The 72089-nt window shown below is 40.8% G+C and overlaps 1 protein-coding gene across 1 annotated transcript; it reads right to left on the bottom strand.

Annotated features, from left to right (window-relative positions):
• Positions 1-27916: 27916 nt before the first annotated feature.
• On the bottom strand, positions 27917-71965 carry rnf123 (ring finger protein 123; the record flags this gene model as incomplete). Its single annotated transcript, XM_071538561.1, has 24 exons — positions 27917-28005; positions 29172-29247; positions 32967-33098; positions 33880-33936; positions 36000-36139; positions 38277-38303; positions 39978-40062; positions 41009-41096; positions 42150-42237; positions 45365-45439; positions 46501-46678; positions 46893-47000; positions 47419-47502; positions 55387-55532; positions 56588-56780; positions 57413-57513; positions 64649-64750; positions 66425-66545; positions 67211-67282; positions 68407-68468; positions 69039-69138; positions 69452-69569; positions 70148-70221; positions 71873-71965. Coding segments are annotated over 24 exons (2409 nt in total), but the record flags the coding sequence as incomplete, so codon positions are not given.
• Positions 71966-72089: the final 124 nt, after the last annotated feature.

Below are 72089 nucleotides of genomic sequence, written 5' to 3'. Positions count from 1 at the left end.
GTATGGTGAATGTTGGAACTATGGCACTTGAGGTGTGTTTGGCTTTTCTTTACAGATATTAGATAAACAGCCTCAAAAGTGGACACATTGCTTACAACGAGATAAATAAAGCTCTCCTTGTATTCTTGTGATGTATTTGACTGCTAGTTGGCACAAGTCTGCTGAAAATAGAGGTCAAAAAGAGTGGGAGGGGTGAGTCTAGAAGAGATTACAAGAGAAAAATGAGCAATAACAGAAAGATGAGATGTAACTAAAGAAAAGGGCTAAGAAGGAAAGGGAAAGTTTGGGCTCATGCTGAACAACCATGAACAACCACAGTTTTTTTGGCCAGATTTTAAATAACTGGCAGGCTCAAACAGCTTGGAAGGAGAATAGGGGGGAGGGAGGAAGAAATACACAGGGACAGGTCAGGAAGCTAGTAGTTTTGCCTATTCAGAAATTGGAGGGAGAAAGTGACAGAGCAAGTGAAAGGAAACATAAAGAATAGCCGGTCTGTTTCCTTGTACCTCCTACTGGCTGGGAGCTTGGCCAAAAACGATTAGCCTTGAAAAACACGGGGATGGTGGGCTTCCAAATTGTGAAAAATAGCAAAACAAGACTTGACCTCAGTTACAGCTCTGCTTTTGTTTTTCCACATTTTTTTGGCAAGGGGAAAAGGAAAGAATACTTCCTCAGTATGAGAAAATTAAGAAAAGACGACATGAGGGAGAAGAGAAGAGAAGAGAAGAGAAGAGAAGAGAAGAGAAGAGAAGAGAAGAGAAGAGAAGAGAAGAGAAGAGAAGAGAAGAGAAGAGAAGAACCGCTACTCAAACATCCACCCCAGAACTCCCATTACCGACACAATAGCGATCCTGTCAACCGCTCTGGCTTCCCTTTACACACATTACAACACGCTTCTCTAAAGACTAAACAGCAAACACAGAACTTGCATTGGGAGAAACGGGACTTTCCATTCAAATCAACAGTCTAGAATGGTAATTTGGCAAGAATGGTAATTGCATGGCTGCCACAGAATGTCTGATACTGTTGTCAGGCTAATAGCCACTGGTTTGGTTGCATGACATACAGTTGACTGAACATTCAAGGGGCAGCTGCACTGAACACACTAAACTTTCAGTGTCTTATACACTGTGCGCACGTGAAACAATGCACGTTTCCATAAAAAAACAATGTTAAGCTTCAAGATGAAGACGTTTGCTTGCGTAACTATGGTGCAGCTACTGTAGGCATCCAAAGGTGATTACCATGCTGGACCACAGTCTATAGTTTATCAGGTCTGGACAACAATCCAGGTCTAGACAACCTTACAGCTGCTGGGAGAACAATGTGAAACTACTGGACCAGAAATTTGATGAGAATTGGTTTCTGACCAAGCGGGCACGCTAGTCCCTTGGATTGTTTACTTCTGCAAATTGCAGAGGTAGGAAGTAAAACAGTAAAAATACTTTGTTACTGTACTTCAAGTATCTGTACTTTACTTGAGCTTTCCTTTCAATTAACTTGAAACGTGACATTTTACTTTTACTCACTACATTTTCAAAACAGACTCATTACTCTCGGGAAATCTTTTTTTTTTGTGTGTGCGTCGGGGGGGGGGGGGGGGGATCTGATCAAGTGCCAAATGTGATTGGCTGCTTGTACAGCAAAGCAACACCAAAAAGGAGGGAAAGGGACAGAGAGAGAAGCAACACGAAGAAGAGAGAAGCAACAAGGGAGCAGAGAATTATCTGAGAGCTCTCAGAGAAGTAGGATTAACATGTTGCAAGTGTTTTCTCTTTCTTTACTCTTATAATGTAAAAATTAAATTCCTCCTTATGGGAGTTGTCGCTTGCTATTGGTTAGTTGAACATAACGACATCAAGGCAGCTGGAACATTCCGATGTATCGTTGCCAGCACAACAGGACATGTCTGCAAATTTCTGTTAGTCTACTCCTGTCTTATCTCTAATGGGAATAGTTTGGTACTCTCATCACACACACACAGCAGTTTAATCAGTTGCACACACAGGCATAATATTCTTACCATAAAAGGATACAAGAAGTGAATATTTTTCTCTCACAATTAATGTTAGAGAATTCAGCTACTAGAATTATAGTTAGTGATTTGAGTTGCAGACTGTTTCTCATCTGTGATTCAAGGGAATGCTCAACAGAGCAAAGGATTTGAAATGGTAGACTATATTTTTAGATGAGTATTTGCACTTTTACTTGAGTAAGGAATTTGTGTACTTCCACCACCTCTGGCAAATTGTGACTCAACCTCATAATCTATAGACCTTCCGACAGACCAAAAAATATCCTCTCTACCAATTCAAGCTCTGTGTTTGGCGCCGTGACACCGAGCATTGGTACTGGAAGGGTCTAATGAGCAGACAGCTAATATCGCTGATGCTCTACTGAATAGACAGGGAGCAATTAGGCTGACACAGCACTTGCTGCTTCATTTCCTTATTACTGCACACATCTGCCTAACAACGAGCATCCATCATCGCTGTGGCAACACTAAGGCTCTGTTGTCAGAAGACAAACTCTCACATCTCCAAAAGGTCAAGACTGATGAAAAAAAAAAAAAAGGTTAAATTTTTTACCTTTGCATAGGTTACATAGAACCTTGGGTCATAGAACCTAATATGCATATGATTATCCAAGTAAACTTTCTATTCAAGTGAAAAAAAGAAATAAATACAAAGAAAAACAACAAACCTGGAATTACCAGATTTTTATATGACAACAACAAAAAACAACACAGTGAGTGGTTCACTATGAAGCTGAATACCTTAAAAAAGCTAACATGGGGGTTGCAGGCTCTTATATTTGGAAGGGAAAGCATCGAGAATATTTTTCACAAGTAGGGGTATAATCTTTCACACTTAAGCAAAACAGTCATTTTCTGTACTTCAAAAAGAAGAAAGAGGCTCTATTTATCCTAGCCTAAAAGTAATGTGCTTATTTTTGAGGCCATTTAACTTCCCAGCATGAAAAACAAGCCTATCTCAACTGCACTATTTTAAGTATTTACAGCCGTTATCAAATATTTTGCCAAGTTGTGTTCGGTTTCCACTGTCTGCCAGAAAACATGAGGGAGGCTTGATTTATCTGATCTTACAAGCGATGTGCTCCCCTCTGAGCCTGTAAACATGTCCGGGAGGACAAATCAATCAAGAATCAAGAAGTTCAAGCACTGACTGTTCAGCTATATCATGACATACGTACACTTTGTTTTCCCATATCTGAACTTTTCCACTGTCTGCTTTCCCACCAGCCCAACTCCCAATAGAAGTGAAGATAGACTCTAAACAAGGGTTCGACCGATGGGTTTTTGAAGGCCGATACTGATACCGATATTTCAAGAATGAAGTTGCAGATTGCCAATATTTTGAGACAATCTTCAATATCTTCGTACTTTACCATTTCCATGCCAAACAAACAACAGCACAAAAACTCTCCACATAGCTGCCAACCCACCTAAAACTATTTCATAGGTAAACCCATACCTATGAAATAGTTTTAGGTGGGTTGGCAGCTATTTGAGGCAGGGTGATCCACCACACCTATTCGATTTTAGGGGAAACATTAAGCCTTTAAATGAACAATTAATTTACATAAAAAAAACAAAAAAAAAAACATAATTGAACAATTACTTGAATGAATGAATCCATCTGAATGCAGCATAACCCTACTCTAAACATGGCAGTAACTATTGGAATCTGGTTCCAGGTCAGTATGAGGATGGATGAGCTACAGAATGGCTGGCTGGCTCTCTGTAACAAAACATTAGCTCTCTCAGAAACCGGCTGCTTCCTATGGCAAATACCATACCCCGCCATATGTATAGTCACTGACTCTCTCTCTCTCTCTCTCTCTCTCTCTCTTAAACACACACACACACATCCTAGAATTCTCCCTCTCATTCAATTACACACGCACACACACTGAGGATGGACCATTAATCAGTAGTTTCCTCTGCTCTGTCTATTACTATGCAAGTTCAGATGTTATCATTCACATTCCCCCAAAAAAGAGAAGTAGTCTAAAAATTGTGTGCATATATATGCATGTATGTGTGTGTGTGTGTGTGTGTGTGTGTGTGTGTGTGTGTGTGTGTGGCAGGCAGGAAACTGCCAGTAGCTTGTGGTTTCCAAGATTCACCTGTAGCTTTCTTTGCTTGACCAGCTGGAAAAGAACCTCCAAATTAGCTGTTTCATGCCAAAATGCCTGACAGAGTAGACAAACTTACCAGCAGAGCCCAAGTCTATTAGCATTTGGCTGAAGGCTGGTGTTCATTTTCACCCTGGTGTGTGTGTGTGTGTGTTTCTATATTCATACAGACTGGTCGCTGTGGGTGTGAGATGAAAAACAAGCAGTTGTAGGAGTGGAAAATGTCTGGATGTATACAAAATCCCAGCAGGCAACCATGTGTGTGAGAACTCAAGCAAATACGCAAATGGCAGAGTGTAGATAAGATGGTGAAGGGGAAAAAAATAAAGCAATGAGAGGAGAGAACGGAAGAAGGAAATGAAAGAACATGACTGAGGCGAGGGCAGAGCTGCCATCTAGAGATAACATCTGGGAGACATAAAACCACTCAGTTCGACTTGAAACTGAGCTCGACTCGTAAAGCACAGACAGGCAGCCATGCAGAATTCATGCTAAAACACACGGCTGGATTTACCCCACTCTCCACAAAAGTTTATGTCAAGAACTATGATGCAATTTTCAAACTCGTTACTGAAGATTAGATTTCTGTAATATTCTGTGGCTATGAGGAAATCGCTTAAATGACCTAAAATTACCTTTTATGGGATGTAAAATGGTGTGAAATTATTAAACGACGCAAACCCAACAAGTCACCGGCCTCGCAACCGCAAAATCTGTTTTTGGCTGGCTGACATAAAGCTGAGTTACTGACTTGTAACTGCAATATAAACTGCAACTTTCGGACAATAAATACACCAAAATGCGTTAAAACTTTGGATTAATGCAGAAATGTGATTGGTTTTCAGATAAGGCTAGAGTATAAAGATAGATAGAAATCAGGATTAGCCTTAAAGACTTCAGGCACTAAGTAAGTAGGTTGAGCTGTTTGGTCTCCTTTTCAAAAACATCTCAGGTATTTAGATGAAGCTCTTATCCAGAGTGACTTACAGTAAGTGACAAGATACTGTATATTGTTATTAATGAAGTAACACTGGCCATTGCTTGACCGTTACTGTTCAGTTACAGGACAGCATCTCCAAACACAAGGCCAGCCTGCAGTTCAGATTCATATTCTGGCAAGTGAGGGTGACTCTACAGTATATTAGCCTGGCCAGAGAAATACAAACCATGGGCTAGAAGGCTAGTAAAATTTCCACCACAGGATATGCTTTTCACTGGACCACAGCAAAACCTCTATTTAGGTCTTCCAGCCCCCCCTCTCTTTTCCTCTACTAAAATGTTTCTTATCAATCATTCATGGGACCACAGAGTAAATAAAAGCAACAAACGGATGCAGCTCTATCTCTCTGTCACTTGCTCCGTTTCTCTCTCTCTCTTTCTCCCACTCTAGACTACAAAACAGACCAAAAAAACCCCCAAAAAACCCACATTGAGTACTTCGTTAGCAGAGCAGCTAAAATATGTATCTTTCTTTTGTTGAATAGTGCAGACAGTCAGCATAGACAAATGAAAAACTGAACATTCAGATTCCATCTGTGGAAGATGTTGCTTCCAACTAAGCACCTTGGTGAAACAGAAAAACACTGTATGACAGTGTGTGTGAGCATATGTTTTTGTGTCTTTGTTCGTGTGTGTGTGTGTGTGTGTGTGTGTGTGTGTGTCTGTGTTTGTGTGTTTGTGCATGAGTGGGCTGTGATTGGCATCTCAGTTACAACAACCCTCCCACCAAGTGCAGGTTAGTAGTCAGGAAGTGTGTGTGTGTGTGTGTGTGTGACTGCCTATTTTCAGTCTGGGGAAAAGGATAGTTTACTGCTAACAACCCTACAGCGAAACACCTGGTGTTGTTAACGATAACATCTACACTTTAGTCTAACTTCACACAAATGCACTGGCTCGATGCTTCATTACCTGTGGAGAGACAGAGAGAGAGAGTGAGAGTGTGTGTGTGTGTACGTGTGTTTATGGAGTCTTTCCTCTAGATGGGTTAGTGGTGCGTGTGTGTGTGCGCGTGTGTGTGTTGCTGAGGCAAACTGGCGGCATGATGTGCTTTGATGACAGCAAATCAGCTTGGGTAATTTGGAACACCTCCAGAAAATTATACCACAGAGAGCTACCATTTATAGAACTTTATAGAGAGTGTTAATATTCACCCTGGTGTTTGTGTGTGTGTGTGTGTGTGTGTCTCATCTCTCAGCACTCTACAATATCCAAAGATCTTTTTCCATTCTGTGCTCATATACTGACATTTTCAATAATGGCAGTCTGTTATACACCGAGCACAAAACATGAGGGACACTTGCTCTTTCCTTTTAATGGCAACAGATGTTTTATGGGAAATTAACTTCACACTGATAGCATTGAAGGAAAATATGTTCCACTCCTAACAAAGTGGACAGGAGGGAAGGCAGAGGCTAAGCAAAGTCACACCGTTTTACTTATTTGTACTTATAAACATGGTACAGACATGTGTTCTGCTTTAGTTAACTCAGTAATGAAGACACGCACACTTGTATTTCTATCCTTATGAGAACCTTCCATTGACTACATTCATTCCCTAACTACTACATAACCTAACCTAAACCTAATCCTAACCTTAAACCTAAACTCAAGCTCTAACCCTAAACTACCCTTAACCTTTACCCTAATTTAAACCTAATCCTAATTCTAAGCATAACCATGAACCCAAATCCAAACCCCAAACTATAGCCACTTGAAGAGTTGGTTATTTGGTTATTTATAAGATATGAGATCTTTTCTGTGATCGCTTGGTCTTGTCTGGCACAATGGAACCAATTAGATTTCCCCTGAATGAGCAGGTCCTGCAAATCTTATGCAGCACGCAGGCACGTGCTCAAAGTGCAGTAAATGAAATTAATTTCAAGCAGGAAATGAATAATTGGATTATATTAATTAGTAACTGAATTAACAAGCTTCGATGTGATAAAATCATCATGTTCATTTAGCATGTTAGGTCCATCTGTGCAGTGCGCTGCAGAGCCAACTTAGTGGTTGTGCCAAATTATCATGAAAGTCTAATTCCATCCACAGGCATGCAGAGAGGACAAAGTGACACGAGCTGACACTCAGACATTCACACAGATATGCAACTACTGTACAAATGTGTGGGCGCGCACACACTCATACACATATATATGTAAATGTGCTTTAGCTGGTAGGCAGAGACTGCACACACACACAAACACCAAAATGAGACTTGTGATCTGCAATGAAGCCACCTGTTGCTGTGTAAACTGTGAGAATAGAATATCTAGAGTGTCTTCATTTTTTATTTAAAGGATAAGGCCGGTGTTTTTTAATGCATTGCTTACCGCCACAAATCCTATGAAAATAACAAAATCAACAATGCTTTTGCTCTACTCCCGTTACTTTCTGACTTCCCATGTACCGTTTTTAGCCGTCAACCCGGAAGTAATTGGCTCCAATTGTAAGCTAAAAACCTTGAAATACAGCTCACAAAGACATAGATTCAATTTTAAAAATTGCTAACTGTTACCACAAAAAGTCAAGCTGTTGTAGTTATTACCAAATCAAATTCAAATGGGAACAAATTTTTCATTACGCCGGGGACTATTTTCGGTGCTAGGGAACTACTTTCCTGAGATCGCAAACGTGTTTACGGTCGGCTTATTAAGTTGTTTGAGGAAAAAGTCGGCCGGCCCGGTGCATCGTGATGATGAAATATGCTGCCCAGAGCAACTGCATGGCTCTTTGATGTCTTTTTAATCGTTTTTTTTAATACAATGGAGTTCTACGGCTGCTGGGACATGGCTTCACTGGGCATCAGCTACATGGATGAGATTTGCTGGCAAAACAAAATCATTGCTGATTTTGTTATTTTCATAGGATTTGTTGACGGTAAGCAATGCATTAAAAAACACCAGCCTTATCCTTTAACACCAAAATAAACAAGGAAACAGTTAATATGTCAACCGGCATAAATGTGGGGTTGTAGTGGGGCAATAAGTAGAAAATGTTGCCTCATGTTTCTTTTGATTGTATGCGGCAGGAAAAGGGGAAGATGAGGTGCCATTCATTGCCGTCCAAGGATTTGTGTGACATACAGACAATTAAACGTTGTTGCCCCCCTTGGGCCAATCAGTGTAATTTTGAAAATGGTGGAACACAGCAATGAGACACGTCATCGTCCTACTTTCTGTGAAAATCTGATCAGCAGTGTCCGAGATATTGTGCATGACATACAGACAATTAAACAAACATTGTCGTGTGTGTGTGTGTCCCCTTCAGAACGATCAGTGCCAGAATGGAGCAATGAGACAGATCATTCCCTTACATTCCGTGAAAATCCGCAAATCAGCAGCATCCAAGATGTCATGTGTGACGTACAGACAATTAAACAAATGTTGCAGCGCCACACTTAGGACAGTGTAATTTTGAAAATGCTGGAACGGGGGCAATTACACACATCATTCCCCAAAGTTTTGCCAAAATCTGATTCGTGGTGTCCGAGATATGGTGCGTGACGGACGAAAAGACGATTTTATCATGGGGGCCAACTATTGATGAGAGCTATAAAAGCTCAACTGCACGACTCAAGCTATTTAACCGATCCAAACTAATCTGTCGATGTTACTCACTCTATTTCTTTCTATATCCTTTCCCCCCTATCCCTCGCTCTCTCTCTCATCTGCCTCTTCATCCCACTCCCTCTGTTTTTCTTAACCCTCCTCCCTCACTTCCCTCTGGCTTCTCCACTCTCTTTCTCGTTTCTTCTACATCCCTCTCCAAACTCAACCTCTCTCTCCCACCACTACCTTATCTGTTCTCTCTCCATGTCTTCTCTCACTTTGTCTTTTTTTCTCTCTCTCAGATCTATCCTTCCACCTTCTACCTCCTACCTTCTAAACCTGAGCTCCCTCTCTTTCAGTAATCCTCACTCTCTCTCTATCCACTCCCTCTCTATTCTGTGCCTCCTCTGCTTTCTATTTCTCTCTTTCTCTGTCCTCCCTCTCAACCCCACCATCCCTCCACCTGACTGTCCATCATTAATATTTTCTTATTTCACTCTAGATCTATATTTCTATCTTGTACCTGTACCCTAACCCCTCCCATGCCCGTTCATTCCCCGATTCCTTGTCTTTCCTCTTTCTCCTCTCTTCTCTTTCTCTCATTTTCCCCAGAACTTCCTCTTCACCCTGACTGCCGGCCTCCCCTCCCTCTCAGCCAGGCGTGGTTTAGGCCACTCTTTCGTTTCCACGGTAACAGAAGACCAACAGGAAGACAGGAAATCTGCTCCTGAATCAACACATGCATGAGCACTGCATATGCATAAACCTGAAACTGGCACTCTTTTTATGTCACACTCCACACACGCACACACACACACACACACACACACACATACACATAGATACAATGTGAATGATTGGTCCAATTATTTATTACCCTAGAGGGAACACAGAACAGATCACAGATCACAGAACAACATAAAATGATAGCCACACACAGACACCGACACACACACACACTGTTGTGAATGAACAATCTAATTACTCTGTGTCCCTGAGGTTCAATCACCATGGAACACAGCATGATCTCGGCTCCAATCACAACTGAATGACAGACACAAAGTCCTAATCTCTTGTGAGAGTGTGTGTGTGTGTGTGTGTACGTGTCTGTGTGTCATAAAGTGAGGATCCATGCTACTGCCCGGCTCGACAACAAAGAAAAACGTGGACCTCTACATTCGTCACAGAGAAGAAAACACAAGCTTAAACCAAAAACAGTAGGGTGGCGATCAGATTGACAAGCTGAAGAGGAAGCACTTGTTGCCGCCCCCCGTTTCCATGGTTCTTTGGTAATGCTAACACATTACGTAAACACTGAAGAATACACATCAATGAGCGAATGAATGAATGAAACAATGAATGAATCAATGATGGAATGACTAATGAATGAATGAAACATCAAATGCATGAACTATTACCTGTGTTGTAGCTTTGAAACAAATCTAACACAGTATAATGAAGAACTTGCACATCTCATCACAAACCAAGTCAATGTTCTAAATATACACACTTACTGATAATTACTGAGAGTCGAAAGCATGTTTGTAATAATGATGCAATGTAATGTGCCAACTGATGCCAGTTCTAGGATTTCATTCAAAAACTGCTGCAGATCTCCATTCTGGAAAAACTCTGCTACTTGAAAAATCTCCAGTCAACAAAAACATTTACAAAATGTAGACCGTTCCATCCTCAATTTTGTAAGCAAAGGTACGACAATCATATCAAAGCACACGCCATTTGTATTTTATTTTACAAATATCCAAGTATCTCTCTGATTTCTGAATGAAACTCTTCAGTTATGTGAGGGAGCAGGCAGAGGGAGGCATTTTTACAACAATTAGGATGTCAACAAAAATCAAAATGCAATAATAAAAACATTGTGAAGGGTGGAAGATGCAATTACTGTAGCATTACTGGGACTAGAGTTATAGGACATAGATAATTGTTTAGATCATATTAGAACTGCTTCAGGGATATGGACTATATGAACATGGGACATTCAAACCATTTCTGAACAATTTAAGTTATTTCGTAACATGCAAAGAGAATGTGAGAGGTGATGGGGTTGTTTGGTTAAATCTGAATCGGTAATACTGTATCTACAGTCTCTGTCTAAAGACATAATTGCTGTTACGTTGTATCTGATGCTCTTATCCAGAGTGACTTCAATAAATTATATGAAAATAACATCAGAGTCTAGCAGAAACACTGTTCTTCCAGTTTTATCTTTTATACTTTTCAACTGTAAATGACAGCTGGCATTGTGTCCCAGGTCTGTTAGCTATCTAGACTTTTGCAGGACACTAACGATAATGAGAACTGTGCTCAGACAGTTTATGGCCATGGCCATGGTTACATCTCTTGGAATAATACAAAACATGTAGTTTTGGGTACATGGTTTGAATGTGTATGTACCGTTACCAAGTTTTGTTTTTTGCCTTTTTACCCCTGCTTGGTTCTGCCTACATCCACATTTACCTAAAACAAAGAATATAAAGACAATGTGAGAAGTGATGGTGTTGGAGGGGTTAAATGGTGATTATTTGTACAGGTGACAATCAGAGTTGTCTTATAATATATAGATTAATAAGAATAAAAGACTGTAGGGTGATTGCATCGGCAAAATAGAAAATAAATACAAATAAAAATAAATATATCCCGAAAAAGTACAGGACAGTACAGGAACTGGGAAAATCTGTCTAATTTTCCAGTTGATACCCATGTATTTTTTTAAATGTTACCAAGCATTCCAAGTGATTTTTCTTGGCCCTCAGGTGATGAAACGAGAAAACAATGCCAGCTGGCGATTACATAAACAGTGGAGATATGTAACATCAGAACTGTCTTTGTCTGATGCACTGTAGCAGATGAAATGTAGATATGTAATGCAAGGACTGATGATGACTGGGGCATTAAGTGAATGTTGAAAACACATACAAGAAGAAAAGTACTATAAATTAAATGTGGTTGCATTGCACTAAAATGTACAGTATATGAGTAAATAAAATCTATTTACTGGCTTATGACTTGTTCTTTTGATTTAGACTTAACACATTTTACTCACAAAGTCTGTTGTGTGTATAAAACATGTAGCTCTAAGCAGAGAGGATTATACAAGAAGTACTGAGCCTGTACTCACTGACTTCATATTCTGTAAATCATATACTTTTATTTTCTGAGTATCACCAAAAAAAAAAAGCACTATTGATTCCCAGAGAAACGTCAATACACACACCATTGCATATGCATTGTTGGGTATCAATATTGGGACTGTAGAGCTCCTCTTAGGTAACAGAAACACTTTTGCTCACAAAGATTTCAACAGATACTTCACTTTGTCCTTCAGCAGTGAGTGTCCAGTGCAATTTTCTACTGAGGCAGAGACGGACTCCTACATGATATATGACTTACTACATGAGCGATGGGAATCAGATTCAAACAGAATACTCTGTCAGTGGTTCTCAGTTGGTGAGCCACAAAGAGAGTTCGCATATGCTTTGAGTTTCTGCTCACAAAGAAAGAAAATCAATGTTGAACAAAAACTAGACCAGGGGCTTATAATTAATAATCAAATTAAGTCAGTCTAGGGATCAACCCTACCCACCCAAAAATGTACGTACACACACACACACACACACACACACACACACACACACACACACACACACACACACACACACACACACACAAACACACACACAAACACACACACACACACACAAACACACACACATACACACACACACAAACACAAACACACAAACACAAATCAATTCAATTCAATTCAAATGAGCTTTACTGGCACAAACTTCAGTATCTGTTGCCAAAGCAAAACAGTGACAAATAAAAGTAGCAATAATATCAATAAAAAATAATTGAAGAACAGAACATTTAAATTTTTCAATCACACAAAGCTAAATAGAAAGTATTAGTAGTTAGGTCAGTTGTCTCTCCTGTCTCAGGTTTTCACAGGATTTAATACACACACACACTCAAAGTAAAAACAACTTTGTCCTGTTGTCTACTATCTTGTCTTCTGTTATCATATTTGGTATTTCCAAGCAATAAATAATTTGATGTGCTTTGTGTCTCTCATAAATAAGCAGTTGTATTAAAATGAACGACAATAAAGATTGCCATGTGACACGGCATCAAACCACAAATCCGCAAACCCACCTTCACGTTAAGAGAGCTTAGACTGAGTGCAGACAGTTAACAGAGAGAGTGAACTTCTCAATGAAAAATTCAGTACTTGCCAACGGAGACTGTCGGATGCCGAGTGCAGTTTGTCAACATGTCAGCGAACCACCACGGTGCCAGTAATCTAATTTGACTTATCTGTGCTCTGGTGGAGCTCGTTTACAATGGGCCCGGGTATGAGAGTTTTTATGGGTCTCCTCCCTATAAGTGACAGCTGATGAATCTGTGTACTCATTTTGTGTGGAAAGAAGGGATGTTTTCTTTTGGTCGGGCCCCTCTGTGGGCCCTCCTTGCATCATGGAACCTGGATGGAGTTGCATCACTTGCACCACCTGTATCTCTGCCTCTCTGTGTGTATGTGTGTGTGAGAGAGAGAGAGAGAGAGAGAGAGAGAGAGAGAGAGAGAGAGAGAGAGAGAGAGAGAGAGAGAGAGAGAACAATGGGAAATGTAGCAAGGGGAAACAGAGAGTGTGTTTGAGGCTGTGTGATTGACTGACATTGTGTGCTGCAGTGAGACAGAGAGACGGAAAAGCAGTGAGCATTGATGTAGGTCTGACAGCAAGACAAAACAAGATGGATGCCAGCATCTGGAAGTTACATTCGACAGTACTGATGGTACTGTTCAGAACAGGGCAAGCCATGGCATGTCTGTTAGACAGACAGACACATCGTTATACGGGGTACACCTCACACACACGCAAGCACACATGACTGAACACACACTCACCACCCCGAACATCCACACATACACACCTGTCTTGTGTAAGTCCACCTGTACAGATCAATTGCTCTATATCGGTGGTGGTGCACAGATCAATCTGTGTTGTTGTGTTGTAAAAGAGACTGGCTTGTGTCAATGCTTTCACTTTCTATGGAATATTCTGTTCTATGGAGCTTTATATTTTGAAACGTAATTGTTCGTATGAGCCGTCAGTGGCGTGTCTCCAAACGCACACACTGTTTTTAAAAATAATGTCTTCAATTTCATTGTGAATTAATAAGAAGTTTATTTATTTCAATAGCAGGATAAGCCCCTAAAGATGAAGCATCTCATTTTCAGACTTTGTGGACTGCAATAACCTAACATCACCCAGGCGAATTCACAGAATATCAACAACGCACCATTATGTTACTGCAAGAAAATTAAGTGAGATAATGTCTTTCTTGTGTTTAGGACTTTGAAATCTACTGGCCCGAGTGGGCTACTTAAAGGGTGAATCTTCTTGCCCGGATATCTGGAAATATGCGGGCAGAGGGGAAGAGAGACAAAGTGTGTGTGGAAAGTCTCTTTATTGCTTATTTGCTTTATTCTAACATCTTTAATGTTTTTACCCACTCTTATTGTGTTTATCATCAAATAAAACAAATCAAACTAAACCTGAGCTCAAGCATTGTCCTCATTCCTCTTAGGATCACAACAAATGTGGGTGACAGAGGTATACATCACTTTGGTTATGATAAAAGCAGGTCAAGTAAAGGAGACAAATGGATAATCAGTATGGCTTGGCCACTCTGTTATGAAGTACGAGGCCTCTCTGTTCGCTAACGTTTGGCTTTGTCAACCGAGCAGAGAATAATAATTTGCTCTACATGTAAAGAGCCTCCAGCTAATCAAGTGTGTGTGAGGAAAGGACCGTGCTTCAAATTACACAATATATGCATGAGTGTGTGTGTGTATACAAGTCTACATACAACAAGAACATGACTACAGTCTAAAAGTATGAATACAAGTGTGCAGTGCTTGTGTGTGTATCCATGCATGTTTGCGTGCTTGCAACTCATTCTCGGCTTTTATGAGAGAGGTAGTAGCTTCCTTTCCAACTCATTATGTAAACCCTGATAACACTGTGCTATCTAAATAGCTTGTTACTAGAAGACTTGATGAAGCATAACAATGGACGGGAACTTCTGAAAGGGCTTCCTGACGAGTCAAATTAAAAAAAAAAAGGATGCAGTGAAACTAAGGGCACTCTGGGATGAAGAGCAGCACAACTGATAAAAGAGCAACATAAGCCGGCACTGATGCAACCGCAGTGAAACACATGGTGATACCACTCATTTCCAATCACTCTGATCCAATCAGGGGGAGCAGGTCAATAAAAGCTTCAGTGGAATCGCTGTGTGTGTTTGAGTGTGTGTGTGTGTGTGTGTTTTTGCCACGGGAGGGGGAAAGGGAGAAAAGTCCTGCGGTCAAATGCGTTATGCGGTGTCATCATCTGAATGGGGTGGAGGAGAGAGAAAGAGAGAGGAGGAGAGGGAGAGGGGAATACTTTACTCGGCTCACATTTGGAGAGTTATGAGACTGTAAGCCGAGAACTCAAAACCATATGTAAAGTCTTCTATTAAAGCGGAAGACAGCTAAAAAAAAAAAAAAAAAACAAGCTGGCCGACCCACCTGACAATCTGAATCACAATCTCTTTGTTCGCCAATAAATGTACAATAATTTGTCTCGGTGAAACTGGATAGAGACATATCAACAACTTACATGGTAAGTACATAAGTACTGGCACACTTGGTACCTCACATCCTGTGAAAGGAGACAGTAAAGGACATACAAAAGACAGATCTCCTGGTTTTCTGTGATTCTGGGATAGTGAATTTACAGAAAATCATCTAAAATACCTATCACGACGTCCAGATGTCCGTGAAGGATGGTTAAGCTTTTATTCTGTTTTCACTCAGTCTGGCTTTTCAACATCGTTAAGCCACCAAATCAAAATTAAGGAACGTAACAAATAACGTAAGATCATTTGCATAAAACAACAGTCATGCTGGTCTGTCTGCATTTCATGAAAATTAGTATTTTACCCGTTTCTTTTTAAAGCAATGGAATATTACTGAAACTGATTTTCAACAGATGATCCGTAAATTAGAATTTTATTTTTTTATTTTTTTTGTGTTTTTGAACCCTGTGGAAAGTTGCATGGACTAAACAGAAAATAGTCTGTATATACTCTAGAAGATATATTATCACAATGTCAACAATGTCCAACCCCACCAAAAAGGGAAACATTCACAGACAAAACCATTTACCATCCTAGTCCCAGTGGGATATAACTACATATCGAAAAACAATACTCCCAACAGAGAGGTATCAGTAGCCAAAGTAGCTATTGCACAAAGCAATAAAAATCGCAGCGGGCTAGGTTTATGTAGTGGAAAAAACAACATCCCCAGAGCCCAGGCCTCTCATGGTCCAAAGCTGCTAAATTAATTAACCCTGGTCTCAATCTAATCTCTGGATGGCTGTGAGCCGCTTCTGATGTCTTTCAGCCCAGGGTAATGGACAATAATTAGCACCATTGATTTTCTACACTATGAGGGGAGGAGGACTGGGGGAGAGAGAGAGAGAGAGAGAGAGAGACAGAGAGACGTTAATAGTGTTGATGTGAACAGAGGGAAAGAGGAAAAAAGAAATGGAAGCGATGGACATGAAAATTACGGTCAAAAACACCATAAAAAAGTCACTGTGAAGAGGAGGATGAAAGGGAAGCTGTTAAAATGACTCTCTACAATACTGAGAAAGGGAGGGAGGAAAGGAGGGATGAAGGGAGGAGAGGATTGAGTGGAAGAAAGCTATTGCGAGATTTTCTACACTCTAGAAAGACACAAAAATAAGCACCATTGATTTTCTGTAAAACAGCGGATCAGAGGGGGAAGAGGAAACAACGATTCTGAACTGAGGGAAGGAGGGAGGGATTGAGATACTAGGTGGAATGAGAGGAACGGGGTCTACAAAACCGAGGAAGAGAAGGAGGGATGGAGGGATGGGGAGCAGGAAGAATGAATAGAAGTGAGCTGGTATAAGGTTTTTTCAGCACCGGAGATTGAGATAAAAAATTTGCATGATTTCTTTTGTGCACAGCGGAAAGGAAATGACAAAAAAAAAGTGCTGTTGAAGGAGCTCTACAGAATGGAGGGAAGTCAGAATGGAGGAGGAGACAGAGAGCTGCCTGAACGGGTTTCAAGGACGGAGGGAAAAGAGATAGAAGGAGGCAGAGGGAGGGAACGATGAGGGGGTACGGAGCGGAACAGGAATGAAAAACAAATATATTGAAAATGACTGAAATTAAATTAAATCTGAGTAGTTAACAGGGTCGTTTAGAGAGGTTCAAATCAACAAGTTTTCCCTCAATCCCTCAGAAGGTGTTTTTGTTGTTGTTTTTGTTTATTTTTGTTTTTTGCAGGGCATTTCCACTATCAGGAACAAAGCTCACCCACAGTATGGCTGTCGAGTGTAGCTCTTCATAAATGGAACATTGCCTAACTGATTTATTCCACGCAAACACTTCAACACCCACCAGTGGCCAAAACCTATTAGGAAAGAAGGCTCCATGTGAGATGCATTAGGACATGAAATTAGTTCAGAACACAGCTTGAGGCTATTCAGGGGACGACTGCAGCATGTTTTCCCATTAAATTAGGCAACATGCAGCACTGTGGTATAATATGAAACAAAAGATGAAAAAGAGCACACACCCAAACAAGTCCACAAGAGTAAATTAAGGATTAGAATTGGAGTGTTCCTCTCCATGCATCTTTCCTCTTGCAATTAATAAAGATTTAGACCTAACCCACCGATGTGCTTTGGCATTCATCTGGATCCCACATTGTAGTTACACAACACAGCCAAAATGGCATGTTTCATTGCTGCAGTACTGTCTTGCCTAGTATTTTGAGTATTTTCCCCACTGATTTTATTTTGTACAGCTTATAATGAGGACGGGGAAACATGAAAGTAGCGTATGACTTCATACACTGTCACTTGAGCTTGGTTTTAGCATGTCCATCTTAATTAAAAGTTCTACATCTCATTCTCAGTGACTAAAACTTAACTTCAACATAATCTAAACTAGTGTCATTTGGTTACTGCACTGGTAAATAAACTCACTTGATTTGAAACAATTCAAAAGGTTTTGAAAGAAATTTTGACTTGCTTTTTAGTGAAATTCAAAGATAATTATCCTAAAAAAGTTTAGAAATGTAAAATCTATGGCCAGTATAACTGTACATTAGGTGATAAACTTGTTTCGGGGTGTGTGGTGAACTGAAAGAGACAAATGTATACAACAGCGAACAAAGAGAGAGGTAATGCAATGGATGTCACGGATGGATGGATGAACGAATAAAGAAAGAGGTAAAGAATGAACAAATTGATGAATAATAGAGCCAGCAGGGCATACAGTGAGAAGCAGTGCTAACTATGCTAATGAAATGCAAGCTACTTCATCATCTGCTGCCTGATGCCACGTGAGTTGGTCACCATGTTGCAGTTTGTTTTCACTCTGATACGCAGGCACATGGACATGCACACATACCATCTTCATAGTTTGGGGGGGATTAAAATTTTGAGTCAGAGAATATTATACAGCATCAACCATGAAAAGGCACCATTAGCCTAATCCTCTCCCTCCCTATCTCTGATATTTTTTTTCCTGTCTTCTCCTTCTCCCCAAAACTGTCTCTGTTCTTTCCTACGTCCTTCTCCCCCCTTATCTTTCTGTGTGTGTGTGTGTGTGTCTTTCTCTCGGTCTTACTCTGTCTCTCTCATCTCTCTGTCTGTCCCTCTCTGTCTCCCATCCTCGCTTCTCTCTCCCCATCTTTCTCTCCCTTTCTCAACCATCAGAGAGGTATGCTACATGTCCGCCCGTTACTAGAGGGCTACTACTAGGCTCCCTTTGTTGTTGTTTTTTTTGTTTTTTTGTAATTTTATTTTTTTGCCAACCATAGGATTACAAAATTTGCAATATCACAATTACTAATTAAATTTGTGAAAATTTGAGAATCACAAAACAAAAGGTATTCAGTGGATAAAAATAAAATAAAACCAAGAGTAGGGTACGTATCACAATTCTTCCCCTTTTCACCTTGCCACTCATCCTCTTGCCCTGACACACAGGTTCCCCTCCCCTCCCACATAGATACAGTCCATAAGAAAAGCTGTCCATTCAGGAGTTTACTAATAAGTAAGATATTGTTAAGAGGACAACACATCCTATAGAACAGATGAGTAAGGATGTATATGGTAAATAAATTAAGTCCAGGGTGAGTAGGTTATCCCTGTGTTTTTTCTTCTCTTTCTCTTTAAAAAAGAGGGTGGGCAGTCAACCCTTATGTATTTGCACTGATCTTTGTCGAGTCAGTGGGATGGACTTAAGGCGTGGCATTTAATAACCCCAACGTGGACCTGCAGATTTTCAATAACAACGTCAACACAATGTATTCTATAGTCACTGGTCAATAAATGCTATTATGTGTGGACACCCTAATGAGGGGAATGAGGGGCAGGGGAGACTGAGGATGAGTCCTTGATGGAATTCGATCTCTGGGCGGCCGGGGCACAGATCTGCTGTGGTCCCTTAGGCAAAGAGATTAGACCACTAAACTAATGTCTGTTCATGATGTTATCTGTCAGCTGAATAGCATCTTAAAAGTGAGATGATGGAAGAATGCCTCTGGGACCAATTAAATATAGATAAATAATGCTTAAAATAAAATTTAAATGAAATCTTTCAGCAGGTGTCTTTACTCGCTGCAGGGAACGCCTGCTATAAACCCGAATTATTTACTCATACAGTCAACACATTTTGTGAATAAGAAAGATGAGAGGATGGAAACATGGCCAGCTCGGATAGCAGTGATATAGCAGTGATATTTCATGTTAAAAAAGGGAAAGTTGTACAAATTTAAATACAGTAAAGCCAAACTGACAATATACTGTAGGTTGCAAGACCTTAAGAAGTGCTGTACTATTGGCAAAGAAGGGCGGGGCAGCTTGGCTAACAGCATGATTGATGAAGGAATTTACTGAGATCCTGCAGGGTACCTGTTTAGCATAGCTATAGCTGGGGAAAGTGCTGAGCCAGACAACTGATCTGAAATGAAGACAAACCTGATGTGAAAAGTGCAGGAATCACTGTTTGTACCACAGACTGTTCTACAGAATAGTGCCTCCAAATAGACTATCATTACAATGCGGTTTGGGTATGATTTATTTTTTTCCCCCTTAAAAATAAAACATAGTGCAGTGCAGTGTATTCTTAGTGTAATGTTCCAGTTTATCAAATGAATGAGAGTAGTTGATATTAGGTATGACCAATACTGGTGCCAATTATCCATTATTGTGGTACAATTGAATGCACATTTTCAGATTTTTACAGTATTTTTAAACCATTTGTGCATTACTTTCTGTTCTTAAGGGATCTGTTCCTTTTTAACCTGATTGACTGATCCCTATAAATTTTGGTGAACTGTTATTGAATCCAATTCCACAATTATTATCAATTTTAAGTGAATTTAGTTCTCAACAGCAAACACGATAATTGAGCTGAATGAGACCATAGACCATAAGCAAAGTGAATAGGCATATTTTTACAGTCACTGAGATTTAGGCCGCAATAATGAATTCAACCTCTGTGCTTGGATCAGTATGATAAATCACATGCAGCGTCTTTCTATGAATCATATATATCATAATGACAAATTCATCAGTGCACTGGTAAGCTGCAGTCTGAGCTGCCAGGGGTACGGAACAGAAGAGAAGAGGGAAAAAAGGAGAAAAGACCCCACAAGAATAAAAATTTGTTCATCTTCCTCTTCCTCATCTGTCTCTCTCTGTCAACCCCTCTCCATGTTTCTTTACTTTCCGTCAGACACACACATAGTCTGCGTGCTGTGATGCATTTTTACATTTAAATTTCTTGTAACGACCTAGCAGTAAAAAACACAACTGGTGAATAAGAATCAATTTTTTATCAACTTTAGAGTGATTTCATGATTCCCTGTATCTGCTTCCCCATTTCAGTGCAAGAGTTACCTGTAGAAAATGTGTTAGTCAAGGTGGTATTGACTAACAATCCTAAATACCTAAAGAAATAGTAAGCCCACTTAATGTTTTCTATCTGTCTTTTCTGTTACTATGCAAGGGTAAATAAAATTGATTAAATTAGTGTTTGAAAAGTCAAATTCATATCAGCTCAGTTGTAGGCTAACAAAGTATACCAGGGTCGGTGGAAGGAAAAAGTTAACTTTAGCAGTATGAACATTTGGGCAGTACAGTAACTACAGCTGTAGCATCCATCCCTCCATTAAAGGCATATATAGCATAAGGCACAGTCTATCTTAATGCCTATTAGCATTGCAAAGTAATTCTTACAAATTATAGTCTGTTGAGAGCAACCACAGTGAAAAATGTAAAAGTTAATATTGCTAACATTGTGACTACATATTAGACAGACTTACAAAAATACAAAACTGATTTGAAGACAATCTGAAAATATGCTAATTGGGGTGGGAACTTAGAGGTGTGTACATCGCTAGCTTGTTATCTTCTGCTTTCTTTTTTTATTTTCTCCATGCTCATCTGAAACAGCCCTCATTCCATTTCAAACAGCACTGAGACAGACTCCAGAGGACTACTAACACCCAATAACTACCTCATTAGTAGTGTACCAACACACACTGAAGGACACAAGCAAGATCAGCTATTTCCTCACTCCCAGCCCTTGAAGTTTTGACATTATGTGGCAGGTTGGCTAGAGGAGATTCTGTAGCTAGTAGCTGAAGTTTGATGGTTTGATCCTGTACTGGTAGTGCCAAGTACTGCTCATGTGCCGCAGGGCAATGAACCAATGCCTATAACCAATCCTCCACCCACCAATGTATAATGTTACAATGGCTGGCAATGAAAATGAAATAACATCCGATAAATGGTTTGATATCTCACCATTACTGCTCTACCAAAGGTCAAATTGTTTGGTAGGTAAGGTAGTATGCTGCTGATAAAGTGGTAAAGACACTCTTTAAAAGTTTATTTTGTATTTGTACAACTCTCATCCAAGCAAAAAACTAGGGAATAATATGTTTTGTAAGAAGATAAAGATATGTAAAGATCTGTGATGTCATCAAGAGATAGCATCTAGAGCTACTCCATTGACAATGAATGGGAAACCTGAGCCTTGTTTCACTGTAGTGCTGATATGAAGCATAAACTGTCGCAAACTCCACAGCCAAGTTTTGGTTTTAATTTATTTATACAGTGATAAAATGAAACAGACTACAAATTTGTTCGGAAGACAAGGGGGTTATAAAAACATCTCACCTAATAGACGATCTACAAACGGTGTTTCTTACTGAAATCACAGACTCGCATATTGCCTCTCTTGCTTCTGGCTCTGGGACTTCGGCACTCTTCTTCTGCAAATTTGTTTGAACTGCCCTACATCATAGGCATTACATAGTTTTAGTTTCTGCATTTGGGGGGGAACTGCCCTTTAATTATTAACAAGTACAGGTCCAGTCTCTTTTCATCTCTCCCCACTGCTCACCATTCCCTTCTCTCTCTGCTATAGTGCAATTCTACATAGCTTACATAACATAATCAATAGGCTGCAGGTTTACACTGCAGTCCCAAAGACAGCAAGCTAAGGAGTTCTCTTTACATTTGTCCTGAATTTTTTTCCACAGCAATGTACAGCATGTGCTATTTTTTTCAGCCTATTGCCATGAGACATAATTAGCTAAGCCATGTTGTTGTTGTTTTTTTTTCTTATTTGCTCTTTTCTTTTCCAAACAAAGGTCTTTTAAACTTAGGTTATGAATATCCTGAGCCTCCTTGGCCCTAGCCTTGGAGAACCCGGTTCAGTCAAAGACTAGAAGATGCAAATGCTTATATTAATTTCAGCAATCAGGTCACTGATCACAGCAAGTCCATTAATGTGCAGTATGCCTTCCTGTGCCATCGCATTAGTGCAACATTCGGCGCTATCGCTCGGGAATGCTCAACATTCCCCAAACATTACATCTCAAACCATTCATTAGGGTACAGCCAGAGACGAGTCGACGTCAGCTTAATGATGAACTAAAACACCATCACAAACTCATGAGAACTTACTAGGTCTAATGTCTAAGGTCAACAACAAATACACAATACACTCTCAGAAAACAACTTTTTTTTCTGACTGTACAAAACAGCCTAAGACGACTAGAAGTTTGTGCAACTTTATTTACTCTGCATGGTCGCTCTTGATAAGAGCATCAGCTCTGAATGCACAGAATGTAAATGATTCCCTATACAGTAGATAAGGCTCACTATCAGTCACTACCGGGAACCCATACCTCTCCATCTATCTGACACAATCAGAGGAAAAACCTGAAGCTTGCAACTTATGAAATACCAGTCAACACATTAGCTGCTCAGTATGCAAACTTAATACACCCCAACTTAACTCTTCACTTTGATGGTAAATAGAAGGGAACTGAGACTATTATTATGGTATTTCTGGTCTATATATACAACTTGGATGGTATATTAAGGTAAAAAGTTGCCAGTTTATTCAAACCAGTGTGCTACAAGGAAGTTCCAGAAGAACCTGATGTTTTAATTTTATTTATTTGTATAAGATGGCTTAATTGGGGCTGAATCTCATCAGTGAGTTATAGGAGGGAGAAAGGTGACAACATGCGACAAAGGTTACAAGTCGGGTTGAAGTTCATGAAGTTGCGAACAAATTGTATGCATGCTTGCCCGCTGAATTTTCATTCATCGCACAGGTTGTCTAATCACAGATGCAAACACAATTTTGTTCATTATATAAGCATGTAAATTAGCAGAAAAGGACAGAGCAGGGGAGCGAGAGAAAGAGTAGAGACAGAGAAACAAAGACTCACAGCACAGAGAGAGAGAAGGTAAAAGACGGAGCAAAGGAGAGAGAGAAACAACAGGAAGGAAGGAAGGAAGGAAGGAAGTTGGCGTCAACTTCACACTTTGTATGTGTCAGCTCTCCAGTCTTGGGAGCAATTAGAAATGGGATTCAGGAAGACATCAGTTAACACTCAGAGGTGGGTGGAACCTAACACTGCCAAAACTCTGGATATAGACTGGGTGTCTCAACCTCTCGTTAAAACACACACACACACACACACACACATATTACCACCTTTTTCCCCAAATTTGACTGATCTTTCTTCAAAGACACCAATTAGGCTACAGAGAAGACAACCTCTGATATATTAGCTTAATTACCAAAAAAGATGTCTGAAAACCAAGAGCAATCCAAAAATGTAACATCATTTATCGTATTTCCCTTCAACCCGACCAATTATCAGCACCAAACAATGCCACTTCAAAACAGCTCAACTTAAAAAAGTATTAAATAATCCCTTATCTGTCTTTGACAGGTCTTGTCTCTCTCTCCCCTCATCTGGCGTTACAATTATCACGCCGAGTCATTTTCTTCTTGCTCTTATGATATTTGGCTTCTTTATAACAAGCAGTTAAGTAAGACTGGGGCGGTTTAAAAAAAAAAAAAAGCAAGGACGAAGTGGAAATTAATTTGACAAGGATGACCCACAAACCCATGTGTCCACACCACCAGCAACTCTAGTCATCGGAAGTAATTTAATTCTATTTTGACCACAAATGTAGGCTGCAGCTGCCTTGTCTCCTTATTTGCCAATGTGGAAAAGTCAGTAGCAGTAGCACAGTGATGTGGTTCCTAGTGATGTGCACACAGTGAATTGTAGCAAATAGAGAATGTGGCAGCGGCGGCACTATGAAGTGACATAAACAAAGCTGCCAGCGCCTCCATATTGCCACAAGTCAACATTATTACCCTACTTCCTGACTGTAAATTGAATAATGCCATAGAGTTAAAACCATTCCACTAAGCCCATCTGGCACACACACCGAACCAACTTTCACTCTGAATAAATCTATGCAATCATTTGTGTGGGAAAAGTGAATGAATACCGCTCTGCCTCTCCCTCACCAAACACTACCACGCTTCACTTGAGCAAGTCATTTAACCCCCAACTGCTTCAGAGAGCGAGGAAGCAGCGTGAAAGGTGTGAAGGGCGGAAAGGTTTAGTGTGTGAGTCAGACGGCGGGAGGGTGAGATGGACAATAAGAGGGAGGGAGGGACATGTGGATGGATGGAAGGATGGATGGATGAATGAAAGGAGGAAGAAGAGGAGGAAATTACTGAGTAGACAATCAGGTGCTGATGGAGTACTTCTACAACAGTAGAAGACTGTTGTACTGAGCAACTCCCAGGTGTGAGTGTGTGTCAGTGACAAATGTATTTATACACACAAAATTATCCTTCCCTGGATGAACTGAGGTTAAAGACGAAAAATCAAAAGAACAAGTTCACAGGTTACATCACATCAACAGGCGGCACAAACTGTGAGCTTGCATAATGAACAGGTGCTGCCAGTGGGCTGGTGGAAGATCCAGACCTCCTTTGCCATCTTTGCTGTCATTTCAAAGCCTCCGTTAGCATGTGACTAATGCTCCAAGTGACTGTGGCGCTTTAGGAACCACAGGTCATGGCTTTAAAAGCTAAGTGTCGTGTACCTCCTACCGATTATCTGGGTAGCCATCATCTGTACTCTTCTTGCGGTATGTGTGTGTGTAGGTGTGTGTGTGTGTTTAGACTGCTATGTACTGAGAAGGTATGCCAAGGGATTGTGCTGCTACAACACATTCATCCTCCACAATAATCCAAGAATCCAGTTGGGGGAAGGAACTGTGTGTGTGTGTGCGTGTGTGTGTGTGTGTGTGTGTGTGTGAGTCTATTTTATCAACCTATATTATCAGTCTATTTCCAGCAAAGTGCATGCAGAGACACTGCTGAAAAAGGAACACGGGGGCAGGCTATTACCCTTTACATTAATCAGCAGACCCACAGGCCGCGCTGAGACAGTGTGTGTGTTTTGGTTAACTACTATGTCAAATTGTTTTAAGTGTGTGTGTCTGTGCAGGTCTGTGTGGATGTGTGTTTACACGTACATGTATATCTGCATATGTGTGTATGTAAGACAAAGTGTGTACTTCTGTATTTGTGTGCCCATGTTAGAAAGAGTGTGTGTGTGTGTGTGTGTATTCATACATGTGTATGTGAGCAAGAGTGAGTGTGTAATTGCGTATTAGTGTGTGTTAAAGTGTGTGTGCATGTATCTGTGACTTACAAAGTGAAATTCCTCGGATATCCCGGATAAGCCTGACAAAAAGAGGTTTTACTAAAGATAAGGACAAGGATTATGAATTGCTGAGCCAGAAGTATTGGCCAACAGGGCACAGGGAAAGACAAAAATAAGGAATAATCCTCAACCAATTTCATGACGCAAAAGCTCGAGAACACAGTGGAATACTAAAACATGTGTAGCCTGACACATGCAAAGACAAGATCACATGAAAGGATAGCAGCAGATCAGATGGCAGAGAGGGAGATGGGCGAGAGAGAGAGGCAGAGAGAGAGAGAGAGAGAAAGAGAGAGAGAGAGGCAGAGACTCAGAGGGATTTGCAAAAATTAGGCCAAAAAGACTTTGCACTGTTTGTTGAACATGCCTCTCACAAAGTCGCCTACAGCCAAAAAACTGACAGTTGCTTCGGTACATGTTCAAAACAAACCCTTCTAACTTCTCACAGTCACTTTAATATCATTATATTTTCACTAAAATTAATTTGTATTAAATACATTATTAGTATTGTTACACACACACACACACACACACACACACCGTTTTGCAACCACTACTGAGAAGTCAAAGATCTGAGCAACTTGTCCTCTGCTCTCTCTTAGGATCTTTTTTACACAGACATAAAAAGAAAACATTCAGAACAAATACACACACCTACAATGACATGCATGCCCATGTGCACGGCCACATACATTTTATTGCTTCAGTACATCATAGCTATGATGCCAGTTAACAAATGAGTCAGAGCCAGAGTTGAGTGAGAGTGGTCAGTTGCAGAACCTCGTTCCTGTCAGCCAGTGCTTCCTGTCAGCCAGTGGTTTTCTTTGGCACCAGCCAAAGCTTTTATTGTCTGGTAATTGAATTTCCTCTATGCTGCAGCCCATCAACACCCTGTGATATGCCCCATTGTGGCTCTGATTTTGTGTATGGGTGTGTTTGTGTGTGTGTGCGAGAGAGAGAGTGAGAGAGCGCGAGAGAGAGAGCGAGAGAGAAAGAGAGTGTTTGTGTTGATGAGAAACAGTATATAGAGTATATGTGTGAGTGTGTGTGTGTGTGTGTGTGTGTGTGTGTGGAGTGATTGCAGCGATAAAAAGAGCAGAACCAAAACATCGTCCTACTATCGTCTGCCAGCGAGGCAGAGGTGCGATGGTGAAATGGCACTCTTTGGGGATTAGAACTTCAGAAACCCAATCATCCACTTAACCACATAAACAACCTTCAGCCACGTTAGAACACTGTTAGGCACAATTTGGCAGAAACTTTAATCCGAAGAAAGTGTATACATTTTAAGTATGGGGGGCTTAAAGGGCACTTCCCCAAAACGCAATTTAACAAAGCTGATTTATTATCACTATCATTTCATGCACATCCAGAAATTGTCAACAGACTCTCACAGTTTAATTTGGTTTGAGAATTATTGAGAGGTAATGAGTTTGGATTTGTCCGAGCCATGCCAGCAGAGGACTTGCCATTTTAATTAAAGCTCAATCAAATGAAGTAGATGAAAAACCAATAGTACTGGCCAATGTTTCAGTGAGGGATAGTATTAGGAAAATGCTGCATAGTTATCAAATTGGTAGAGTAAAATTATGCTACTCTACATCGCTGACTGATATAACACAATAGTGATTCAACCTATGCGCAGTTGATGAAACCTTTACGCTTCCAGCAGCAGTTTGTTTGGAATGAGTAGAAGAAGAACTGGGTAGTTAGCCTTAGCAGCCACAGCACTGGCAACACTGATTTCCAAGTGATCTCTGAGAAATACAGTGCAAAAACATCACAGCAATGATTGCTTAGCACTAAAGATGTTGCCAAAATCAAAAACACAAAGATCTTGTAGATTATCACTTTTAAAGCACTGTCAAAGGGCTATTGCAGCCAAGTAACAACAAGCTAAAATTCCTACAATCCAGCATGAAAAATCCTTCTGTGAGGAATCAGTTACATCCAGGGGAAAAACACTGCTCAGATGTATTATGGGTGAAATGCCATTTTAGACACTGACACACAAACACACAACCTCTTACCCCTGTCTCTCTCCATCCACAAGGATTCGAACCAGGATGCCTGTGACAGCAACTAGGATAGGGTAGTGGTCAACACTTTCCAGACCTGAAACAAACACACACACACACACACACACACACACACACACTTATATGAATAGATAGATACACAAAGGCCAACCAGATATTTGGAGGGTACAGCTAATTGTACTCTTAACATGCTGAATTAGAAATTAATTTCAATGAGAGTTACCCTGTTATTTGCAATCTTACTCCCCTATCCTTATAAGCCCAAAGTTACATTATAGAGTACCAGATGTACCAGATATAGATACACAAGGACCTTTAAAGGTACTTGAGCGGAACCGTTACCTTGCTAGCGACATAACCTTAACTAAAACATGTCTAACCTCACCCTAACCCTAATCCTAGCTTTCTGCCCTAACCTGGAGCCCTGTCAAAGTGAAAAGAGGCCAGCCAAAAAAGCCTCAGTCCCCCAGAAAGTCTTCACTACAAAGTTTCCAAACCCTTTGCCAATCCTCTCAGTTATAGTTCAATAGCAGCACAGTATTACCAGATCTTCTCATATGATCCTCCAGTTAGTGTGGAAATGCCCTTTTTCTCCTCTCCTCACCTCATCTCTCCTGCCACTGATTTGTAATACTGCATGTTGGATATTAGGCATGCTGCTACAGTTAAAAACATGCACACAAACACACTCAGGCACGTAGTCACTGTCCAAGGTCAGATAAACAAATTATTCTATCAACACCAGTGGAGCATAACATTAAATACTTCAAGCTATTTCCTTTTTTAAAAATCTATACTATTGAGGCAGCGTGAGCCATGTTACAACGTATGGTTACATGGTTTGCTGTGATAAATCACCTCTCCTGCTTGGAGTCTAACTACTGAGCAAAATTATCTTTTCAAAGGGAAAAGTCCCCCCCCCTCCCCTCCCCTCCCCTCCTATCAACCCCACATGCAATCGAAAGTCCTGTTGCTCGAGAGAATAGAGAGAATAATAACTTTCTCAGCAAGGAATCTTGACAATCTGTTCTGTACAATCAAAATGTTCTATTTTTCTCCCCATTTAATTGACTCACGGCTGGTCCAGTGCTTTACTACGTCTGAATCACATCGCTGTTTTAAGTGCTTGATTGTATTCATTGATTGATCTCTGCAGGTACCTTCACACATTGTCATTATTTATGGGAAATGACCTTTGTGCAATAAAATGAAATGTGTGTGTTTGTATGCATGTGTGTGTACCTGGGAGTCGCAAGTTGACAACACGATCAAATAGGTTCCTCTCTGCCGTCACTCTATTTAACACCTGGTTCAACAGCTGGAGAGAGAGACAATAAAGAAAAAGAAAGAAAATATAAGTTAAAATAAGAGTAACTCAAACTATAGTGACACTCATGTTTAGCTATTTATAACAGAACAACACACACATAGTTTGAGTGACTCAAACTATACCCAGTTCATGATTCATGAAATCCTTAACATTTGCTGTTCTTGACAGCCAGTGTCGGATCTTTCCCGGTAAAATCCTGTGGCGCACAGGATTTGATGTGTTTTATTTTTCTGGCTTGAGCAACAGCGGTTTGTTTGGAAGAAATGGCTAGTTAGCATGAGCAGCGATAGCCACCAATCCAAGGAAGAAGACATCACAGTACTGAAAACACCGTTTGATTGACAAGTGATCTCTAATATGTGCAGAGCTATAAAACCACAGCAATGAGCGCTTAGCACTAAAGATGTCACCAAAAACAAAAAACAAGAATTTGGGGGATTACCACTTTTAAGTTACTGTACACACCAACCTTCATACACATTGAAAAACATGAAAAACATTACATTTTAGGCATTTAGTGTCTTGCTCAAGTACTATTCAAAAGGACACACACTGGAAGAATTGAACCTGTCCTGCAACCTTTAAATTATCAAGTTTTCTCTCTAAACACTAGACCAACATTGCTTGCATCACCAAAATAGCTTAGTCCTCAACTTTGCTTGCTAGTCAAATGACACGGCATGAATTAATTAATTAATGTGTGTATGTATGTGTGCATGTGCAGTAACATGTAAACATGTTACTATGTGTGCATGAATGGATGTACGGCTGACTGAATGCATTTAGCAAGAGTGATTGTCAGAGAAAAAGGTAAGAACAGAAGAAGGTAAGAAGGAATAAAAGAGCGAGAAAGCAGTTTGAAGGATGTGAAGGGTGGAAAGGTTTAGTGTGTGAGTCAGACAGTGGGAGGGTGGGATGGACGATAACTGGGAGGGAGGGAAATGTGGATGGATGGAAGGATTGATGGATGGAGGGAGGAAGAAGGGGAGGAAATTACTGCGTAGACAATCAAGTGCTGATGATGGAGGTAAAAAGAAAGTGAAAGGTGAAAGTGTGACTGAGTGGAAGGCTGAAACCAGGCTCTTTATTAGTAGAAGAGCAAACCGTGTTTCCCCACATGCACACACAGACTGATACACTAACACACACACAGACACATGAATGAACATGCACACACACAGCACAGGGAGGAACTAACGTAGAATGATGACTCAAAATATAGGTTAAAAATGAATGATACAACAGTAAAGGCAAAGAGCACAAATTCCATGAATGAAATGAAATTAACCAAAAAAAAAAAAAAACTGAAAATGTTTCACAAAATATAAAGATTGATTGATTGATTGATTGATTGATTGATTGATTGATTGATTAAAAGAAGTGGTTTTCATTGATTTGGTGACCAAGTTAAAAAAGCTAACAAAGCAATGAGAGTGAGCAAGACAGATAGATAAAGAGACAACAGACATGTACATACAGACAGAGAGAGAGAGAGAGAGAGAGAGACACACACAGAGAGAGACAAAGTCAGAGAGAGACAGAAAGAGAAAGAGAAAGAGAGACTAACTAACAAGGCAACAGTAAACGTGTCGTCGCCCATGAATGATGTAGACTGCTCTGGGCCAATCAGTAATAAATATGTCACCTTGTTTTGACCTGTAAATTTAGTGCTCTTCTTGGACCTGTCAGTGTAATTTTGAAAATGACAAAAAGCTGTCTGAGGTATCTTGTCTGACTCATGGAGGAACGACTGAGTGATGAGGCGCCCCCAGGGCCCAATCAGTGTAATTTTGAAAGTGCCTCGACACAGGAGTGTGATGCATCATTTCCTCAAGTTTTGTAACAATCCGATCAGCGGTGACTGAGATATCACATGTGACAGACACACAAACAGAGCGAGGTGATCAATGAGGGGCCGGGTAATCAATGAGGGGTGGTCAGGTAAGCGGGACTCTGAAATTAATATGAGCTGTGTGTCTACAAAACCTGAAATTGCCAAAAAATAACGTCCTAGGGAGAGAGAGAGAGAGAGAGGGAGAGAGAGAGAGAGAGAGAGAGAGAGTGTGCACGTGTGTGTGTGTGTGTGTGTGTGTGTGTGTGTAGTGTAATGTAGAGCAGTCTTCAAGTACAGCAGCCACTGGCTGCTTCTCAGATGTAGTTCTCAATTACTAGCTGATTGCAGCTAAGAGCATCACAGCACTCACAGAGCAGTGCACACACAAACGCACACACACACACACACACACACACACACACACACACACACACACACACACACACACACACACAAATAAGATTAACACATCCTTCTAAAGACCATGAAAACAAGTCTTGGCCGCAAGGTCCTGAGAAATAGGATTTCTTAAGAATTAAGCAGCGTCCCATTCTAGGACCTCTAATGAGTTTGACAGGATCCCAGCAACCTTCATTATAAAATTATTGCCCATTAACAATCTAGTGCGATACACTTGGAAGCCCTTTTATTGCGTGTGTGTGTGCGTGTGTGTGTGTGTGTGTGTGTGTGTGTGTGTGTGTACGAGTGTGGATCTGAATGCATTTGTGTCCTCCGGCCGTTGCTGTACTGTTGACCTCACTGACAAACTTCTCCTACCCTTTTGAGCTCATTCCTATCACTTAACAGGGAGGTTAACAATAACTTGAAGGAAAGGAGAGAGCTGAACAATAAGCCCAGCAACCCCTGATGACTCAGCACTTCCTGCCCTCTCTCTAAAGATGGGGACACATTCAAAGATTTTTCCAATCATAAGCGACAATGAAAAGATGGAGCACCGCACATTTTACAACTGAAATTTATTTTTCGTGGTACACCTGCACTCGCAAGAACATATTTTTCTGCGATATTATGATACCAAAACAAACACGCAGCCCATACAGCTTGCAGCAGTTGTGGTTTGTGCTGCAATCTGCACCAAAAAAAGAGGGAGAAGACATCCATGTTTCTTTTTTTTCCAGCTCAGCTATCACGCACTTTGGATCTTGTGTTTACATCATTTTAATACTGCTGCTATATCAAGACAAATCTCCATCAGGTTGTGAAGTGTTGATGCCAGGAAGGAGAAAGGTCCAGAGAGCTGAGGTATATTGATGATTTTATTTGCTTAATTTGAATTTTAAAAAATGCAAGTATTTTCAAGGCCATAAATTCATTTTCAAAAACTTTCAAGGCATTATTTTATTTTTCTTAAATTTTTCTTAAATCCATAACCTATCCACAACCACAAGTTTTTTCAAGGCCCGTGGGAAGCCTGTTCCTAGTGATTAAGGAGACCACCCTTCAACCAGGGGACCTTCAAGTCCAAATGTTGGCAAGCATCTGCCCTGCTGAAGTGTCCTTGAGCTGCCTCCCAGTGGCCCACCCAAGGTTTCTTCCATTTTTTTTCCTAACAAGGTTTCTTTCTTGTATGCATTGAGGATCTAAGGCTGGTGGTGCCAGGTAGGTTAAGCTATGTAGAGTAAGTAGGCTGTTATGTCTTGCTAAAATCTGTGTTGTGCGTTTTGTGTGTTCCTGATATTTTTCCTTCATCATTCTGTTCGATGGTTGATTGTTGATCAGTTAGATCTAGGTAGGCTCATTCTCTGTAAAGTCCTTTGAGACATGGATATGATAAAGGGCTATATAAATAAACAAACTTGAACTTGTATAGAGAATCACATTATAATAAATATAATTCCTGGTCTGAACTGACCTGAGCCAATCGTCTGAGGAGTAGCTCTGCAGAGGGGCGGGACCAGTCCAGAAAGATCTCTGGTACCAGGGTCACGGTCATCTCCAGCACACGCAGCAGGCTGACTGACAGGTCAAAACACGTTGCACACACCTAGGGCAAGGATTGGGAGACTGTGTCAGGTTTTGCATAATAAATCAATGGAAGGGCTGACTTTACGTGAAAAAGGCCAGCCTAAGCACACAATTAGAGCACGCAGAGAAAGGTTGATTCCAGTTTTACCTCAGTAAACAACTCATTAAGCTGATATGAGACCAGTGCAGTTTAATCTCATGGGCTGGAGGTACTGTGCAAAATCAATATGTGAAAAGCTCCATTAATGGACAGGGAAGGGATTTTTTACTCCGCTTCCTTAACTTTTTTTTATTAAATCATCAATTTCCCAGTGAAACAAATTAGTTGAGTTAATGAGGAGAACAACCGAAAGACTACATGGAGATGAGGACAATTGATTTCTACCATATAGCTGATGCAGAACTTATTAAACAAATTATTTAAATTCAAACTCATTGGTGACAAGCAATCTCATATCTCCTATCCTGGACAGTTTTTCACATATTGATATCAGGACACATCATGTGGCTGGTACTACTGGTTCAGCATCATTTCACTCACCAGATCTTTGATCTGTTCATACGATGTATGATTTTAAAAAGTTGGCTGGCTATACAGCGGGTCAACTTTGCCATATTGCCTATATGGATAGTTTCTAAGCTTAACCTCGGAACCAAATGAGATATTTACTTTCTCATCCTCAGCCCCAGGCTTGTTAAAGCCTGGCACTGAGGATGAAGCAATGCTGCTCATACAAAGGAGAGCCACTGAACTATCGGTCCTGACCCATAGTTTAAGAAACCAGAGATGAGACACATACCTTAAGCTGGCGCGTGTCCACAAAATTTCTCTCTGGACGCTCTGCAGCTTGTTGGATCTGGTAGAGGAAGAGGAGATCAAAAGGTAGAGAAGAACGGAGAAGGGGGAGAATGGAAAGGAAGAAGGGAAGTGATAGCAAGGGACAGAAAAAAAAAAGATATATGCCTCAGATACTCATTCATATGTATCTGAGGCCACAGAAGGCTACAGTGCAAAAACAGAATTTTTAAAAAACAAAGTTTAACTTTCCAGTCTATAATTGCAGCATAGAATCCAGGTTCAATAGCATAATAGACAGGCAGAGCTTCATAGGACACTTGTGAAGTCCTGAAATGAAACTACTGCAAAATAATGAATCCACCCTGAAACATAGCTTAAGGTGAGATCAATTCTGAGGGCTTTTAAAACTCTGTTCTTTGTCCATTAGCTGGTTGAGTAGCTCTCTGGAGCTCCCTTGCTGCTGACTAATTCTTAGTCTGTTCAGCCTTCCTGTGGAGCTGAAACCAAGTCAGCAAGCAAATAATTTTACCAGTCAGTCAACCTGACAACTAACCAGTCCAGCAGCCAATCAAACTGCCAGCCAGCCCCGGTAAGTTTTATTTTGATTATTTTTCCTCTCGACAGAACATGTTGTTTGGGCATTCTGCCATGGCAGAGTGCCCAATATACTTTTAAGAACACTTGTTAAAAACACTGGATTCAGAAAGTTGAATTTGACAAGACACATTTTCAACCAGGGAAGCAAAAAAAAAAAGTGTCTATGAAAAGCTGTCCACTGTGCGTCACTGAGGGAATGGAAAATAGTAATGCTGAATGTATATGAGGTGCTGAAAATACTAGACACCCTGAAGGACTATGAGCAATTAGAATACTAAATTATGCTACGTTTGGTGATTTATAGGGCATTAGTCATCTTGCTCTGCTGACTGACTCAGGCTGGAGCATAATCAAGGATCATGAAGCTGCGACATAAATGGGACTGGGACATTTCGCTGAAACCCAGAATAATCACAGAACATGGGGAAACAATGAGCAAATCTTTAATTATTTTTAAATGTCACCTGCTTTAGTGTCTTTGATACTAATACTGTCGTAGATGTAAGTTACAGGCTCTGTACAGCTCAATGGGTAGGCCATGGTACTAACACAAAATGTATGTACTCGCAGTATTTTAAGGTAATTTCAACCAGTTGGCACAGTACATGACATAGCAGAGCCTTAGGGATAGATCTAGGCACTATTCCAGTGGCCTGAATGTTCATTATATAATTTGGTTAAAACCTTGGTTAATATGGTTCAAGTATTATCCCCATGAGAGTGCATGAACACTCAGCCACCAATATTTGTTTTCTATTTTTACCTGCAAAATGTCACTAACTTTTGTTTTTAATTATGAACTGTGATTTGTGATGCTTCTGCATGTTGCTGGCAATATAACCCAATAGTAATATTTAACTAGTAGTATTTAAAATTTAGGTATAGCATTGGTCGTTTTTGACATGCATAACCCTGTTTAAGTTCAGGAACCGTCAGAAACCAACAATGCCTGGCCAAATTGCCAGTGCTGATGTCACTCACTTTTGCTTTGCCTCCTATTACAGATCTCAGTGGTTGTAGTTGGAGAGTCATGCTTCTACAAGACAATGAACTAAAGAGAGTATTGTTTTTCTAGTTAACTTTTGCAGGAGATTGTTTTGTCTATTGTTAGCTACAGTTATCACTAAAAAGAGCACAGCAAAAACACCTGGTGGTCACTACAGATTCCAGGGAATGTTCAGATAAAAATGCTTCAGTGTTGGAGTCATGTCAAGATGAGGGGCTAAAAGAGCCTTAGAGTGAAATATCACTTTAAAGCCAGCTTAGCTCCTTGATCGTGTTTAATAAATTGGGGCTTTGCTCTGAAGAACAGCATTAATTGTAACCAATTTACCTAGAGAGAAAAGGCCCCTGTCTTTAATTAGTGCCATTCTCAGAGGCACATCTTTTTACCCCCTGGTCCAGGAACTTGGAGACCAGTTGAGTTAGCTGAATTTCAAACCTGATTATTATCTTGCTAAAAGGCACACTGATACCCAGGAGCTCCATATCTGCAATGCCTTGCTCAGAGGCACTTCGCCTTACCTCTTGGATCATGCCAATGAACTCAGAGAAGGCCCAGTTGAGCTGGTTGAGGACACTGTTGAGGAAGGAGGCGGCCATGTCTTTGTCCAAACTCAGCAGTTCTGCCATGTGTCTCTGCAGCAGCAATGATGGACAGGGTTCTAAACCAATCAGATGAGGGTATACAGGTCAATAAACAGTTGACATAGAGGATACTGGAAAGTGAATGTCTTTGTCCTGACTCAGCAGCTTCACTATTTGTCTGTGGAGCAGCAGTGATGGACGGGGATATAAATCAGACACAGGATTGGGTACAGGTGGGGATGAATCAAGGAAATAATCTCAGAAGGAAGAATGAAGAATGATGAGTGGATCACGTTTTTATGGGATGTAACAGAGGCCCTGGCCTAGGGTGGGATGACATATGCATAGTGCCATGTTTTTACAATGAAATGCATGAAAGCAAGGGAGATGAGACAAGGGAAGACAAGGTGAGAGGAAAGGAGTAGATGAAAAATAAACAAAAGAAGAAAAGAACAGAACAGAAAAGAACAGAAAAGCATAAAGAAAAGAAAATAAGATGAAGAGATGAAAAAAAGGTTTGTGTAAGATGGGTTAAAGAAGGGGAGGAGAATGGAAGACGATATAAGATGATAGGGGAAAAAGAAGGGGGAAGCAAGGAGGAAAAAAATGATTAGGTAGGAATGCACTGACAGAGGATATAGCACAAACCCATTAGTCTCAATAACGCTGAGCAGAGAACCAATCATGTGTCAGGACTTACAGAGACAGAGCTTTAACCTTTGCCTGTAATTATGGGCTGCTGAGACAATACTTTTCCCTGCTATAGAGTCCACAGGGATTGTGTTGAGAGAGATTACTAGGAGAAGAGAAACAGCTGGATGATAGAGGACGAAAAGGAAAGAAAATGAAAGAGAGAAGGCAGAGGCAGCAAAAGGATGAGGATAGGGGAGGAAAGTAAGAGAGAGAGAAGGGAGGAGAGAAAGGGATGACAGAGGAGAGGAAAGAAGAAGAAAGGGAAAAGAGAGAGTGGGAAAGCAAAGAAAGGGAACACACAAGGGGAAGGAAGAGGATGAGAAGGAGGAAGAACAGGGGAAGGGTATGGAGGAGAAGAGGGAATGCTCTGTAGCACTCCAATCCCCTCTGGGAGCTGTGATGGGAACTCTGTGGAGTCAAGTGTTCATTAAGTCTAATAATCTCCCTCTTGTCTTCCTCCTTTCTCCTCTCTGCCCTCTGTCTCTCCTCCCTCCCCTCTGGTTCTCCCTCTGCTTGGAAGCATGGGACAACCAGAGACTTTAACCTACAGATAAAACCAGAAAGGTAGAGCTAGGTAGGAAGAAAAGATGGTAGTGTGGTACATGGTTGTCCCCTTTCCGTACATTCCTATCCAAACCACATTATTCATGTTATGACTCATGATTTATGTTATTTTTTGACTGTCTCTGCTATCAAAAGAAAGTAGTAAGTAAAAAACAAGTCTAAAAAAAAACAGGTATAAAGAGAGAATGGTAACGATAGTGAACTTGCCAAGTATCCAAGCACCAGGATCTATAGCGTCGCTCCAAACCTTGTCTATGTTGTGAAACCCTTACACTAGACCTGACATTACAAGCGCATCTGTTATGATTGGTTCAAAATGTCACAGAAAGTCTAATATGATCATAAATGAGGAGACAAAATACAAACAGCTGCTCATAAAGTCAGGCCATTAACACTGACTTTCTTGACATGTCAGCAAAGACTTGAGCTCACTCAACAGCCAGTTGAGAACCAGTAACTTAGAATATGAGGTCTTGGATTAAGATATTACTTTATTGTGGATCTGCCCCATATCTTTCTCTTTCTTTCTGTCTCAGAAAGTTAGTGTGTGTGTGTGTGTTCTCGCACAGAATCAGTATGAGTATTATCCAATTATAATAAATCACTACTTAAGTAGTATGCAAATAATAAGGAGGACGAGAGGGAGGGGAGCTATGGGCCAGTGCACACAAACCACAGGGTCAATTAAAAGGTCTGGTGATAATGGGATGTAATATTAGAATAATATCAGCAGAGTGGCACTAACACTACCTGGGTTAGCGGTGCAATTCCCAAAGAGATCATACATACTGAAAATGTATGGGCTTACTACTGCTTATTTACAATAAGGTGCTTTGAATAAAACTGTGCACCAAATGGCATTCATTATGGTTATGGTTATGATTATTACCACCAACAAAGATAAAATAAAGCATCAACATGACAGCGATAACACAAAGGGGGGCGAAAATAACTTACTTTGGAAACTAGCAATTGACAAATCCCCTGAAATGCATGCAAATGAGAAGGCACATACATGATAGTCAATTATCATGCAGGAGAGAACAGACAGCAGAAAATCACAATTAAATGGAAAAAGCACAGACAAGCAGAAAACAGGAGGAAACAAAGAGGACAATTAAATGGCAGAGTGTGCTCAAAATAAAATAATAACTTCATGGAAGGCTTCAAACACATATGGCAATACGACATTCTAACATGACCAAATATTTTGTTTGCAAAAATGAGATGTATGATCAGGGAAATTGTTTTTCATTTTTTTCAGGATTTCAGATTTTATGGAACCACAACATGTATTCACTTGTAATGTGAGATTACTGTTAAAATTGCAAATATTAATTACTTTCAAATTGCAACAAAAGGTTAATGAATAACTGAGCTTTCCAGCCTTCTTGTCTGCACTGAACTGTTTTTATGTGAAATGGTCTCCTGCTTTCTCAACACCAAGGAATGTACACATTAGTATAAATACAAATTATTGTTAGACTGTAATTCTAACTGTAATGCATTATGTAATCAGAAAATGTAAGTAACTATCCACAGTTATATAGATCAATCATAAGATCAATGAGTGCAGACACTGAAAATGCTGAGATATGAGTTGTTTCTGCCTGTGATTTAACTTTTATCTTCAGTATGAGAAGAGATTATTATAGTCAGAAAACATCTGTGACTAATTCAAGTTTGCACTTTGTGTGTGTGTGTTTGTGTGTGTGTGTGTGTGTGTGTGTGTGTGTGTGTGTGTCCTATATTTAGATTTCCACATCTCTCCTGCTTTCTAAAAATAAATGTTGGTCTTCCTCCTTGCCACCTGCGAAAGCAAACGTGACAAACAACTTCACTGTTCGAGAAAAAATATCATTCACACTCTTCCACAGAACCCCCCCCCCCCCCCCCCCCCCCCTTTCATCTATACATACACACGCTGACACACACAGACAGACACACACACATAAATACATTCACAGGAAGTAGTAAAACCAACACAGATGTAGTAAAAATAGGCCTGGTGTAGACAGGCAGTCATGGCCTCAAGTTATTTATGGAAATTTATGAAAGAAAACAAGGAAACTAGCCTGAGCCAAGCACACACACACAAAATAAAGAAAATACAGACATGATGACACGATGCATGAAAGAAGTAGTGTGAGAAAAAGTGGGAGAGATATATAACAATAGAAAGAGTGAGAGAGAGAAAGCAAGCCGTTTTCTCTCATTTTCTCTACCCACTTAATCCTTTTCAGGGTGAACAGATTGTTTATCGCACACACACACACACACACACAGATAGACAGACACACACTCACACCTATGGGCAATTTAGAGTCTCTAATCCACCTGACTTGCATGTCTTTGTGAATGTGGGAGGAAACTGGGGCACCCACAGGCAACTCATGCACACATGGGAGGAACATGTAAACTCCACACAGAAGAAGCTGGGATCAAGCCCAGCTACTTCTTGTTAGGAGGCGACAGTACTAACCACTAAGCCACCGTGCCGCCCTGAAAAAACAAAGATAGAGGGAGAGAAAAAGCAAGAGATAGAGGGAGAATAGCCAGAGAGAAAGAGAGACAAAAAAAGGGAGGAACAGAAACTGAGACAGACAGAGAGAGGGAAAGAGAGGGAGAGAGAAAGAGAGAGAGAGAGAGAGCACCTACTCTGTAGACTAGGGAGGTTGGCGTCCTCAGGTTTGGTTTTCAGCAGGTGAGGCAGACGGGTGTATCTGTAGCCAAAGCCACAGCCCTGGAAGACATAAAACACATAGAACACATGAAGCTCAGACTGCTGTTTATATGCAAGATACCATATGCAAAAGCATCTTACTAATCCAGCTGAGCCAAAAGACTGTGTGTGTGTGTGTGTGTGTGTGTGTGTCTGTTCTTGCATCTCTGCATGTACATGTGCATACTGTATGTGTGTAAATGGTATGTGCAAGGCTGTGTGCTCACATGTGACTGTGTATGCCAGTGTGTGTACCAGGGTAAGATTTTAAAAAAAAAAATTCCAGAGGGCATTTCTTTGCCGCCTTGATATGATTTTTGGGGGTATGTAGGTCCTTTTTGGTGGCAATTGTATTCAACTATGAAATACCATATACCATTTGTATCACTAAGATTTGTTTTAACTTGTTTCCCACTGCTGGAAACACTGGTGGAACGCCTTACAAAAGAGGATGGAGCAGTTTTCTCCACTCTCTGTCCCCAAGCAGCCCATCTTCCACCCCTCGATTGTTAAGTGTTTTTCCGATATCGGTTGTTTTATTCTTTTTTTTTTTGTCGATGCAGTGGTTTGTGTGGGGTTGGCATTTTCTTCTATTGCTAGCTGTGTGGTGCCAACATTTTCTACTGCTTTGGGCTGCATGCTCGGTTGTTTTCTGATCAAAAGCCTCTCCATTTTTTTCTCCCAGAATGCAATGAAAAGAAGCCCCCCGGTCATAGGCTCCCACAATTCACCTACGGTGGCCCACAGGGGACAGCACAGTCGCGTTCACATGTGACTACTCAACAAAAAACATGTGAACAGGGTGAATAGCAAACAAGGGTACTTCTAATTATCAGGGGCATTGTTTGCCTTCTCATTCTTAATTTTAGAGACAGTTTATGAATTTTCAAGGGCATTTTTTTCCCAGAGCCCCTTTAATTTCTGACCCTGGTGTGTACAGTGTGTTTCTCTGTGTATGCATCCTCACCCTCCAGAGTCTGACCAGTATCCAGTTGGTCTGAGCCCAGGGTCTCTGTTCATAAGGAGCCAACAGATTCCTCATCATGGCAACACGTCTGAAACACACAAACGTACATCAATACAAATCACAATCGGCACTCCCTCACTGCCCACAAGGAGTCAATCCATCACCTTCCTTCCTTCTTATGAACTGTATGTTTCCTCCTCCTGTCGGCACTGAGAAAAGTGTGTGCTCCTGTGCACAGGGAACTCATTATATTTGCTTGCTTGAAATCATGATGGTTTGAATTCTGACACAAAAAATTGTCTCAAAGAAAACACTGCTTTTCTCCACATACGCTGCATTTTCTTCGCATTTTTCTCAGGTGTTCCCCAATTAATACAATTTTTTCTCAGCATTTATGTATCTGCTATATGTAATTCCAAGAGAACATCAAGAGAAGTTGTGTCTTGGTGGAGCCACTTGTGACTGCTGAGGATTTGAATACTGACTCACCCTGTGCTTTCATGTCTTCCTCTTCTACCTCACTACACTGTAGTATAATATGACAAAACCTAATGAAACACTTGGGTGGAAGAAGGCGCCCAAAAATGGATTGGAAGAGATAAAAGCAGCATCTATTGAATTTGGAGTCATCTGGTGCCACATATCTTATATCCACCGTGTTAATACCTTTAACTGCTTTACTAAAAAAAGATAACAGGTTTCAATTGATATTATGTATAAGAGAGGAGTGCTGCCTTTGAATTTGACCCAACCAGATGTCAGTCTCATTGTACAGATTTTACAGAAGAAAGAAAGAGAGAGAGAGAGAGAGAGAGAGAGAGAGAGAGAGAGAGAGAGAGAGAGAGAGAGAGAGAGAGAGAGAGAGAGAGAGAGAGAGAGAGAGAGAGAAGAAAGAAAAGAAACATAAACAGAATCTAGAGCAATACTCTTTCTCCGGGAGGCTTAATAAAATTTGGCACTTAACATTACTGTGATCACTGAGCCCAGAACATGAATATTAACTAATGAGAGAATAGCCTGATAATAATATCCAATGAGAAGACCCTGCCTGTGAGTCTAACCAATGAATGACGAGCCTGTCCAATCAGAGAGCGACCCTGAATGGCTAATGACCAATGAGCAGAGGAGGCCAAGTACTCACTGTTCCTCTGGAATCCTCTCCACTGCCCTGAGGGATTGTGGGTAGCAGACGTAACTGGCCAGCGCCTGCATCAGGGAGTCTTTAATATCTGAGAGGGGGCGGGTGGAGGAGAGAAGGTACAAGAGAGAGACAAAAAGAAAGAGACAAAGTTTGTTAAAGAGAGAAAAAAGAAAGAGACAACGAGAGAGACAGAGACAGTTATGAGACAAAAACAGAAACAGAGGCAAAGAAAAAAGAAGATAAGCAAAGAAATTACCCAGAACTGGGGTTATTCAGTGTCATGCTTTTTATATACAACCATTTCAACACATTAGCCAAGGTGAGAGACAGCTTTCTCCATCCACCCACCAGATTTTGGAAAAACATTTGTGAAACCAACCAGGCGCAAAGCTCTGCCCATTAAAAACTCATTTTTTTATTGATTAAAAACATGATGTTTGGGTCAATCCAACCATCAGGCATGAGAGGCCCAAGAGACAGAAATGTCATGTTTTTAATCTTCCAATAGAAGATGAGTTTGTTGCACTTGTTCGCTTCCATATATTTTCAACGTCTTTAAGGTAGAACCTCTGCTCTGCTTGTTTGAGCACAAGCTCTTCATTAAAATTAGAAAAATACTTGAAAATGACTTCTATTATTTAAATTAGTCGAGCTGTGCTTGATTTAACCTGTCAGGCAGTTGAACAGCCACATAAAAAATGTAAAGAGCACTTGGAACATGAGCTAAATCAAGTCTTTCTGTTTTTTTTCTAGATGTGGAAATCCACCCTAAAACAGAACAGAGGCCTGTCAAGGAACGTTTGGAGAGTGGTAACTAATAATTACAAGGGACTGTTTTGAAGTAACCATACCGCCTCTTCCTCCCTGACAAAACCCGGTGGCTCATTATATTTGATATTCTATTAAACTATCTTTTTCTCCTTTTACTGCACAACTTTCTCCCACAGGTAAAATCTGTAGAACTAAGGCTGCAATATGTGATATCAGTCTAATATTCAAAGCCATTCACCATCAGTGGAACAGCTCCAGGATCATCAAGGGAGCCTTTTCCATCTAGTGTTTATCTTTCAGACATTTTTATGTTACATGAAAAAGTCTACGTGACAAATGTCCATGGGAAGAATATATTATTACTTTTGGTTTAGGGTTGAATTTTGCAAACACTTTAATATTCGAAAATTTCTCTCTTTAGGATAGAGTTGATCATATTCAAAAATCGACTTAACTGTTAGAACTTAAAGAATAATACGTGTGGCAGATTTTTGCTTTACAATTTAGAAATTTAGTGAGCTGTGATTTTGCTCACATTTCCCACTCACAATTAGACAGTTTGTTCGACCATCTTTGTTGTTATCTGTATTGTTCATGTACGTGACTCCGCACATAATGCTTAGTATATGAAATCTTAAGAACTGTAATCCATAATCAATACATAAACAATGAAATACAGATGCAGTCAAATAAAACACACAATGAGATACAATGTGGCAAAGATCAGCAAGATTGATTTGACTGGTTTCTAGGGTGAGGCTGAGGCATGATGCAGCAAATATAAAATGACCAAAGAGAGTATTTTACTACACTCTGTAACTCACAGCAAAGTGCTAAAAACAATATTTTATTGGTTGTTACCAATCCTTCTGTTATAAAAGGTTATATTCATGGCCACACTGGGAACTGGGGCCATGAAAGATACTTGTAGGAAGTATATTGGTCCAGCGATTGGTCCAGTTTATCTCACACACACACTGGCTTCAGTTTTGCTCTGTGCAACTTGTCACTTTAGACACCAATATGGACTGTTCCAGGCAAACTGCCTTCTTTGCATATTTTTCACCCTTCCTACCCACACTTTGGCAAGTTTGGTGCATCAGGATTTTGTTGAGGAGCCTGGGTGGACCGAGGTAACTCACGGCCATTCAGATTGAGAGACTCTCTGATTAGAAACTAGGTGATTGATCACCCGAGCTTGATCGTGACAGATAGGGTCACAGCCTCCTGGTGCTCCCAGTAGCTTACAAATACCAATCTGACAGAGTATTGAGAGCTGATAGTAAGAAACCAAACAGGGTGAGTAGATAAATAAGAACAGAGCACACACAGACACGCATGCATGCACATAAACCTAACTAAACACACACACACATTCGCACACAAATGCACACACAAACACAAAGGCATACACACAAATACATACACAAACTCCGAACCCACACACAAAAACAAACACACAGTAGCATAAACACATGACCAAACCATTATCTGTTTGGCATCAAACACCTAATCAAAATCCATCTGAAGCACCATGAGAATTCACAGTCTGAAAAGACGAATTAATATCATAGCCACAGAGAGTAGCCCTTTGCCATGAGTTAACAATGAAAAAGACCAATTGAAAAAGGCTGGCATACTCTCACTTGTGAGAAAATAATATAACCTACTCTATAGGGTATATATGACATGTTTGTTTGTCTGAAACTGAGACATACAAAAACAAACTGATACATAAAACAGCAACTGTATTTGGGATAGCACAAGTTAAGACAGTTGTACAATATGCTAGTGTTGATTACTGTATTTCAAAGTAAAAGAGTTATAACTCCGGGGAAGACAAAAAGTGCAAGCAGTGCAAATACATGTCCTCTACATTCTCCTCTTGATTTAAACTAAAAAAAAAAGTTATTATGCCCTTACTTGTGAAATTACTCCAAAGGAAAAATGTGAGCAGCCGCCTGCTATATAATCAGACACAGAACTTCCCCATTAAAGAAAGAGCTAGCTACATATTAGCCTGGTGTTGCTGGGAGAAATGCAGCAGCAATAGTAGGTTCTTCTACTGTGGTCCAATTATCCTACAGATGAGGATGGATACCATATTAGGACCAAGACGGGTAATTTCAAAGGGAGAAAGTGGGATATAGACATGAAAGGCAGAAAAAGGAGATACAGACAAAAAGGTGGAAGAAATGAAGATAAAGGCAGAAAGAGAAAATAGGGGAACAAAGAAATAGAGACAGAAAGAGAGACTATATATAGAAAATAATATAGAATATAAACAAGAAGGAGAGACAGGTGAGAGATGATTTTGCATACAAACATTATCAAGAAAGAAGTGAGACAGAAGTCTTTAGGGCAGGAAGGAGGAATGCTCCACCATTACAGCACACACACGCACACACACAATATGTGTCTTTGAGTGTGTTTGTGTGTCTCACCTGTTCCGACAATGCGTGGGTCTGCAAAGTGCTTAGCGAGGATAGCAGCTAGTTGAGTCAGGGTTTCTTCGTAGCCTGAAGGTATAAAAAAAGAGTGAGTTAGACTACATACACAAATGGAGTTTTGCTTGCGTGCGAAAAAGATATAAGACATGATGATGTTCACCTGACAGAACAAAGTCGACCTGGATTCTACTTTAGTACACACTTAAAACACAAGTTGCATATGAGACGCAAAGTCTGACAGAGGAAAATGAGGATGCACTGTTCCAAAGAAAACAACAACTAGCACACTAAACTTACTTAACATACTTGGTGGTAATGTATGGTCACTAGCGAGTAATTCTAATGGAGGAGCTTTCCAAGACCTGTACACATTTGTTGTTGCTTTGCTTCAGCAATTTTTGTAGTTTATTAGTTAGTTAGTGAACCATTATTACCAGATGGTTTATTCATAATACGGGCAGGCCTGGAGGAGTTCTAGGTAGGTAGTAAGTTGTTTGGTTAGCTAATTAACTATTTATTATTGGGACTTGTTGGGATTTGTTATTTGGGTACAATAGTGATCAGTACATAATAACAGACAATAAAAAGGCCTTCTTAAACCCACCTGATCAATAAATTATAGTCTGTTCTGCTTTTATGTCACCATTTTATTCTCCTGTTTTTAAGACTGTTTAGGATCCTTGTTTACTCTTTTTTAGTTGCTTTTATACTGTTTGTTTGTTTTTGTTTTTTTGTTTAAACTTGTTAGTATGCCTTCCATATGCAATGCATCCATCCTGGACATGAGTTCAAATTTCTGAGACATTATCATTTAGCTGTTTTTAAAGGCAGAAAATCTTAATTTTCCTTTCATTAGTCTCCTATTTTAGAGCACTTTTCAAGTTTGTTCATATTTAATACTTAGAAGTTTGAGATACTGTTTCTTATATTTAGTAATGTACATAGCCATATTCCTATTGTAGTTTTCACTTGTAATCTTGTTATTCACCAAGCCATAGTCTACACCTGGTGGTCGGTTGGTTGGTTAGTAAACTAGTGCTGCCTGGTACTCTTGGTAGCTTGTTCATTGGATTGGTGGCTAGTTATACAGACAGGTAGGGTATTAGTGATAAGTAGTTACTCTGTATTACCTGGTAGTTCTTCCATGCTGTTTGCAGGGCTAAAGTAGTTCTTGAGTGCGCTGTATGCATTCATGGCTACATTGAGGTAGAACTCTGGAGCAAAGGCAAACAAGGAGCCGGTGTTGTCCGCATGTTCAATGGTCTGGATACACACACGGAGCAGCCAGTACACATCCAACATCTTCTCCTACAGAGAGAAAGAGGTAGATAGACATAGATAGGAAGAGTGAGAGAGAGAGAGAGAGAGAGAGAGAGAAACAGAAATACAGCAAGAAAGAGCAAGAGATCAAGTGAGAGACAGATTATAAGTGACAAGACTTAATAACCCAAACACAGGACGCACATACACGTAAACACATACACATAAGTACACACACACATGCATTCAGAGGCTAAATCACCTTGGAGTAGATGGTGGCATTGATCCAGGCCAGTCTCCTACTGAGGTGGTTGAGCTTCTCAGCAAAAACCTTCTGACTTTTCTGGAGCTCTTCCAGAATGTCTGGTCTCTGCGGGAACAATGGAAAGCCATAGCGTACAGTCTTGATATGGCTGTTTCATTGAGGGCCTTTCCACATCATATAGGTAACACACAAGCTATCCAGGTGATCTCTATGTCTGCTACTGTAGCATTACAAAGTTCCTATGTTTTGTTTTTTTTGTTTTTTTTTAATCTGAAGACAGTGGTGACACATCGATATGTCTGTAATCATTACAGGCATAAAATAAATAAATAAATTCCCTTCTTCCCTCCATTTTAGTCATCAATTCATGCAAGTATTTGTGAAAATCGCTGTATCTAACACTAGATTGTATACTTTCACTGATAACGATAAATGCTCAAGTGCTACTGAGCAAGGCACTTAACTCCAAGAAACCCCAAAGAAAGAACATTATAACAAGCAAACAAAATAATGTTGAGCTTACTCTTGCAGGGCATCGTGCTATCTTCTCCTCCGTGTCCTTCAGCGCCACAGCGTACTCATGGACATCATCTGACACCACCACCATCTGGGAGGAGAAACAGAGACACAGATATAAGGGTTCCTACACATTTTCCATTTCAGTATTATGTACTTGGAGATCTGATCTGTCTTTCTTGACTGTATTTGGACATTTTCTTCAGTGTTCATTTTTTTGAACACTGATAGTGAATGGGCATTATGATGGTCAACAAAGTTACTCTATATCTTAAGATTATTCCTTACAACAAATTCTATCACAATAGGTGAAATTAACATGGGGCTAGTACTGCATAAAATGTGTACTTATACATGTTGGCACTAAACATTGTTTTTTCTATACTGTTCTGTACTATTGTGCAATTTGCAATTTATAAGAGTGTCCAATTTATTGTCCCTTTGCAGTGTATGAGGTCCTGTTTTCCTTGTAACATGTGTCACTCATAGATGTCACTATGAACTCTGAAATGCTGTTGTCAATTATGCGTCTGCAGAAATTGTATCAAATGACAAATTCCTGTTCATATACTGAACTTAAACCTGACAATTTCATGTGATTCAGATTCTAACTCTGATAAATCATGTCCTTCTTCTCTGCTCATCACCAGGCTTCTGTATGCTACGGTAGACACAGGTCATTGGATGTGTAAAAGGCTAAAAAAATCATTATCTACCATTAAATACACACTGATCAATTGGTAGCTGAAAGAGTTTTTCTAGGTAAATAAAACACTGAATCCAATCGATTTTTGTCCACACACAATGACATAATCCTTGTCTACTCAAGCGGTCAGAACGCTCCATTAAACAGAATATATCCAGCGTATAGACTGAACAGAAAACATCAATACTTTCTGTCGAACCCAATATTGAGCGGCTTTTTACAAAGAAGAGAATATAATGGTTTTCTTTCTTTTTTCCAGTTTACTGATCTACCATTGTACTTGGCAAGATCCATTTGAAACAGCTCATCACGACAGTAAGACTACATGGTGTGCAATCAAATGGCAGGAAAAGCATTGCCTGTAGAGTAAAAAGACACATTTCCTTAAAACATTGATCTGTGAGTTTCCAAATACTGCCAGCGCCATTGCACCATGACATTATGGATACCAGCGTGGAACTAGGAAGGCTGAGACACTTTCAGCACTTGCGGATTGTATCTTTAAATTAGAGAGAGGACATGGCAATAACAGAGAGGTCAAGAGGTCTGATGCTCACAAAGGGCAATTTCTGTTTCAGCACTGGACCAGACTATGGGAGGATTACTTAAAGATGAGAAGAAAAACAAGACAGATGAAACAATCATAGAAGCACATACAGAGACAGCAGGGATGTGATTAGGACAACAAAACACCAGGAAAACACAGTAACACAGTAATCGCCCTTTAGGAACGAACGGGTGTTATGTGTACAAAATCCTAAAAGTGGAAATCACATCAGCGAGAAAGGCTTCACACAGAAGTGCATGTATGCATGATATGTGCCCACACACCCATGCATACACACATCCTTTACATACTCCAGGCTCTAGCTGTACTATAAGCATGGCAATTTCTCAGTGTGACAGGAGTGACCCTTCACTCCTGCCTTACAGATCCAGGGAAGGGCATTTATGAAGGTATTTTAGCAGCAAAACACCTGACAACTTGCAGATGAATTTACGCAGAAAATTTGGCCAGAGGATAGGGTGATGGAAAATATTTACACAGGAGGATATCTTGACAACATTGTGAGGTTTATATGATGAAAACCCTTTTTAGATTGCTATGAAAAAGGTGCTTTAAACAGCTCTTCTGATTGCACACTCACCTCCCCACCCCTTACTCCCTAGTTCTCTGCTTGCAGTGTCTTGAAGCCACAGTCTACAAATCGGTTTTGCACCAAATGCTCCATAATTGTAGCAAAAGTAAGAGTGCTATTTGCCGTTTGTGATGCTCAAGAGGCTGCAATGGCAGATTCGAGAAGCTGTAATCACCGACTTGTACTTCTCCTACAAAAATATATTCAAGAATAAATAAATAAATGTGAGAAAAGTTTGTTTTGTAACAAACTTTAAGCTAAGGCTTTCCATTGCAGTGCCAAGAAGAGATCAGAGGTTGGCAATATAGAAAAGAAACAGAATACCAACTGATTTGCAACAAGAGCGGTTTGCAGCACCCAACACCAAGGCCACAGCAGTAGTGGCTTTGGTCAGTTTCACTCACCCCCCCTTATGTACTCTAATCCAAACTTGTACAAGTACAGAGTTGGAGTAGACAATATGCTAGGCTATAAAGATTTGGAATGACCAAGAAGAATGACTACCAAGGCAAAGAATGAATAGGAAGAATGTAAAAAGATAATTTCTTACACACTCCCACATCATGATGTGTGGATAAGTTATCTTACCCTCTTACAGCCTTTGTATGTACACAGCTGTTTACTTAAATGTACAATCTTCTAATTTAGAAAAGACTTCCCACATTACTGTTATTGGTAACCGTTACTGGGAAAGCAGTGAACCACTTGCTGCATTCCAGTTCCACAAGAAAAATATTTTGTTCTGCTAAACATCACTATAAGCCAAGCCCTTTTTTTCCTTAGTTAACAAAATAGTCAACAAGGAGGAGAGGAGAGTAGAGTAGAGTAGAGAAGAGAAGAGAAACAATGAATCACATTTGGAAAAGCTCTGTATTGCTATAGGTTGTTGGTCTCTAATATCCTTTGTATGTTCATAACTGTATGTAAACTGTTATTTGATTTTAAATATTCCTGCCTAAATCAATAACCTTTCCAACACCTACAGCCTGTAGAGAATGCAGCAGCAAGGATTTTAACTGGTGCTAACTGAAGAAATCACATCACTTCACTGGTTATTCTTTAGTTTCAGAGTTGACTTTAAAATTTTGTTTGTCACTTAAAAAAAACATACATAGCCTTCCAAAGCCAGAATGACAAGTTCTTCTTTTCTGTATGTACACTGAATAATTTCCCATCAAACAGCAATAACATGTTAACACTGACTCATCTTAATAGATCTGGGTAAACAACTCGCTACATCCTATTCCCACAAACATACACACACCCATTCCCATTTCTCATATTCAGTAAAACAACCTGGGATTGATATTGCAGTAGTAAAAAGCTTGTAGACTGATTCACTTTTCTAGCAGGCATGCAAGATGGGACAGCCGCAGCTCTCTTCCTGCAAGACTCCTCCACAGTTCAATACTTCTTGGACAATGATGCCATAAAAGTGATTGTAAAGACGAGTCTAATCTGCTTGGCTTGGGTAACAGTGAAGAGAGAATGAGCAATGGAAAGTGATGGAGGTACATTAGTGGTTCTGAACTTTAAAAATGGAGACACACAGTGAATTCAGAATGAGGCTTGATTCATAGAGTAAACCCAAGTTACACAGAGTAAAATGGAGGGATGGAACAGTAACTGCCAAACTTAAGAAACATGTTGTTTGATAATATGGTGCTGAGCCACTACAGATGAGTCTGTGTTCCCTTTGTTCTGGAATTTAAGGTCCTTAAGTCTTTATGTCTCCTTTTAATATAGTAGGTTTTCTTTACTTACTCGCCAAGTGTAGCTGATTTTTTCCTTTGCTACAGAACAGGGTACAGGTTAAGGTGTACGCACAACACCTTTTATTCTTTTATTCATTTGAGAATTCCCCGATAAAACTACAGTGCTTAATGCATTGAAATGAAGCTCGGCCTTTCACTTATCCACATATATAGGAATCAATGACTTCCTTGAGCAAGGAAGGAGTCCAATCATGTGCCATGGTGGCCCAAATGTATGTAGGTTTACATTTCATTTCTAACACTACACTAGCTGATTTTACAAATTACCACAACTTCAAAAAGAGAAGGGGTAACTACTTAGTTAAATGTAAGCCTGCCTACACTTGGCCTTCAATGGCACATGATTGGACATCATTGTTCCAAGTATTGACTGTGAGGTTAACGGGCCACACCTCACTCACTGATTGGCCACACCAGCAGCTGTTGCCAATCAGCCATCAATTGGCAGGGTTTGGAGGATCCTTTATAAGGAGCGCATGGACATCAAAGAAGTATAGCAGGGGGCTCCTTGAGGAAAACATTTGTGCTAACTTCAGCTGCATCTCAACAAAACAAAATGGTTGCACTTAATGAATTCTCCTTGAGGTAAGTTATTTAATGCACTGACGTGATGATTTTTGAGTTGTCTTTTTCTAAATTGGTTGGATTTAACTTGAATATTTCTGCAGGATGTTTTGGATTTCATACCTGTTGATTGGCAGTGTTACATCTTTTCCTGCGCCTAAAGGTAAGACTTGAAATTAATCACTCTTTTTGTTTAACTCTACAAAATGCAATGAGTTTAGGAAGTCTATCATGAACAAAATGGCTAGCTTTTTAGTACAAGCCTTAAATTCAATTTCATTCCTTTCCCCAGGCTCAAACAATCCTCTGCCACAACCTGGTTTCACAAGTAGTAGCTATTCTGGCCCAAATGTTGGTGGATATTTTGACACCAGCGATTTTGGGGTTAACGAAGGGCAAGACGGCAGTTCGGCAGCCACTGCGTATGATGCCAACAGCTTTGTTTCTGGATATGGTTACGGCAGTGTGGGTTACTACAATGAAGTCCCAGAGAGCAGTGTGGGTTACTACAATGAAGTCCCAGAGACCAGTGAGGGAGATGGGGAGGAGAGCAGTGAGGAGGATATCCCTGAGGCTGTTTTCAGTGACGTGTCTGATCTGGAGCCAGTCTACTCATTCAGCTCCCGCTCAAGATACCAGCATGGAAGAACTGTCTACTCTGAAACTACCTACACCCCTGGAGAGGTCCTGATGCCACCTGTCCTACCAGTCTTCAGACGCACCAGCAACCCAAGTGCAAGTCTACCAGAACGACCTGTTAACACACCATCAAAAGGTGGCCTCTAAGGATCTTAAAGGTAATGGAATTCACTCTTTATGCTTAACACATTTGTCATTTGAGTCAAGTGAACCAATATTATATTTCTTTTCCAGGTCCCATGTGTCATTAAATCTGGCCTGACTCTACTTGATCCATCTGCTACTGTATTACTGACCAATAAATCTTTTTGCTTTCACATCTGCTTCTGTCTTCAGTTATAAATTGGGAGGCCACTTTATAGCCAGCTTAACAATTGTGTGGTAGTTCACTACTTGGTGTCAATCAAAGAATTGAGTTGGGCTGAACTCATCTGTCTTGTGTGTAATGTGTTTGAAACTACTCTAGAGCAATGGTTCTCAATCTAGTCCTCAAGTACCCCCTGTCATGCAACTTTTAGCCTCAACTACTCTGCACACCTGATTCAATAAGGTGTCAAATGTGTGGCCCTTAATTGACTCAGGTGTGCAGAGTAAGTTGGTGCTAGAAGTTGCAGGACAGGAGGTACTTGAGGACTGGGTTGAGGGAAACAAGTCTCGAGCCATGAGAAGCTCACGGGGACTGAACACCTTTCCTTGACCTGGAAAGGATTGAGTACTAGATACTCAATTCAGGTCCTTGGGCTAGTGACCTGCAGGCTTTAGTCCTTCCTGCTGAGCCACACCATCTGTAGGTAGATGCAGATTTAGCATGGCTCATTAACCACCAGGGAGGAACCAACTTACAAGCCACTAGCCCTCAAGGACTGGAATTGATAACCTAGGGGCTAAGTGGTGAAAAGCATTCAGGTGTTCTAGTTCCCCTGTTACTTGCGTCAGTGTGCTGTCACCGACATCTCTTATGTTACCCCATTTTGTGACTTGCCATTTGGAAAACAATTTTGGTATTTAAGGTCCCATATCCTGTAAAAACAGGATTTCCCTTGCCTCTTTGATAAAGGAGTTTGTACTATTTCCAAAACTCATGTTAGCCAACTAAATCGACCCCATAATTAGAAACCAAGCCGTTTGGCTTTCCCTTAATTTTGGTGTCAAAGGTACACATTTGTAGGTTTTTTTTCAAAGCAGGTGTCATTGGAGTTTCCCCTGCCTTTTGCTGTTTGTGGCTTCTCTTTGGAAACAGTTAGCTAATCAGAACAAAGGGGTCTTTAATTTTAATGAACCTTAAAGACACAGCAACAGTCTGTTTTTGGTAAGGCTCAGATGCTGGAAAATGAACATGAGTGTTTTTGGTACATGACACCACACAGCTTTGAATGGACCTGAAGATATAATATGGGACCTTTAATGGCCAAGAGAGGAGCTTGTGGCGCGTTTCCACTGCATGGTACCGGCTCGACTCGTCTTTTTTGGTTTTCCATTGGCCAAGTACCAGGTACCCTATTACGTAGTACCTGGTACTTTTTTTTTTTCGTAGCACCTCCATCGAGGTTCCAAGCGAGCTGAGGCGATACCAAAAGGTGACGTAAAAACACTGCAGACCACTGATTGGTCAGATCGTCATCGCGACACAGGACGTATATGCTAACGTTAGCTACTAGGCTAGCTTACCCTCTTGCGTCGCCTTGAGCAGTCTGCTGTCTCGCTGCCTTCAGCCTCTTCTGAAATAAATCTGTCTCCTTGCTGTGACTTAACAGCCACATACCGAGAATCAAGAACACCATCGCTTCGATATCCTCCATAGTAGCTGTGTGTCGCGTTTCATGCAGCGTCGCAGCGTTGCTATGACGACCAGTTTGGGGGGTGGGGCACATTGAGGGGGTACTATTTGCAGTGGAAAACCAAGTGGTACTACCAAAAGCGAGTAGTCGAGGCGAGTTGAGCCGGTACTATCCAGTGGAAAAGCGGCATTAATTGACTTAAGGATAAACAGGAAGACAGGGCCCCCTAAAATCAAAGGACTACAGTTGACACGAATGAAAATGTCCACTGTGGCTTAGTGCAGACTGCCTGCATAGTTATCATTGTCAGCTAACAGGCCAACTTGTCATATTATAGTAGTACTAGAGTACTTTTGCTGATGTAAAGGGTCACAGCAATCTTATTGGTCACTTGGCACAAGGTTGGGGTGCTCTGTTACTCAACTCTTATTGGAGTGAGTGGACAATTTCTCATCACTCCTGTGTTGGCCAAGTAGAGACTCCATGTATACACGGGACCACGCAATGACTGACCAATCGCACGTCCATCAGTGCTTATTTCCACCCGAACAAGAGCTCTTTGCAATGTGAGCAGGCTGTAGACCTTCCAGCTGAAGGTCAGACTCTGCATACATGAATAAAATATTCAACATTAACCTTTGTGTTTCTATCCAGGCAGATGCTCACTTAAAATATATTGGTCCATGAACACAACCTAGTCGTACTAGACATTTCTTTGTATGTGAACACAACGGTGAGCAAATTACACAATCACCAAAGACTACCATTTAAAGGCAGAATCTCTAATGTAAGATGAATTCATATTAAAACTGATCTACAGGCTCTTGATACAAGTACCAACAATAGACAGCAGTGGGTTTTAGTGCTTTCAAAAGCTGTATACGGTTTGTTTATACTGGTAATGTCAATGTTTTGGAGAAAATTTTGTCTTTATTTTGAGTTACAACAGATTACAAAAATTAAGTTTACATGCACAATTCAAATCTGGATATACAGATAACTTTCAGTGATCAGAAATCTCACCAACCACGCGCGTAGTTATTGACTGGATAAGACTCAACACTCCACCTGAGACCTCCCTTAAGCTCTTTGTAATTACAGATGTATGAAGCCAGCAATCAGGAGATGGGGCCTGATCTTTTCATCAAGGTCTTTATTACTGAAGTCCCACTGACATTTATATTTATGAGTTCTACTACCATGAAGGCTTTGTCCAATCTATAGACACACAAAGGACAACTGATGGGTTTTTTTTCTCTCCACTGTGTTGAATGTGATGTTTCTGTGGACTGAGAGAATATAGACAGGTAGGTGGACAGAAAGACACACAAGAAGAAGGGCCACACATGCACACACACACACACAAACACACACCTTGCCCAGTTGCTGATGCACACTCAGGTTATACATCATCACGATCCCGTCAACGATCTCCAACAGGGACTTTTCTGCGATTGGCTGATCTGGCTCTTCCAATGGTCGCCCCAGCAACAGGCCATCGTTACCATGGCTTCCCTCGACTTCAGGTTAAAGAGGAAGAGAAGTGAAAAAAATAAACGGAAGAAAAGAGTAGAGATTATAGATTACTAACTGCCATGTCTACAACTCTACAATATCAGGAACCACAGGTAAGAGGCCCTTTGCCAGTGGTGTGGGATTGTTTTTCACCCACTTGGTTTGCATAATTGGCATCCAACACTTACTAATATTTACATTTACAACAACTTGACTAATTCAAGCAAGTCAATTAAAGATACATTTTTCCTTGCCTGATATTGACATGAATAAGACTGTAACAATTTCATTTGGTTGATCAAGGCAGTGTGCAGGAGTCTGACCCAGTGTTCGAGTTGCAGAAGTAACAACAATATTAAATCAATAGAGACCTGAACCACCTACTCACAATCTACAAATGGTGATGACTGGACTAGAGTGATGATTGGACTGCATAGTTCTTCTCAACATATATTTTGTTTGTTGTAGAGATGACAGGGTTATAGCCCATTCTAGGTCCCAAGAAATACTGATTTAGAGCTGCGCCATGCAACGTCACACATTGGCGTCCCCAAGTGGCAACAAGGGATAAGTATTAAAAGTTTTAAGGACCAGAAATCATGTAACGTGACATCAGTATGTTGCGCACGCTTAAGGCCCAAATGTCTTTATTGTGGCTGGTAGCGGTGAAAATAGAGAAAAAAGTTTTGCAGCATATGTTACCAAAGGGACAAGAGAGGCAAAAGTGTCCCGCTTATTCTCAACAGAGCGCTTGCCAGCTGCTGTTAAGGAGACATTTTGGTATTTTGCTCTTAAGTTTCAATTTGTCCCTTCCTGTGTGCCGAGAAGATTTTCAGTCAGCGAGCAAAACCCAAAATCTGAAATTAACATAGGCAAATGGGGTAAATCTACAGCGTCTCAATTAGTGGGGATAGGACACTTTTCTCTGTTGAGTCCAAAATTTGTGTTTTAGCCTGATATGACGGATGTATATTTACACACATAAAGCTTGCCTCATACAGCTTTAAGTAAAGAAGCATTGTTTGTTCAATCAAACAGAGGAAGGTCTTCAGTCACTCACTGTCCTCCTCGGTCCTCTGCTCCACAGCAAGGGTGCGAATTTTGACTTTTTCAGGTGGCGCCAGGGGTCGTCTGGGAGTCATGAGACTGACGGCGGCCGTGCTGAGGAACCGGTTGGCCCGCCCCAGAGTTGGAGAACTCAGCCAGCTGGGCCGCGCCAGAGCTCCACCCATAGCTGCTGCACCAAACGGTCTCTGTCATTAAAAGACGCTGGATTAACCCACACAAACAGATGAAGACCCAGACAAGCTAATTAAGTTGAGCTACCCATGCTGCTGCAACAAACGGTCTGTTTAGGTTTTCTGCTGATCAGATTCCATGATTTTTGTTTGACTTTTTGATAATCCATGATAATATATATATATATATGTACGTTCACACACACAGACACACGTATGAACACGCATACACAAACCTACACACACACACGTGGGGGGCCTTCTTCCACAGAAACAGCATTTAATGGCTCCTATTGAAATACAGGGATGTATCCAAATACACATCATGAAGGGGGGATGGATAATACACACGTTATAATAAAATTATTATTAATATTATATACATCTTTCACAGAGCCGGGTACAAGTATATAGTATTTGCAAACAAATCTTGTCTTTTCACCTATTCATATGTGTTTCTTTGATTGACAACTTTGATTGTCTTGATACTGTAAATCCCACCCATCTGGTGCAACAGGATGAAAACAAGCTATGCCATTTAACCAATGTATGACTGATAATACACACATACACCTGCCAGTGTATGCCCACACACAAAGGCACACACACACAGACACAAAAGCACACTTATGCATAAGTACACACACCTGTGCTGCTCCGCTCTCCTCATCCTCATCCAAGTCATCCATAGATGTGGCCTGGATCTCTGCAGGGTCGATGATGATGTTGGCTTTACTGGCCAGGTCATCTGGTAGGAGAAAAAGATTATTTTTCATATTTATAGCAATATTTCACTTGGGTACAATATTTTCACTTTCCAACAGGTGTCCCTGCTGAATAAAAGAAAAGCGAAAATAAGACTTTTCTTGATGCAGACAGAGAACAAGAATTACATCATTCTGCCATCTGAAAAGAATAAAAGCTCCATACAAAAACTCACGAAGAAAAAGAAAACATGAAAGAAAATACATCAAAAAGCATTTCAGACAGACAACCATCACTCCAGACAGTATACTGTGCACCTCTGAGACCTACTTAAGTCAAAAAAAATATCCAGGTTTCCTATCAGTTTATAAAAAACATGTTCCACTCTGATGCAGGCAGCCAGCAGTGCTTACATCATCGGAACAGGGTCTACTGAACCCAGGCCCTGGATTTGTTTTGGTTTTATTAACTACCCTTACAAACCTCATCATCCCTTATATTCCCCCTCGTCCCCTCCGATCGCCGGATGCTGGCTACCTTATTGTCCCTAGAATCAAGAAAAAATCAGCAGGCAGTAGAGCGTTCTCCTACCAAGCTCCCTATCTCTGGAACCAGCTACCTCTTACGGTCCAGGAAGCTACAGTAATTCTGTCGAAATCTTCAAATCTAGACTCAAAACCTATTTATTCTCGCAATCATACGACCTACCTTAGCACCGTTGGCTTGGGCTCGACACAGTCTGTTCTCTTACCCTAGCCTAGACAGTATTTATATAGAAATTTGCCATTGGGAACATAGTATAGGGCTGCCTCCTGGTTACACTGTGTCTTATCACTTTCTATCTGTTGTCTGTATGAGTGTGTCTGTGCCCAAATATGTCTGGGTTTTGCACTGCTTCTGCACAGCTCTGTGTGTGTGTGTGTGTGTGTGTGTACGGCTGGTTTTCTCCACCCTTTCTCAGATTCCTGTGCAGTCTTCTAGCGGTCAGCAGATGGGTACTGCCCCAGCTCTGATGGTTGTCGGTGCTGGTCTTAGTCCCATCCCTGATGCTGCTCCCACCTGGATGTCTCTCTTTCTGTGTGTTCGTTGTCTTTGTGTGCACCTGTCTCTCTCCCCCCTTTCTCAGACTCCGGTGCAGTGCAATGGTCGCCTGTGCATGCCTTAGTCCCATCCCTGCTGCTGCTCCCACCCGACGTGCTCTGACTCCGTGTGTTCTGTGTACAGCCGTCTTCTCTCCCCTTCCCCAGACTCCGGTGCAGTGTTCCACCTGCCAGTTGACAGGTGTTGCTCCGGCCTGGTGGTCGTCAGCGCCGGCCTTGGTCCTGCTCCCACCCAACGTGTCTCCCGTGTGTTCTGTTGCTGTTGTTTTCTCCCCTTCCTCTCTCCCCTTTTCAGACTCCGGTGCAGTGCAGTGGTTGTCGGCGCCTGCCTCGGTCCCATCCCTGATGCTGCTCCCACCTATCGTGTCTCTGACCCTGTGTGTTCTGTGTGCAGCTGTTTTCTCCCCTTCCTCTGTACGTGTGTGTATGTCTGGGTGTGTTGTGTGTGTGTACTCTCTCTCTCCTCTCTCTGACTCCAGTGCAGTGTTCTACCTGTCAGTGACGGGTGCTGCCCTGGCTCTTCGTCGTCAGTGCTGGCCTTGCTCTTCCCTGCCGCTGTTCCTACCTGGACGCTGAATTACGACTGCTGCCCTCGTCTCACTGAATTTTCTAGCGCTGGCCTCACCCCCCTCTCATCGCCGCATGCCGCTTCTCCTTCTTTTTGTTTCTCTCTGTTTTGCTTCTGTCATTATTGTTGCCCATGACTCTGTCAATGTTTTGCCCGGCACCTATTGCACGATAAGCCGTCCCGGGGGGGGGGGATCCCTATTTGTCTCAGCGCACCCAAGGTTTTCTTCCAAGGTTTCCTACTAGGTTTTTCTTGGGAGTTTTTCCTTGTGTGCATTTAGGGTCTAAGGCTGGAGTGCCAGGAAGGTTAGGCTACATAGAATAGGTAGATTGTTTGTCTTGCTAAATCTGCTCTTGCCTACCTGTGTTTTTTTTTGCTTCGTCTACCAGTAGCAGAGGTTGTATAACTGGTTTCTTCTTTCGATCTCCACACAGTATAAATCTCCACACAGTAAAAATATAAACATCAACCAACCTGACTCTGATCGATAAATCCTGCCCGATGGTTTAATGTTCTGGTCCAGGTTTTATCCCGCAATCAAGGGAAACACAGTGGATGCAATGTTATTTGACTGCCTCAGGGGGATGGAGAGAATGCACTCCTGGATTGTTGAGCTGCTGGTCACAGCAAAACAGAGCTTAACCCATAAGGATTTGCTGCATACTCAGAGCCTCTTATCAAAACATGTCTTCATTGAGGTATAAAGTAACTTGAAGAACTCAACGCAACAGACAGGCTAAAGGCGCTCTCCACCTTCAGAAGTTTAACCTTTGTGTCTAGGAAGCAACATTGTTTTCCTCGTGGTTACTGAAAACTGAGTTTCTAGATTTTGTCCTTAGCTGTTATACATCACATTTCTCAATCATATGTGATGATTCTGGGGAAGAACACAGGAATATTGTGTATACCAGTTGTCAGGGCACTTTGGCTCTGACCTACACACTCCTTACTTTTAGTTGCATCTAGTGGTAGTAACCTCAGAATTTAAAGGTCAAGTGCAATAGGAACTGCATTTCTCAATTTGATGGTATGAATTAACAAAGGACCTGTTAATGTAAAGTTGCCCAAATTATTATAGCGGTCAACATTATGGAAATCTGACTAACACCCTTTCAAAAACCTTCCCTCTGGTTGTCAACAGAATCAAATAGATTTAGAATTCCAATCTACTTCCTGGTGTAAATGATGACACCTACGTCTAGGTTTTAATGAATGTTCTGATTGGTCGACAGTATGCATAGTTAATGAGGTGTCCCACGGTCTGTCAGACAATAGCCAGCCAGCTGCTTGACAAACTAGCCAAAATCTCTGTGCTTCCATTGCTGTTGGGTGTCGAAATTCCAACACTGGATATTTGTTCCTCAAAGATAGAAATATTGGCTGCAGTGGAAGGTTCGGCTCTCACTCAGCCCTACAAGCTTTGTACCATCTAACCTTCAAAAACTGAAAAAAATGATGCTAATCAAGATCAAACTTTTCCTGAGTTGAAAACACTGCACTGGAACTTTAAGCTTGTTCTACTGCTGCACTCATTGTCAGTCACTCTGGATAAGAGTTGTGAAAGGCCTATACATGTAAATGAAAACAATTTTGCAAGCTACAAATAACTTTGCTGCTGTGCAAGTATAATAATTAATTTTTACCTGTACTAAGCATTGTTGATATGGAAACCAATTTATGCAGAATGATTTGGGGACCCAATTAAATATTCATTCCATTTATGTCTTTGAAAAACAAACATAAACACCATTGCACTGCATATTGCAATCTTTCTTTAAAAACAGAAAATTCTTCAAGTAAAACCCCGCAAATAACTAAAGGCTGAACATACAATCCGGTCTGTTTAATTCCTCCCAACTATTGGCTTCCTCTCACATGTTCTTTATGCAAATAGGAAACCCCGCCTGGCAGTCAATCAAGTTGATCAGTAAGCTAATCAATAAATAAGGTCAAGCTCCACTAACAACAGATGACACCACATCATGAGAGCAGCTAACTAGATGAATGGCCTGGTGATTTACAGGGCTAAATGATGGGTGGTGTTAATCAAGGCTTGATTAGATGCAGGTAGAGTGGAGCAGGGTGGAGAGAATACTGATGAGAGAAAAGGAAGGACGAATGGGGGAGAGGGAGAGAGAGAGAGAGAGAGAGAGAGAGAGAGAGAGAGAGAGAGAGAGAGAGGAAAGTGTGAAACAAGGAGGGTGAGAGTGAGACAAAGTGGAGGAAAAGAGGGAAAAAATGAGCGAAAGATTAAGGCAGGGAAGGAGAAGCACTCACAAAAAACTGGAAGGCTGAGAGTGAAGGAGGAGTGGGAGGAAGAAGAGAGAGACCGAGAGAGTACAACCTAAAAGACAGAACGAGAACAGGAAAGAGCAATTCTACACAGTGGCAGAGGTTCAGGATCGTGCTGCCCCAGTTCCAGTAAAAACCTGCATCAATAACAAATACTACACACTCCATCCACACACACATCCACACACACACGTAGGCACACAAACATGCACGCACACACTTAAAAGGACTAAAACTGTTTCTAAAAACAAACAAAAAAACAAACGCAAAGAGTTTTTGTTCAGTAATCGATCACATAGGTGGTCACCGATATAAATACGAATTTTCAAGTTTTAGCTACAGAGGTTGGTATTTATGTCAGGTAGCCCTTTCCTTCTCATAAACATGTCACATGATCCTAACAGACCGTGGCATTAGCTTTTCAAGCCATGGTTTTTGCTCATGGCATAAACAAACTTAATAAACAAACTTGTCCAACTGCAAACAATGCCCTAAAATATGATGTGAATGTAAAATATAGGCATATGGGTTTTGACTGAGAGAAATAAAAATATTAGATTTACTTGAATCATGTCCATCCATGTTACAAAGACTAGACTTACTAGAATCATGTCCATCCATAATGGATGAACTGAGAAGTTATATGTAAGCCTTGTGAGTAGGACATGCGTGTACAAACGTACACAAACATCAGTTTCATTACACAGGCAGAACATTAGCATGCCAGTCAGGCATCACTTTGAGCTGGTAAGCTCAAATCAATCTGAAAGAAGAACAAGATCAACTTCATCCCTGCTGGGGCCTGAAGCCGGAAGACTGCTAAGTTCCCTTTAGTAGGAAATGGACAACAACAGCCCTAAACCCTCCTAGAGTCATTTGGTGATGAGCAACATTGTCACTGACCTGCGCTGACCTGCTACTGAGAGTCTGGCAAAGTGTTTTGATATAGGTGATAACTGTAAGACAGAGTCATGAATCAGCGGGTATTGTTCTGACTGGAGCAAGATAGTGACAGTTCCTAACAGTGTGGAGAGCTGTTTGGATGTAGCCAACAACTTCATGTCAGTAATGAGGGACTGGATCTTTTTCCTGAATAGAGGACTCCATTTTTTTCAATTAGCAACAGCATATAGAACACTAGAGTATTTGAATGACAAGCAAGATAGTCGCAAACCTGCTCCTAAGAGTACTGATGTAACCAATAACTCAAAGTCATTAATTAAGTAGTGGAGCTTGCAGTGAATGAAGCACTCTGTTTGAATTGACAACAACCTACACCTTGCTGGAGTCACTGGATTATAAGCAAGACAGTCACAAAAATGCTCCTAGGAGTATGAGAAGTTTTTTGTTTTGTTTTTTATGTAGACAACAGCTCCAAGTCAGTAATGAGGCAGTGGAGCTTGCTCTGAATGAAGCACTCTTTTAAATCAATAACAACCTCTTAAACCCTGCTAGAGTCATTGGACGATGAGCATAAACAAGATAGATAGTTCCTGATCTGCTCCTAACAGCCTGGCAGACTGTTTTATAACTCAGAGTCAGTGATGAGGCAGTGGATCTGGATATAACTGGAGTACTCCCCGTTTGAAAAAACAACAATAACAACCTGAACCCTGTCACACAAACTGTACAAGTGCAGCATACATACAAATATCACGGTTTATGTAACACTGTTTCATTAAAAGTGACTCTTTTCAATGTTAAAACAAAGATGAATTTGACTCATAAACAGCTATAGTATCCTGGTTTGTTTATTTTTTTGCATGTGTTGCCTATAGTGAGGTATCTAACAGGATGTGCAATATGTTCCACTGTTGTTTGATACCTCTTACCTCCTTACACACAATGGAAGGGGCTATTCATAGGAACAGCAGTCGCTTAAAAGAGCTGTTTCAACGTACAACTGACAGGCAGTTTAAATAAGCCTTTGATCTGATCTAGAGACGATTTGTTTTGATGTCTTCTCCTGGTAGGTTTTCCTTTCCATTAAGATGAGTGACTTTTGAAGGACGTCTCATACAGCGTTCACCAACTTTCATCATCGCTCCCCGATCTAAAACGGAAGACCAGATCTACCTCTCATGAAAAAATCGAAATGAATTACCCACTGTAGCAGCTAATTTATTCCAGCCATGCCGTTCTGTCCTCCTTTGCAATGAATGAACAGCATATTGTCAGTCTAGAGACAGTCTGCTGGGGAATATCAATCCACATTATACACCTGTCTGGCTGCGTCTGCTGACAATGACAACAAAACACTGCACATCAGCTCCTCACTTTGACAACAGGCGGCAAGGGTGCAAACACAGCGCTGCTTCCCTGTGAAAATAACATGAAACCAATTTCAGCGTTTTCAATTTTCTTGATTGAGCATTTGTGTGGTTGCCAGTCTCTTGAGTAAACTTCATGAAACCAAGACCAATGAAACCCATTAAAAATACATGCAGTAATTTTAAATTACATGAGCGTGAATACACTCGGTTTCAAGTTTACTTTTTGGAGATACTGGGTTTTCCATCTAACATCAGCACCAAGCTAGATCAAGTAGCACAGAAGTGTTTGATGTAGTCTGCATCAGCAAAATGGCCAACCTTTATAAACTACAGATTGTCTTCATTTGTATTTCCATGTAAATATTTAATTTCCATGAAAAATAGATTAAGATTAATTATTATAAAGAACAGATGAAAAATTCAAGTTTTCTATATGTATTCAGTAAAAGTAGGAAAAAAGAAAAAGCAGGAAAACAAAATCCTATCAACGTGCCACATTGGTCTGGTTTGTTTACAACCAATATCTCAATAGACAAACTTAGAATCAATGTGCATTTGTATTTTTGTGTCTAAGAACACAAAGCAATTGCTCCCTCTAGTGGAGCTCATGAATATTGAGCAGCAAACAACTTCTGCAGATCTTTGCTTACAATAGTTTGTATCCCTCTTGGTATCAATAACCTTCACCAAGGGCAAATGAACACTGAGGGACACAATACCAGCATCAGTGCACCACTAATCTTTCTGTTTACACCAGGGTACCAACATTTAATTGTTTCGTTCAGGTGGAGGAAGCGACCTTTCCAAGTCACTTGTGGTCTCAAATGTCTTTATGAATGCCAATAAACTTTCAAATGGAAGTGTGAAACACCCACTAGTCCATGATTTTTCTCAGGCAACGGCCACTTGAAAACATCTATCCCTACAGCCCCAAGACATACAAACCTTTGAGTGTTTTCTTCAGGTGGGAGAGGAGGCCTCCCAGTCTCTGCAGGTCAAAGTAGTCCACCTTCCCATTGTAGAAGAGCTGGGGAGGGACATAGGCATCTGGAGAGAGAAGAAAGAAGGAGGGACAGCAGAGAGGAGAGAGATATAGAGGGTGTGAGGGATGGGGAAGAGTAAAATGACGGTGGTTAGTAAGGAAAGAGAGGGGGTAACAGATGGAAAGGTGAGAGAGGGAGCATAGTGGGGAGAAAAGAAGAGAGAGATGATAGAGAGAGGGGAGAGGAGGAGGGGTAAAAGTAAGTAGGAAAAGGGTGTAAAACAGAAGAGAGGAAAGGGGAAGAAAATGGGGGGAAAGAGGGGAAAGAGAAAGACAGAGAAAAGATAGAGAGAGACCAAGGTACAAAGGAAGGAGGACGTATGGCAGAGGGAAGAAAATTTGCAGAAAATAAAGCAGAAAGGCCAAGAGGCAGAGAGGGAAGAGATAAAAGGTGACAAGGGAACAGGAGGCAGAGAAGAGATAGTGAGCAAAAGCAGGCGCATCATAAACAACCTTCATTATAATTCAAGAGCAGTAAATGTAGAAAAAGCCTAATTGTCCTTTCTGCTATTTTCCATTATTATCAGACTGGTCCCTAGGGTGATAAGCAAAAAAGGGGAAAATGCTTGCACACACACACACGCTCTGACGCACATGGTCACAGACACACACATACACATACATATACACACACACCATGGGGCCATGGACTTAACAGCTGTTTAACAGCTACTATCTTCCATTAAGTAATGAATACCAGAGGAGGTTTACAATGCCCCAGACCTCTTAGAGAGCAAGGATGACAGAGGGCATGAAGTCTAATGCATGTTTCTAATAAAAGATGAGACAGCTCTAAGAGGACCGATGATAATAGGCTGTTATTGAGGAGTACCAGAGGGCTAAACATTAGCAATCAGTCATTAGTAGAGGTGGGATTGACTATGCGAATAGCAGGCTAATCACTGGGTGATGTAGCAATCAACTATACAAAAGAAAGAGTTGCCAGGGCAAAACATAAAATTTCCATGGCACATATAGTAAACCGATGAAACAAAATCAACCGCACACCCAAAAGTGAAGGTGCTGGAAGCTAAGGCATAACACTAGAAAGAGAAAAATGCTATCTGCACACAGATGCAAAACTAGTATTTATTCAGCTAAGCTTTCAGTCAATGGACCTTCATCAGAGCAACAGAGCAACTATTCGATTATGCGAATAGCAGGCTGATCACTGGGTTCTTTTGTATCAACTACACAAAAGAAAGAGCTGCCAGGGCAAAACCTAACATTTCCATGGCACATATAAACCAAACATACAAGGAACTACATAAGTGTTGGACAGTGGCACACTGATGTTTTGGCTCTACACTGTTATTTCTTTGAATGTGAAATGATACTTTAAGTGTCCATGCACATTCAATAGGAGCATGGAGCCAAGACATCAAACAGTGTGTCACAGTATAGTGTTATCTTTTAAATCACTTATCAAAACATGTTTACAGTGTCATTGTTGTTGACTCTGAAAAGCAGACAGAAAATATTTATAAAGGTATAAAGTTAGTTATAAAGTTAGAATGACACACAAAGGCATCAGTTGATGTACTGTCGGTCGAAACTACAGCTGAGATCGGGAGTAAAAACCTTGAGATGCTCCTAATTAACCAAAACAATAACACTCTGTCACTCTGATTTGATATATGCTATATTAATAAAGTTTTCAACTACTATACTATATGTACCTTCACTGCTGATGCTGCCCGGGCTCTTCCTCTTGCCTTCGTCCCAATAAGTCCTCACGGCCGTTATGAGACGGTGGAGGAAACACACCATGTACTCTGGGGGACACAGTGCTGTAGGGTGCTGCTTAGACACACAAACACACACACATTTTTATACATGCATGCAGACACAAAGGCACACAAGAAGAGTATTTGTGCACACACAAGCAGATATATGCAAGCAGGCACACAATCACGTACATACAGAAACACACTAGTTCAAAGCTGCACTAGGCATGGGTTTTTATGTAAAAATATGCCAGTCTTATCAGCCTAAACCACAAAGTGGGGCTGAAATAACCAAGAGCGTTCCATCAGCCCTAATTGAAACACCAGAGATTTGCCCCATTTACGCAAATTAAATTCTGGTGTTGAGTATGGACACTTCTCCAGCCACATGAAGTGACGAATCAAAACTTAAGAGCAAAATACTAAACTGTCTCTCCAAGCGCTCACCAATGTTACATGTTTTACCTCTCTTGTCCTGGGTTGGTAAACATGAGTGCGCTGTGTGCAGTTTACTGACACGTTGTCACGTTACATGATTTCTGGTTACTGAAGTTCACATTTCTGGTTACCTCTCGCTGTTGTTTGGGGCCACCAACATGCAGAGTTGTCTAGTGCATCTTTAAAATCACAATTTTAAATGACAGTCATGAACCTGTACAATACTTTATGTATTGTGAAGGCTGCCTTTCTCTCTGTCTGTCTGCCTGTGTCTGTCTGTCCTGCAACAGCAGTTCTTACCCCTCTGTTGCTGGCATTCTCTTGGAGAAACTTCCTGAACTTATTCAGGAAGATGTACCGAGAGGCTTCACCCTGAAACAGACACGCAAAGAAAGTCTGAGAGAACAATTTTGAGACTGAGATGTTATTGTCCAAGCACACACACATATACAGTATATATCCACACATACAGTACACACAGTGTGAAGAGTGGGAAGGGGCATAGAGGCAGTTAAAAAATAAGATACTCCTTGGGATTATCTAGGGAATGACCCCATTACTAATGTTGTTTGATACTGACAAACTGAGACAGACCTTAATTAAATGTCAAGTTATTGAGAATGGCACACATGAAGGCATAAGCTGCAGCCGCAGCCTGACGTGAGCCCAAACTACAGCTCAAATCAGGACCGAAAACCTCTTGAGATCCTCTTAATTAGAGTTGTCACTGTGGAGAGTAGGTCAAGTAAATCAATTGAACCAAGTCACAAAGTTGTTGATTCAGTATCTTACCATTTAATCAGACAGCGCTTTGCCTATTTGTCTAAGTTATCACCGCCTCAACCAACCATATGCAATAATACGGTACAGTGCATACTCTCTAATTGCCTTTTCTGTCATTGCCTGAGCAGCCCAGTGATCACAGTCACTGAACCACAGACAAAGTTGGTAGACTGAAATCCAGAATCCGGACTGAAAGGGAGTAAGTAAATAACTCCAGGGTTATTACCATGGCCATGATGCAAATTCCATGACTTTCCTTAACTAGGACCTAAAAATGGCATTCTTTCCTGGTTTGTTAATGTTGTTTTTCAGACATGTGAAAGAACTTATAAAATACATTCTGGTATATTCCTGTAGAGGGAAACATTTGTAAAATTCCCAGATATTCCCTGACTTTCCCTGTCTGGAACACACCTCTCAAAATTCCATAATATTCCAGAAATTCCATGACCAGTGGGAACCTGGTAACACTCTCCCTTTCATTTTCTGAGACTGTGAAGATGCTGTAAAAGAGCATGTGTATTCAGCCTTCCTGGACAAACTAAGGTAAAAAATATGAATTATTTTTGTTGCCTTTACCTGTGTGACTCAAGGATAGCAGTGTGTTTAGAGAATATGGAGCAACAGACGTGTTGCCCCTTTATCATCGTACATTAAGCCTTATGCCCATGTGTTGCTGAAACTAGTATTTAATCTATATCAACTATACATACCGTCCCTTTGTCTTTGTTATCGAGCAGCAACCTCAGGATCTGAACTTGCAATTCTTCCACCACTGAGAGGAGAGGGAGAGGGAGGAGGAGAGGGAGAGGGAGAGGGAGGAGGAGAGGGAGAGGGGCAAAAAGGAGACAAGATACAGATGAGCTTTGTTTGGTGTGTTTGCGTTATATCCACTTTCTTGACAAAAGACCTCAATTGACTGGGCTCAAACATTTTTGGCCAGTGTTCAGCATGATGTACGATAATATTTGCTGGGCAATAGGACTGTAAATCAGGCCATATCTACTTACTATCTAGCTTTGATCTTCACAACACAAATGTGAAATGACAATCGTCTACAACTACTATACTGTATATAAAATATCTTATGCATCAGGACTAAACAACAATATTTTTTCTATACTTTCCAGACAATGTTATATAAAAACTTTTCAAGACCTATAAATCATCGAATTCAATTTCCAAACTGTCCAGGCTTGTGTAGGAGCCGTTCTGTCTGTAATGAATGCGCATGTGTTCAAAATGACCTATCCTGGTCAAATGAAAGTAAATGGGGATAAACTGATGAATAAAGGTAGTCCCTTATCAATACATAAGCGTTAAACAAAGGTGAATAAACTCTCACCTTCAATCCTCTTCTTGAGTCTCTGACAGCCTCTCTCATAGGCTCGACGCCTCAATCGTTCATCTGCACTCTCATCTTTAGGCTCCCGCTCATCTTTGCCCTGGGTGCAAGAAATCATAGTCAGTCAACCAGTCAGATAAACAGTTAACCAGTCAGTCAATCAGCGTTCATGTTTTAGGTCAGAACAGAACAACCAGTTAGTTATCCACTGATTAGGAAACAAAACTACAAATAACTGATTGTATAGTGCTAGCCGTCCAGGTTGACAAACAGATGGCTAGCCCTCATCTATGGCCAATTATATAGTCAACTGTGAGTCAACCACTCACTGGCTCACTCATCAGGCCACAAGTCAGTCAGTGAGCAAGCCAGAAGTCTGTCACTACGTTACATTGCCAGTTAGTTGGTTTCACCTCCTTATCAAAGCGCGTAGGCCACCAGGTGGTCGGGATGAGCTCCTCCAGCCCCGCCTCCTTCACCCTCAGAGGGGTCTTTATGTAGAAGAACACTACAGAACGTAGCACATCAAATGTAAATCTCTGTTAAAGATTCAAACAACAATTTGACATGGCTACCTTCATGTTAATTTATTAAACATGCATTTTTTGAAACTTTCGGCAGGGTCTTGATGTAGAAGAACACTACCGAGCACAGGATTATTGCAGCATATTGAGAACGGCTAGAACTACAATTTACATTACAATTTGACAAGCACACACAGTAGAACAATACAACCTGAAGCAGCAAGTCAATGATTCACTCTTCAAGATTATATTTATAAAACTACAGTGCTAGAAAAATATTATAGCATATATTCATATTCAGACGATTTTAACAAAAGTAACCAGTTCATTGTCTGTGTTGCACAACTTTTATTCAGTTCTTCCATTCCCATAATACTTCAGTCCTCCAGCCACAGATGTAGGTGTCATTTATGGAAGGACGATAGCCTCTTAATGTGGTGAATCTACTAAATCTCCAATGCCTGCCAGCAACAAAGACAGCCAATTGAGCTCATTCAAAAGCACGCTCCTGGACTAGCAGAAGTTAGTATTTGAACCAGAAGAGCGGTTTTCACTGACTTCTACAAATCAGTGACACAAGGATATAACACGTTGCTTAGCAGGTATTTCCTGGACTTCTCATGGCGCAGGATGGCTGTGGTCAGACGCAGATAGTGGATCTGAAACAGACAGGAATAGGACAAATCAGAATACACATCAACTCAAATCAGCCATCTGAATGAATACTGAATATACAGCTGGGGCAAAGTCATTTCACTTTCTGTTCTACCAGTTCAGGAAGAGCAACGTCTTTGATCTGTTTTTTGTTCTTAAAGTTCACAGGTCCTATGCTGGATGAAATAACTAATGAGGAATGCAATATTGTTACTTGGTTAGTGACAGTTTCACCAAGCTGATTGATTTGAGAAAGAATTGACCCCAACCTTGCCCAACAGATACAGTATATCATTCAGTATATAAAACCATACATGCAATCCAAGTTAAGGGGTTTTAATAAAATGTGTTATGAGACAACAGAGAGCATGCCAACATTTAGATGTTAGTGTGTGACTAGTTAGTCAGCCCTTTGCTCTTGTAGAATGCTGATCGTGAATTGCCATTTTGCTTCAAAACACAGGTGCAGCTGGCAATCGACAAGGATACCATTTTTCCTTAAACTCCTTGACACACAAGCAGGTGAGATATCGATTGTTAACTTGTACAAATCAATGAGATTAGATCTGGCAGTTCAGTAGTTTGAAGCACTCCTCTTCATCACATCACCATCTTTTTACTGCCATTTGAATGTCAGAAGGTCGCCCTCCTGTACATTCGTAGGTAGGTCCATTTCATTAGTTTTGTTCCAAGACATGATATCCAGTGATACACATAGAAAAACACTCCTGAAAATGACTGCTGCCAATTCATTATGGAATAATTGTGTTATAAGCTATTTAAAGACCGTTGCCTACAAAATGCTGACATTTTTGAGGATGGAGCTCCTGATATTTTGGAAATATTGAGGCATGGATTTAGGTGAATATTTTTCTCAAAATGGATATTTGGTATTTTGGAATGAAAGCTTTAATGTATTTATATCTGACTTTATCATAACGCTATGTACAGCAGTCAGAGCTCTGCAATAAAATCCCTTTTCCACTGTGACTGTCTATTCTGGACATATGAATAGCTGACATGCAAAACATTTCTGGCTCCCTTGCTCAGTCTGAGCTGTGAACCTTGCAATCTTACAGCCAACATGTCACCAGTTTCCCAAATGCAGTTCCTAAGTGCTAAGATGGGGGGGGGGGGGGGGGGGGGGTGATATTAAAGTGGATGAAGGTGTCTGGTATCCACTTTGTTAACACAAAGTATTAAAATGCAAACCCCCTGATAACTGTAGATTTTTGGGAAAAAGTGGTGTAAATAAATGTTGAAATCCTATGATTATTACTTTACTCATCAGATTATTTTCAAATGGACAAAACCTGTCAACAAGAATCGCTGTAACTGTGCCAGTAGTTACCGTTTTTGGGCATTTACTTTAGCCTCCCTGAAGGATTTAATTTTCACTCACATGGGTTAGTTGGACACGGCATTACATCATCACGGACCGGAATAAGGCATTGCCCAACTCACCTGTGTGTATCCAGGACGACTACTACACACAGTCTCTGACTCTTGCCGAGTCCTATGTGACTGTTGTGAGTCAGGGCCCAAACCAGAGGATCGGCTTGGGACCCGGGGTTTGGCCCCTGGGTCTAAGCTCACTGGGTCTAGGCCCTGGGTGCGGGCAAGGAGGCGGCCGGGCGGGGCGGACCCCAGTCCTACCTGGAAGCCCAGGTCAGGGATGATGGGGGAGAAGCGGTACGCCCTCAGCAATGACATCATCAGCTGCTTCAGGCACTCATTGACCTCGTAGTCCTACCGAGAACAGAGACAGAAAGCCAAAGGCAGTTACTACAAACACTGAATGTACAACATCCACCTGTTCTTTCTATCCATGAAATGGTCAGACCAGTTGAATCCAGGAACTATGAAAACTGAT

This window comes from Centroberyx affinis, unplaced genomic scaffold (assembly GCF_046629955.1).
Source record: "Centroberyx affinis isolate AG114_WGS23_722 - 3 ecotype Tasmania unplaced genomic scaffold, CSIRO-AGI_Caff_v1 ptg003288l_1, whole genome shotgun sequence".
Classification (NCBI taxonomy): domain Eukaryota; kingdom Metazoa; phylum Chordata; class Actinopteri; order Beryciformes; family Berycidae; genus Centroberyx; species Centroberyx affinis.
This window is presented reverse-complemented; position numbering and strand designations above follow the sequence as displayed.